We start from the raw sequence: 72,089 nt of genomic DNA on the forward strand, positions 1-72,089 counted from the left end.
CTGAAAAACACTCATATATCTAGATTGCCATGTTATTTTCTTAAGGGGAGTAGTAATCAGAACTGTACCATACAATCCATAGGACAAGTTATCCCCAGTGACCATCGCATCCACCTCTGCTTTCAAAGCAAATACACAGCAACTCCAATCCAACCCTGCTTCTCAGGTGTGGCATGAAGGTTTCTTACTTTACCGTATTCCTCAGGCACAGATGATGTAACCAGCAAGCACTGACTAATTTGTTAATGGGGGAATGCTTAAATGAGTTGCTTGAAGCAATGAAGGTGGGGCTTGTAAAGATATTCCCCATCATCAGTATTATTTGATGATAGAAAACAGCTGGTTCTAAGTATCTCAGAACAGAGCTTTGTAGTCTTTCCTTTTTTTTTTTTTTTTTTTTCCCTTTATTTTAGGAGAAAAAAATAAAAGGATAATACTGATGTAGCTGCTGTCCATTATTAGTCCTACCTGCTCTGCTCTTACAGCTGGGAAAGAGGCAGCGAGAGCTTCTAACTGTCCCTGGTTGCAAGGGGAGGGAGGTTACAGCACATGGTATTTAAAAAGAAAGGCCAAATGCCAGCCTGAGAGGGAATGAAAATCAAACAATGTAGTAGGTATTCCAGTTGAGTTATAAAGGTGACCGCAGCTAATGCGGAATGCTGTTAAGGTTCAAGCCAGGCAGCTGTGAATTCTCAACAATAGTCCTAGAGAGTGCTTTTGGGCAAGTTACTCTTATTTTAGTGTTTCAATAAAAGCACTGGCGAAACTGGGGATAATAAGACTTAGCTTTGGTCTGTGAAATGAGTGGCCAGCATTTCACTTTGTAGTACTGTAATGGAGAGATGCTATTTGCCTGCCAAGTGCTGTTTCTGGGGGGAAAAAAATGAAAAAGGAACGAAAGTCACTAAAGTCACTCTGCCATAAATAAGAATACAGCTGAAAATGCCAAGATGAATATTTATTTTAATGGGAACAATATGATCTATTTTCTCTGTCACATCTTTACTTCTTCCATCTCCTCTGATAACATCACCTACTAAAGCTGTCCACCAAGCTGAAACAACTGGTGACAGGAGGTGACACCGCAGGCTGTTAGATCTGGATGCTCCAGCATGGTGCTGGTAACTGGCAAACAGGTGTCTGCATGCAGACTGCTGGTGAAGGTACTGTTCAAAAACATCTGCTGTGCTGAGCTCTTCGTTGTGTGCTGGGCTGGTCTGGGGAGGCTTGGTGTACCTCCAGCAGCCTGGGCTGTCAGGGCTCTGTACAGCTGGAATTGCTCAAAATTAGAGCAGAGAATCTTTACGGTAGAAAGTGTCTCTTGTTATCTGTGCAGCACATATATTCTTACCTGTGGAGGAGGATGCAAAGGAGGAATATGATAGAGACTGTGAATTGCCCAGACACTTCTACAAGAAAGAGGTGTAAAGGCAAGGTACAAGCTGCTGTATTTGAGAGAAGAGGGAGAAAAGGGAAAAAAGGAAGAAGACGGGCTGGAACACATCCAGGCAATGAACCCCAGCCACCTGCTGAGTCTGCCTCCCTCTAACATCCAGCCTGCTCTGCTGTGCAGAGCAACCGACAGGATTTGAATGCTGGTTATATGCATTACAATGGCTAACGGGAAGCCTGAGATGCAAACAAGCCAGAAAGAGGGGCAGGTAATTTAGCATCAAGCATGGGGAGATAAATAGTTTTCATAGAATCACAAAATGTTTTGAGTTGGAAGGGACCCTTAAGGGCCATCTGGTCCAACTGCCTGCAATGAACAGGGACACCTACAGCTCCATCACATGCTCAGAGTCCCATTCCCCTGTCTCCAGGGACAAGAAGGATTTTGATCTACTTTAAAAAGTGGTGCTTGTGGGTTCCTCTGAGGCTAAAATTCTTATAAGAATTGCAAGAAATCGAGCTGCACTGAAGTATGGAGTGAGCTCTGGGCATCTTCCCAAGGATGTCTGTGTGTGGGAGCCTGGCAGGGGTAAGAGGAGGAGTGTGGAAGAGGTCTGGCTCAATTCTAGGAACAAAACAAAGCAAAGATGCAAGGTGTGGGTGTTTGTGGCTTAGCCCAGATGCCCTCTATTTTCTTCATTCAGGCCCATCTTTGTGTCAAATACTGGGCAAGAGTAGACCAACTGAACATTTACTATTCAGATGAGCTAGAATTCTGACTTCTACTTTTGGAGCAGATGAAACTAGCCAGTGTTCCTGTTTTTTGAATGCATGCAAATCTGAATAGTGTAGTGAGTGAGTTTGGAATGCTGTTCATCTCCATCAGGATGTTAAATGCAGGTAAATGAGCATATGTCAGCGAGCCTGATGCTGGATGGGAGCAAACAGCTGTTCTCTAGTGCATCACCACCAGCGGTGCAGATGCATTTGAGGCAGAGATGTGAAACAAAACGATAGATTTGACTTTCGTCTGCCTACAGAAAGGAGCATGCAATTAAAATGTAAGCATGAAAGGAGCAGGATTTTCTTTCATTGGCAACTGTGCACTGAAAGAGTGTGAGCAAAGCAGAAGGCACGGATTACAGTCTTCCGAGACAACTCCATTTGTGTTGGCAATACATGAGAGGAAAGAGGTAGTAAGACATTACCCACAGCCAAGTTCTTGGACCTGACACACAAACACAGTGAGATTTGAGGAGCTGATATGATCTGATATGCAAACATGTTGATTTATTCCAACTAGCTGTAAGAATACAGTCAGAGCCTTTTCAGTTGCTGGAGTGTTGGTTGAGGAGCTTATGGCATCATTGACTTAATTCTTTAATAAATCTTAAAATACTGGGAAACCTCAAACACTGGAAACCGAGAATGCTAGGCCAGTAGAAAAAGGCTGGTGTGATGACAAAAGCAGACCTGATAGCATATTTATACTGGGAGAAATTTTTCAGAGGAAAATGCTGTTTTCACTGAAGTTGAAGCGTTTGCAAATGGACTGGTTTCAACAAAGCGTGTTTAACAAAACACAAAAAATCCAGAGATGTAATACTGACATATTTTTTACACTCTTGGCATAGCACGTTTTATCTGTTTATGTTAAAGAAAATAGAAGTTAAATTGGGAATTAGATATTTTCCTTTTGCTATGCATGTAGATCGTTAAGAAAACATTTTAGTCATGGATAATTTTGATGTCATCCTGTGCTATTTCTGCTCTGTTTTGATAACAGAAGAGGAAAAATAACCAAAACAGCAAAAATTCCTATGAATAGGAAACTGATTTTTTGTGAATCTCTATGGACAACTGCAGTATCATTGCCAGAATGGATCAAAGTATTGGAAAGATAAGAATGGAATTGCCCACATATTGAATTTCATGGTGTCAGCATAAATGATTAGTAGCCAACAAACATGGTTTTATGGGAATACAGCCTCTCAAGTGGCCTTTTCACATCAATAGTATTTCCAGCATGGCTGCTAACTGTAGGTGCATAGACACGGGAGTCTTCTGTTAAGCATAACTGTGTGTGCCTTAATGGTGGATTTTGGTTCTTCATCCATTAACCTGTAGATCTCAAAAGATGAGAACCTGTCATTGAACACGTTTCCAATGGGAGTCAGTGTCTTCATGGCTCATCTGCAGATAAATAAAACATCGTTTGCTAATAACTGTGGCAGATGGCACAGAGATTGCCTGTCATCACTATTTCCCGCTTCACCAAGCATGCAACGTGATCCGGATTGCCTGATGCACTGGCCCCAAGCAAATACAGAGCAGCATAACAAAAAATTCATCTAAGATCATGCCGGCAGAGCGAGGGGGGACATCTCAGCCATAACACCTCCTTGGAAAAGGTGTTGGAGTGGATGAGCAATGAAGTCTGGTTTCCTACTGAGCTGTGGCGGCACAAAGGAAGGAGCAGCAGAAGGCAGTGAATAACTGTGGATCAGGGACTTCATCTCCTAGCAAAGGCAAAGAAAGAGGAGCCCCGCATTCTGAAAATGGTGCTGAAAAATTAAATAGCAAAGAAAAGGAAGCAAATGTGTTGTAAAACTTGAGAAGAAACCTCTCATGAGCAATAGGTTGCCAGATGATTTGTCAACAGTGTGCAAATACCTTCAAAGATAGAAAAATCCCTGAGAAGTCTCTTTGCCGCAGCAAAGGAAAGTGCAACAAGAACCTTGTCTGGAAGCAAAAGCAGGCAACACAAAGATCAAGCATCATTTTAAGGATAAGGTAGATTATTCACTTGAACAAACTGCTGATGAGTTGGAAAACTCTTTGATGGCAATCAAATGACCTTGTGGCAAATATATTTTAGCAAGGTACAAATCATCACAGTGATTACAGGCATGCTGGTGTAAATGTTGCATCCTGCACATCTCACAGTTGCTGTGTCCAACGTTATGAGGAATTAAAGTCATATTCTTCTAAAAACCATTCTGCAACATTTATGTGTCTTTACAGAGGGACCTGGGTGGTGTTTTTATTGTCTTTTTAGAGCTGCAGCCTCTCTGCAGCATGATCAGTAGCAGTAGGAATCACCAACACCCATGTGCTCAAGTGTCAAACCTTGCCTCCTATATATTTTTTCCTTATTTCTGGCTTGTGTGAGTTCCTTCACAGTCTTGTCATCATTTGGGAAAATTTCTGCTATAAATACTCTTAGATCAGATGCTTCAAGATCAGCATTTGGTCTAACAGTCAGGAACAGAATTGTTGTTGATGTTGGGACTGAAGATGTGAGGGGCAGCCTATTATAAACACAGAATTTACTAAGAGGAGACCTCCTGGGTACTCAGCCTTGCAGTTACTAAAGTGGAGATTGATGATCAGGGAGATCATGCTCCTGAGCTTCCTAGCCAGCTCTGTTCAGTGTCTTCATCACCAGCCTTCCACAGATTAAAAACATCTCAGTAGCAGCTGAAATATTGCACAGAAGGCTCTGCACATTATGACCTAGTATCCGTGTACCACTGCACACCACAGGTAGGATATACCAGGTTATATGAGTATTAACTGAATGTATTAGAGATAATGGAAATTATGATACAAATCCAGTTATCTCTTGAGATAACTGTGTAGGAGGGCAGGGATAATAGTATTGTGGGGACAGGTAACTGCGGAAGTAATTGCATTTTTGTATACAATTAACTAATGCATGTGTATCAAAGAGGACAGCAGCGGCTACAGTCCATCTGCACCAGTCACTGTCAGATGAGATACGAAGTATCTGATTTTCATGGAGCAGAAGTCAAACCATGAGAAAAGAAGTCTATTCTGGTCTTAAACAGGACTTTGTTCAGGTGCTTGGGGGTATTTCTAAGCAATATGCTTAGGAAGAGAGACAAACACAACTGAAGTGTGTTCCAGTGTTTCATGCCTTTGTCCCTGCAGAAACAAACCAGCCAGCACAGCTTCAGGCTCTGTGAGCTTGGCCTCAGAGGCAAAGGCTTACAGTTCTGCACTGCAATCCAGTGTTCTCTGAACATTTGTTTCTGAGCAACCAATACCTTGGGACAGTTGATGGGTAGTAGAAAGAGCAGTAAATTTGCACTAGCCCTGTTGAAGTAACAAGAGCAGCAGTGTCCTTACCTGTTGCCTCACTGTGCCAACATCCACCATTCAGCAATTGTCAATGAATGTCAGTAAGTGCAATTTTTTCTGCATGGAGGAATTCAGTAATACACCTTTGCTTCATACACACTTCCATGTCAGATTCCACTTTGTCAGACTGTTCCTCTGTTGTCATCTGTCACATTGCAACAAAATGTAATAGAGTATTGGTGGGAAGGATCAATCTCCACTTCCATGCCATCAGTATCTGCTTCTGACATCATCCAACAATATCATAAAATAGGTGGCATTAGTTTTGGAGCAGCCATGGTAAATAAAGGCTGTTTATATTTCAACAAATAGCAAAGATTGGCTCTGGAGGTTGATTGATTGCAAGCTATTTGAATTCTGTCGCTCCTGTTTTCAGCTCCACCAGACTCACTGACAGACTATTTCAGGGCAACTGGAACCATTTAACCAATTAATATTATTTTGATAACTTCTCACAAAGCATTTTGCAGTTTATCAACTCACTTTCCAAATATCTCATTCATCCCCATCCTATTTCATCATTCAGAATGGCCACATATGGACAAAACATCTGAGCCATTTAAAATGCATCAGCCTGAGATTTCCAAGGAACCTGTGCCTTGACAGCTCTTTAGAGTCTAATATTCTATCTCTCATGAGCTGGTTGGGTATTTTTGCCTTTATTTTACTTAGTCTACTCAGCACCCGTGCTTTGGTTTCCATTTTCTTGGTCTGCTGCAGCAGGGCTGGTAAGATTACAGTGCCTTGTAATGGGAAAGCTATCAGCTTTGCTTGATATCCAAAATAAAGGGTAAAAAAAAGATGGGGCACTGCTGGGAAAGAGGTGCTGGTGAGAGAAGGAAAATGGTGTATGAATCATAATGATTTCAGCAGTGTCAACATGGGTGAAATGTGGCTCCTCAATTGCTCAAGCAATTTTATCAGTGTTGCATCTGAGGACATCAAAATGGGGTCTGTTCTGGCAGCCACACACTCTGTGTACCCTGGGGGTTCTGGTCACATTTCCAAGGCAAGAAAAATATAGGAACATCCTTGGAAACCCAAGAGAGAAAAGTCAAACTGACCAGAACCAACCATACAGCTGCAGAACAAATTCATCACTGGAGAAGCCAGGAAGGGACCAAGTCCAGCAAGAGACTTGGTGTGCTGGGACCAGGGTGTCCTCCATCAGAGTGGGCAAATCACCTCACAGGTGCTGCCTGGTGAGCAAGGCTCCAGCACTTACCATTTCCTGAGACCACAGGTAACAACAGCAGGTTAAAGAACTCACTTTTATTCAGAGAGAAGGGATTTAAAACGTTTGACCAAGTCCTTTTAAACCACAGTGGATAAAGCACCGTGCTGCACGGTGCACTCCTGCATGGCTGGGCTCCCATTGAGCTCATTAGCAAAGTGTTGTTTGCCAAACCCTTCTCCTTCTCCTTCCCTGGGTGTTCCCCCCATATGCACCGGCTTCTGCCTCCCTTCCTGCATCCCTGCATCCATCCCACCGTGCCAGCAGGACCTGCCCTTCCACAAGAAATGCTGAGGAGATGCTCAGGCATGCTCAGCTCCACTTGGCGATGTAGTTAAGGAGAAGGGCTCGCCAACATAGGCAGCCCTGACTGCTGCTCTGCGTGCCATTGCAGGTCCCTGGCTCAGACCAGCAGCAGTGAGACAGCTGGGATGTTGCTGCAGTCCTTTGTGCCTGACAGCGAGTGAGGCAGTGTAGAAAGACACCGGGTCTGCCTCTGATACTGCATAAATGTCACATCAGAGGCTCCGGTGAATGTCTTCCATGGGCCCAGCACCTGTAGTGCCACCAAGCTCCGTCTCTCAGCTAGAGGACGTAGAAGTCATTGTTGTTTGATAGATCGCTGTAATGGCAGAGGGCGAGAGCTGGGCCCTGTGCAGGCGGGGGCTCGGGGCGGCTCCTGCCTGGCCCCCCTCGCCCTTCAGCCTTGCAGAGGTGGGTCTCCCACCTGGGCTCAGCCACTGCCCGCCGCTTGCGCTTCAGTCTGCTGCCGCCATGGCAGGAGGTCCCGCAGCACTGGCAGATCAAGAAGCGTGAGGCCCGGTGCTTGGCCTTTGGTGTGGAGGCTGGGGGCGTGAGGGCTCCCTGCGGCTCAGGCCGACCTTTCAATCGGCTCTTTCTCCTCTGGACGGGATCGGGGCTGATGTCAGACTGGGAGGAGCAGCTCTCGTTCCAGCCAGAGCCAGCACTCAGGCTGCGCAGTGGCAGCGCAAGACGCAAGGCCTTCCAGAAGTGCGAGCCCGAGCGCTTGGACTTCTCTCCCTTCCAGGTGACGAAGGAGACGGACTCCTTCAGCTGGAGGATGCTGGGGTGGGTGCACTGCAGCGGCCTGTACTCCACCACGATGAGCTTGGTGGCGATGGTGTTCTGGCACATGATGCCCAGCTTGAACTCCAGCAGGCTGATGCTCTTCTCCGTCAGGTAATCAGGGCTCAGCACCACGATCATCCTGCGGCTCCTCTGGATGAAGTCAAACACCGCTTCGGTGGTATCTAAGAGCGTAAGGGAGAGGAGTTGGGGTGCACAAGGGTTGGGGTGCAGGGAGAGAAAAGCCAGAACACCATCTGCTGTTTGATGGCAAACCTGCACAAATTTCCCCCTCCCCACTGAAGGCCTGGCACAAGCCCAGTGAATTTCTACTTGGTGACCTACGCTCCTGCCAGCTGGCCCTGCAGGAGTAACATCAGCGTTTTTGCTTTGCATTTGGCTTTTGAGAAAGCTGAAGTGGTAAATGAGTGGCCAGAACAACGGGACAAGCTGGGACCATACTCTGATTCAGCACTGCATGGCATCGCTGCTGCCAGGGCAGTTTTGTAAAACAAAGGTCTTGACTGGGGTCACCTGCCTGCAGCTCAGGCAGCCCCTTGCACCAAGGGGAACCAATTGCCCCACCATGCCACCAAGGCTAAGGCCCGCTTCCCTCCCTCTCACGCTGCTCATCCCAAAATGGAAACCTTCAAACTTAGAAAGCGGAAAATGTCAGCCTTAAACATCCCCGTCAAATCCCTTCTCTGCAATGTGGGGGGATGAAAATACTGTCCTTCAAAGCTTTTCTTGGGGTTGATTGGAGCTTGTACAGCTCAGCAAGATGCTCTGTTGGAACAGCGCCAGACAAGGGCAGCATCTCTTTCATCACGAGCACTGAAAAACAGCAAACCTAAAGGATGTCCTTGAAGTTCTATCTATGGTTTGGGATGCGGTAAGCATATTGAAGGTGTCATGGCTAACGGGTGAGCAGCAGAAAGGATAGGAATTAATAGGGCTGTGGCACTTAGCAATTAATTCCAGCTGACTAACAGAACCATGAAACTTTTTAAAAAAAAAGTATAAGGCCACTAACTTCCTGCATGCTGGTGCTGACAGTGGGGCGTACCTGAGGACATAGAGTGTTTGAGCAGGACAGGAGCACTGGTAAGCAGCAAGAAAAGCCTCCTGGTATGTGAAGGGTTGTGGCAGTGAGGAGAGCTCAGCTTCAAGCCTGCAGAGGGGCCAGGTCTTTGCCCCGCAGAGGAATGGCAGCAGTGTCAAGCTCCCTTCTGTCAGCTGAGGTTCATATAAATAACAATACCACTCTTTCCACATGATGGCCATGCTGTTATTCTTGTAGTCCTTGGCTTTCTCGAACATTTCCTTATCTCACAGCAATAGGTGCACTGTGTTGCCCCTGAATGCATCTTATTTTAAGACCATAAAAATAAATGCTTCTTCAAAGACATGACTAGCTGTAAACCACATTGTCCCTAGATTATTTAGGGACTGGGGACTCAGGATGGGAAAAATGATTGAACAATTAAGCCTTAATAACCTATTGGAGGAAGTAGGGCACTTTGTTTTGTTCTTTAACAATGGAATTTGAATTGAACTTGTACAAAAGTTTTATGGGGATCCCCCCCATATACAGGAAAACACTGATTCATTGAAACCAGAAGTAGATGATAAAGCTAGCTCTGTCAGAATTGTCACTTAAAGCTGCAGAGTGCTCTAACCACTCTATTTCAAAGGCATAAAAAATCTGCACCAATCTCCTAATTGACTGAGTCCAGGCCTCATTCAAACCTTTCTATAACTAACTGAGTTCTATTTTGAAATCAGCCAAGCTTCAACATCTTCTGAAAGAAAAAGCTCCTTTGCTGGCTTGAAAGGTCTTTCTTTTTGAAAGTGGAATCACAGAATCACAGAGAAACGTAGGCAGAAGCAGCCCCTGGGAGGTCACCTGTTCCACCCGCCTGCACACAAAGAACAGGTTCAACTAATGTGAATGATTCTAAAACTGCTGAAATAAAGTGTTTTCACTGAGCTGACAGCTATGGTTTTCTTTTATCCATTTTAAATATGAAACATTTTGAGACTCTTTTTTTTCACAGGCAAGATGTTCAAATTCCTGAAGATGTGTTTTATTCCTGAGAATGGGATGCCTTTGGACTTGGCAGATGAAGACATGTGAGATCATCACAAGCGTTTCCTTGTTCACTTCAGGGGAGTTGGACTAGATGATCTTTAAGGGTCCCTTCCAACTCAAAAGATTCTATGGTTCCATTTGTTTCACTAGTGGTCTTGAAGTCTTGGGCTCATTCTGAACTTACCTGCTACCATACAAAGGAAAAAGTTAAGAAAGTAGCTCAGATGAGAAAAAGAAGGAAAAAAAAAAAAAAACACTGACAAACTTTTTTAGTCCAGCTAACTGAAGGTGATGGGCAAAGCAGCCTAAGTCTGATTTCTCTGCATAAGGCAGACACATTTCCAGAACTCCAGCTCATTGCTCAGCCTCTCGACCTAAAGGATGGTGTTTCCTCCACATTTTTCTGTCCTGTGATAGCTCTATGGGTTAGAAGCTTTCTGTGTGTGCATATTCACTTCTGGGTGACATGTGATCTGCGCAGGCACATCATGAAACAGCCACCCCCCCCCTAAAACAGCATCCCCAAACAATCCTGATATTTAGACATACATCTTTCTTTAACACCCTTTTGTAGATGTAATGGGGAGGAAAATGATACTCATGACAAATGCACAAGGACTGAAATGCAAAGGTGAAAATGTTTTATTGAAAAGCAAAATAAAATAATACTGATGTTTCACAGGTCAAATAACACGAAGGCAAAAATATACAGAAAACAGAAGGGGAAACTCTGTAACGGCTACGTGACATCAAACAGTATAAGGAAAGAAATATTATTTCCAATTCGTGCAAGGCTGTTTCTCTAGGAAATAACAACGAGGAACTCTGTATGAGCTGCATGTTGATAAATGTTAGGTTAAGGCACGGAGACATAAAAGAATCAAGGGAACTGGACAGACGTTGTGACAGAAGCCATCACGGAAACCAGATGGAGCACCGGATGAAATGGTAGGTGTACCAGAGCAGTTCTCAGGTTGACAATGCAGCAGGGACTGGGGACCACCCCTGGCCTGGAAGATCCCCATAAGGCCCATGGTGATGTATATTTTTAAGTCAAATTTGTAACAATCACATTAGACTCTAACACAGTCTTGCTTTGGCCTCGTGGCCTTCCCTTTGCCTGAATATCTTGCAGCTGATCACACTGATGCCGAAATCTCTAACAAAAATGGAAAGCTGGGCAAAATGATGCAGTTACAATGGGTTCAAGAAGCTTAGCATGGCCTTGGTTGCTACCTCCTGCCAATGAAGCTTGCTGGAGTGTGGGAAGCAGCTTTGCCTCTACACCAACCGCCATGGAAACAAGGTTCAGCAACAGCAAAGCTTTTACATATCCTGAGCAGATGAGGAGCTCCATGACCTTCAGTGAAGCTGACTGCAATTTTTCACGTGCTTAAAGCAAAATTTACTTGCTTTGTGAGTGAGGGGGAGAGTGGGTAAGTGGGTAAGTGGGATGGAAAAGGAGGTGGGAAAAAAGGAATTGCTATATGTTCCACGTTGGTACAGTACTTGCCTCAATGATGCAGGTGGCTGGGGCTGCCTGCTACCCTGCCACAACACTATTAAGCACAAAAGGCTACAAGCAAGGCCTTTGCTGACTCTAGGATTCAGCTTCAAGGCTGGAATGGGCTGATCCCCAGAATACCCTCAAACCTCACTGCCAGCTGAGTGAATAGTGCGTAGACACCACCTCATAATGCTTTTTTAATGCCATTATCAATAGCTATGCTTCACCCATTGAACACCAATGGAGAGAAACCATGAGTCAGAAGTGACTCAGGAGCACCCATTATCTACAAAAAAATAAGCATGCACTTAGTATGTGTAGTACTGAATACCACAATTAAGTTAGAAGGCCCTTGTAAGGGAAGCTGCAGGAGAACAGACACCCCTGGAGTTTATAGTATTATGTAGAAACGTTATGAATAACAGCACCAATTAATGCCAGGGTCCTGCTGTGCTTTGGTCTGTCCTGCAGCCCCCATTACTGTGCTGACAGTCTCGTGTGCTGGGGGTTAATCCACAAGGTATTTTCCTACGCCTCTTGCCTTCTATTGAAGCAAGGGCTTGTACTCAGTGGGTTTCATACTTCCATTTTGTGCAAAAATTGCAGAACCTGAAATACACTCCCAGTTCAGCAATTGGAAACAAGAGGGGTGAAAGTTTGCTGTGTAAAACCAAGGCCAGTTTAAACCTCAGCCCCAAATGACAAACAGCTATGTTATTCAGACCCAGGCAGAGCACACCAAGTCTTACCCAGCTGGATGGAGCTTTCAATGAGCTCAAGTACTTTTGCTGGATTCCCTGGAGAGTTGGGCATATAACCACTGTTCTCTCAAAGCCTCCAGCAGCACCATGCACAATGCTTTCCCCAGCCAGCAGCACAGAGACAGCAGGTGGGATCAGTAGTCTACTAGGATTCTTTGTAGTGCTTGTGAAATCCCTGAGCTTACTCTTCAAAGAAGAACCTCTCAGAGATGACCTGTGCTAGTGAGAGCTATTCCCTAGATTACAAACATTATAGTCCTGAAGGATTTAAGATGCTCAGAAGACTGGAGAGTCCTAGAGACAGACCTCTTATTAGTAGAAATGCTACAATACAAATAGCACCTAGAAGAGCATGTTTAAAAAAACGTATATGTACACTGCTTCTGTAACAGCAATTCCACATTGCTCAATTATCTGCCACTGCTTCTATAGAAATGTACACAGAGAAGATGAGCAGCTTCAAGAGTTTATGCTTCCCCCATCAATGCAGAAATGTGCAGTCCCATAGCAATCAGGATTGCAGGGCTGGGACACTGATCACAGCATTGTAGGGGTTGGAAGGGATCCCCAGAGATCATCAAGTCCAACCCCCCTGCAAAGCAGGCCCCCTACAGCACGCTACACAGGTAGGCATTCAGGTAGGTCTTGAATACCTCCAGAAAAGAAGAATCCACAACCTCCTCGGCAGCCTGGTACAGTGCTCCATCACCCTCACTGTGAAGAAGTTCCCTTGCATACTGGTGCAAAATTTCCTGTACTCAAGTTTATGGCTGTTTCCCCTTTGTCCTATCCTTATAGACTGCTGAAAAGAGGTTGGCCATATCTCTTCGACTCCCACACTTAAGATACTTATAAACCTTAATAAGATCACTTCTGAGTCTTCTTTTGTCAAGGCTGAACAGACCCACTTCGCTCAGCCTTTCCTCATAGGAGAGATGCTCCAGGCACTTTATCATCTCTGTGGCCTTCTGCTGGCCGCTCTTGAGGAGATCCCCATCTTTTTTGTACCCAGAACTAGATACAGTACTCCAGGTGAGGCCTGTCCAGGACAGAGGGGGAGGATCAACCTCCCTTGACCTGCTGGCCATGCTCCTTTTAATGCACCCCAGGATCCCTGGACACACTGCTGGATCATCTCCAACCTGTCATCCACCAGGACCCCCAGGTCCTTCTCCCCAAAGCTCCTCTCCAGCAGGTTATCCTCCAATCTGTATTGATACTCACAGTTATTCCTTCCCAGGTGCAAAATTCTACACTTTCTTTTTTTAAACCTCATCTGGTTTATTGCTGCCCAGGTCAAAATGAAAGGCTCTATGTTCCATTCAAATTGAATCCCAGCCTGTGTTACAGGAACCAACAATCAGGAGGGAGTGAATGGAGAAGAGGAAAGAAGCCCTGTCTTGGAATCTAAGAAATGTCCCATAGGAACTGGATCAAGGAGAACTGGCATGTACAAAGGCCACATTATGACAAGGTGCTGGCTGCACCCCATCTGAAGACCCCAGACATAGACCCTGAGATCAGGACTTCTGTGGTTCATTACAAGGGCATGCAATCACAGAGAAAAGCATATGTATCTTTGGTCTTTCTAGTGCCAGGACAGTAGAAAAGCTGTAGGGAGGCACGACTGTCCTCTGAAACACATGGGACATAGACCCAGCCTGAGCTCCTCCCCAGTCCCTGGCCTAACTTCTACATTTTTTGTGGGTTTTTCTGTTCTGTGGGTGGGCTCTGGATTGTGATTTTTTTGTTTGTTTGCTTTGCTAATGGCATCAAACATTTCTTAGGGAGAAATATGATGGCTCTTGCCGATCAAGGCTTGAACTCCTGATGATTTTTTTTACTGGCAGTTCCAGCTGTAGCTCTTTCCAGAACCTGCCCTTTGGGAACTTTGATTTCTCTCCTTTCCACTTAATGATAGTCAAGGCCGCCTTGGCCTGCTTCAGCTCCTTCACTTTGCTCTTCTTGATGACTTTGTACTGCACTAGAATAACTTTGATGTTGCCCTTGGAGGCCATATTCTCTAGACCAGCCTTGAGCTCCAGCAGGGCCTGTGTCCCCTGCATGACGTAGTTGGGGCTCAGGACAACAAGCAGACGTTGGCTTTTCTGGATGAAGCTCAGGGTTTCGTCTGTGACAACTGGGAGAAAGAAACATCAGGGTGGTTAGAGATGGCTGAGAACAGGCTGCTGAGCTGCTCATGTGATTCCACATAGCTTTTAGAAGGGGACGATGAAATACTTCAGATGCCCTTTCCAAAGACCACGCTGGTGATCCTCAAGCTCTGCAAGAACTCCTAGCACATGGTCCAATAGAGGAACCTCTATGTTTCTTGTGGGTTCATTTACTTTGGAAATACTGTTACCTCAACAAACTTTGCTACCATTGATGAAAGTAGATCTCAGTGTTGCTAAAAGTGACATGTAAACTATTCAGAGGACTTTTAGTGATGCGTCCAAAAATGACAAATACCATGGTAACTGTGGATCATCTTTGATTTTCTAAACCTGCATGTAGATTGTCCTTAGCCACCTTTCTGTAATTAATGTGAAAATCCCCTGTAAGCACAAATCCCAGCGCTTGCTCTCTCTGCTGCAGGGTCTCCCACACAGCACTGACAACAGAATGTTCTTGAGTGGTCAGAAAACACAATGGAGAATAAAATAACACTGACAGGCAACTTCATTTAGCTGTCAAGCACATTTGATTAGTTCCTGTCAGCAAAGTCATAGGATAATCAATCTCCTACTGTTCCTTCACCAAGGACAACATAAGTCTCCCAGCAACACAGATGTACACTCCAGAGGCATGGCACCAGCTGCCACAAGCTATTTCCTGGTCTGCTGTGCTTCCTCAAGAAGATAAGTCAAATCCTAGCTCAGAAGCAGTGGGGAGGATCCAGCAGCATTGCTAATTGCAGCCATGAGCCAGCAAGATAGATCTCAGCTGGGCTGGTCCTCAGAGCTCGCTGGATTGAGGCTGGTAGTGGCAGTGAGCTGGGATAGGAGCACCTTTTAGTGATGGTGAAGGGCAAGGAGCTCAGGACTGCTGTGCTGGAAAGAAAATGAAACTCTCCAGAGGAAAGAGTGACATGAAGTTGGTGAGTATGCTTCTGGCCCACAGCAATCTTAGGCAGCTGAGAGGTGAAAGATGCTCTGTCAGTGCCAATTTCACAAACTTCCATTCTGGGTGACTTTCTGCATCCTATGTGCAACAAGATATTCTTAACCATAACAACTAATTTTTATGCTATGTTAGACACAGATTTTCTAATTCATGAAGGTGAGTAGCAGGCCTCCTGGGAGGGCATGTTTTCATCTCAGAGATGCTGGTAGGGCACACTCCACATCTCCCTGAAGCAGGCACTGCTGGTTCTTCCAGGCATTCACTAATGCCCTATGTGAGCTAGCAGCCCAGTCCAGCATCACACTTCTCTATTTACTTATTTTTTAAAGCCTTGACTTTATCCCCCTTTCCTAAAGCAGCTCAGAGGTTGTGTGAATGTCAGTGGATGTTTCCTCTGCTGATAAATCAACTACTCCCACACGTCACTCCTGGAGAAAGCAAGTGAAATGACCATAGCCACCGCTTGTTCCAGGCCATCAGAAAATCTTCTGTGGACATCTGTGACATTGTCACATGCAGCAAAAACATTAGAAGATACCAACAAAAGATTGTTCTTGGAGAGGGGGAGGATAATAGCTAGTCTGGAATGACCAGCTCTTATCAGTTACCCCTGCAGGGGGACTGGAACTTGATCTTTAAGGTCCCCTCCAACCCAAGCCACTCATTCTATGAGTTTATGATCAGTACCTCAAAGAACCAAGAAAGAAGAGGAGCTTCACAGGCCCCTGTGAAGTACTCACTTCCCCCAGGGAGGCTGTCTCTGTCGAAGATACACAGCTTGTACCCAAACTCATTTTCCAGGACTCCTCGCAGTGTCAGCAGCACAAATTCTTCCTCCTCCGCGTTGCGTGCATAGGAGACATACACATCGTACTCCTTCCCATCTGAGCATTGAGAGAGTGCAGAGAAACACAAACAGCAGAAGAAACACTTGTGATACTGCGCATGCTGAGTCTTTGATTTTCTTAAGGGGAAAGTAAATATATATATAATAATATATATAATATAATAATATAATATAATTAATATAATATATAATATAATATAATAATATAATATAATAATAATAATAATATATAAATAATAATAAAAATATATAAATAATAATAATAATAATAATATATAAATATATATAAATATAAATATATATATATATTTATTTATATATATTATATTATATATATATTATATATTATATTATATATATATATATTATATTATATTAATATTATATATTATATATTATAAATATATAATAATAATAATATAATATATAATATACATATATATATATAATACATAATATAATAATATATAATTGATATATATATCAATTTGAGCCCAGGTCAAGACATCAATTTCCGTAACTCTAAGGCAGCAATGCTGCCTCTGATTGCCCAGGCTGAATGTGAAGGTACCCAGACACCATTGGGCTGCTGAAGACAAAAGACTGCAGCAACATCACCACAAAGAGAAATTCCCAGTAACACAGGGAAGATGTGGTCATACTAAGGAAGAAGGATGCTTAATCATCTCATCCTTTTGGATGCCTTCCCACATTTTAAAGCAAATAGCTCCTGATTTGAGAATCCCTGCATAGAATCAGAGAAGCCAGGCATTTACTTATAAAACAAGCCTTTTAACTCTTTACCTAGAATGGTTTCATCTGTTCCAAAATGAGCTCGATAGAAGAGGACCATTTCAAGCCAATAAACATGATAGATGACAATCAGCACCACGACGAGCAGGATGGTTGCTCCCAGTCCACAGGCCAGCTCCACAGTGTACTTTGGTGCTGCAACTGGATGCAAAAAAGAACAAGAGGCCAGGTTTACCAAACGGGCTGCAACTTCAGCTAAGCAGGATCAAACATGTGCTATATTTAGTCAAATGATGCAGAGGAACACTGGGAAATAAAAGCCAAGAGCCAAGCTGGCCCTTCAGACAAAAGTGGCCAAACCAAAGCTTGTCTGGCGGGACACGTGACAGCAGACCCATAGATGGAAATCACTTGCATAGACCAAAGCCAGGATATGCAACCTCTTTGGGCAACATATACTTCTAGAAGAGTCAGCCAAAGCTCACCTGCAACAACATAAAGGCCACTGCTTTCCCTCCCCATCGCACACCCACAGTTCTCATATCGCAGCCCAGAATGACAAAAAGGATATAACTAGCCTTGACCTGACCGTTTCCTATCACAAAGGAAGAATCAGTTCATATCAGAAAAGCTGAAGCGTTTACAAAGACAACCCTGTGAGCAACAAAAAAAGATCACAGCCTCCCTTCCAATTCATATGGTAACAGTCATGATGCTTCTGCTTCTTTGTGTTATGGGCAGAAAAAGCTGCAATCCTGGACAACTTTTTTTTTTTTTAAATAGTGACTCATGTGGCAGCTCATATGCATGCTGGCAAACTGCATGATATGAGCAGTGAATGGAAGCATCACCAAATTTCAAGATCTATTGAATTTTATTGAAAACTTAATTACCAAAGAGAAAACGCAAGGAATTTAACAAGTTTCATTAGGTGATGAGCAGCAGAAGTACAAGGAAAAGAAGGGAAAGCATCCAGAAAAAAAAAAAAATCAGGAAATTTATATAACCTAACGTAATGAAATAGCTGCAGCCAACGTATACAACTACTTGCTAAAAACTGGAAGGTAAGTGGAAAGGGGTTAGGTTCTAGGATGCCTGGTATTCCTATGCCCAGTAGAATGGTCTGCAGTGAGCTTAGTTCAAGGTTGTTCTGCCAGCAGTGCTTGAGGCCGAATCTTGCAAGTTTCTGTGGAACAGAGCAGAAAGGAGGGGTTGTGAGTAACCAAATCTGCTCAGAGCAAACCCACTCAACTGCTGCAGGAGCAAACGTGGGAGGAAGAGGATAGAGCAGACCAGTTCACTAGATACAGCACTTAGGCACTGCTGTCTGGGGAAAGAATTTGAAGGCTGCTACATATACAATCATTATCATCACAGAAGAATTATGCAGGGTAAATGCACTAGCAGATGGCCTCAGTCTTTCAGTTCTGTTTGGTCTATTGTTCCTTCCTAGTGATCCAGAAAAGGTTCATTTCAAATGAATGGGACTAAAAATGAAAGAGGACAGAGACTAAGAAAGAAGAGAAAGAACTCTTCTAGAATAGATCTCTGTGAGCTTTCTCATCCTAACAAGGAAAAGTGGGAGGAAGAACGTGTCTAGCATGATCTCCACAAGGCAGACCAGAATCTCATAGAGAGAAGGGAGGTGAGGGTCTGTTCTACAGCAAGCTGTACTGAAGCTCTAGATGAGGTTGATAAAGCAGCAGAATATCCACTTACTCATGAAAACTTATATACCTATACTAAAGGCGCAGTACTTATTACTGAAAGGTGGGTCTGTGAAATAGGAAGAAATACCTTTGAAGAAAAAAGATGTAGGAAAAAAATGCACTCTGAATAAAGCTTGAACAATCCATGCCTACCACACTGAGGTGGTTGTATCTAGATTGGAGCATTATCACAACAAAGAGTAAAATCACAGAGCATCGTGGTCAGATCACCTCACTTCTCATGTAATGTCAGAATGCAGTGCCCCTTCTGCAGGATGCCAGCAGGCAGCAAGTCTCACACAAACAACTAATCTGAAAACATTTCAAACCACCCAGTTTGCATCAGCTTGAGTATACATCAGCTGTAGTACACGGATGGTGTGAGAAAGGTTCTACCCCTCTTTTTCTCACCAGCCAGTAGACCATGGCACAGGCATATGAGACATGCATATTTTGATCTCCACCACCAAATGTAATATCAGCAGCTATAATACATCTATGCATAAACAGTAGTGTGTGTTGGGGGGAAAAAAAAAAAAGCCTGAATGAAATAATCGTTCCCCTACTGTTTCGCAGGGCAAGGCTAAAGGCAGGATGGACAGCCCAGTGTGAATGTACCTCAATTCATCACCATGCTCGGCAAGTACTTTACCTTTCATGCGCACTATGGCCTGGCTATGGCCTTCCCCTCTGGCATTTCTGGCATAGCAAGTGTAATTGCGTTTCAAGTCCTCTGGTGTGGCTTTTGCAACTGTTAGAGTCCTTATGATAGTTTTGTCTTCAAAACTTCTAGGAATTTCGCTGCAAGAGGAAAACTAGAGCATTACATACTTGAACACTTAGACCTTCATCCAGGTCACTGATGAGTAAATTGCAGAAGACTGAACCCAGTACTGATCCCTGGGGGACACTGCTATCTGCAGGCCATCTAGACCACCAGCTGACCACAGCCCTCTGAGTTCTGCCATTCAGTCACTCACTCATTTTTCCCCACTGCAGATGTGTTGATTTATGTTAGAAAGAAAAAAAAAAAAGTTCTTGTCTACAAAGCAATAGATTCCATGAACTCAGGATTCCAACTCCACTCCACTTTCCCTGTGCAACCCTGGATAAGTCACTTTGAAGTCTCTCTCTGCCTGAACTTACTGTTATTCTCATTTTGCAGCTTTTTCCTTTTGCCTTTCTATCTTCTACAATGGTTTGCAAACCAATCAGGTAGCCTTCTATATCTAATTCAGCACCCAGTAAACAAGTCTCTGAGCCTCATTTGGATTCTTCACATAATTGAATCTCTCTGCATTCCTCCTAATCAATACTACGCATAACACTATCATTTGTTTTCAGCCTCTGTCTCTTGAAACATTTTGTCATTTAAGCTATTTCATAGCATTCCTCTAAACAAATCTGTGTCTGCCTGTTTCTGAAATCTCACAGTACCATCAGCTGTTTATACTGGTAGTAGAATCTGAATGGGTGATGATGAGAAATGGGAGACAAAGCTCTCACAATCCTTTCTATAAAGCAAGGTACATGTTTAAATGACTTCTCCCTGGAGCTCACTGCAGCACAGAGCAGACACACGGCTTCCTGACCGAGGGGGAAGGTGGAGATCCACACTCCTTTCCTTGCAAGAGAAAAATTAGGCTAATATTTGGCCCCAGTATCTGCAGGGGAAATGTAAGAGCAATGGGATCTTAGGAGATCTGACACTTCTTGCCTTGAACCATCTGCCTACAGACTTCCCTCGTGATTGAAAAAGCCACAGATATGCTACAGACATTTCTAGCAAGGCTGTGGTACTGCCACCTGCACCCGTACCCCTTTGCAGGACCCAGGTCAGAGTTAGACAAACCAAGTGTTACCTTTGTGTGACTTTGGCATCCATGATGTCATCTGTGTTCTTCCCATCTACAGTCCACCACACCTCAGTCCGAGAGTCCTTCAGAAAGGTGAAAAAGACCTCACAGGGCAAAACAAGATCATCTCCTGGGAAGAAATGGCCACAGTGAAGTATTACAAGGCACAGGTAGCACCACACTGAGCTTTCCAGTGGCCCTAGCAGACTAAACTCTGCCTCTCTTTAGGAAGCAAAAAGGTCAACACACACTTTCAGACATTTGATGTCTGTTTAATACCCTGGACATGTTGACTTGTGACATGAATAAACAGGAAAAAAAAATCCTGCTAAAAAATCCTGCTTTCCTAAATACTCCAGAAATTCCCTGACTGCACCAAGTGACTCAAATAGAGCTGCTCCACGCCAACCACTTCTTGGAAACCTTGGCAGTGTTAAGCATTCCAACTGCACAGGGGACAGTGACCTTAAAGAGAAGAATTTTGGTGCGGAAACAATCCTTCAGGCATTCCACTTCCCTTCCAGATCAGGCTTGGAAGCCTGAATATTGTTATGGTCTGCCCACAAGTCTCACAGAGTGTGGCAGAAGCCTGATCTTCTGAGCTCAGTAGTGCTTTAGACTGAAGACTGCTGGTAATCATCACCATTGGCATGACATTTATTACAGCAGTGTAATGGGACACAATCCATTCAGCATAGGGAACTGCTCCAAAGAGCTATCAGTCTAAACAGATGGAGTAGAGGAAGTGGTGTAATATCCCACTACACAATACTGTAAGGCCAGCAAATGGAGAGCTGTCATTAATTAGGAAGTAACCAGAGGGAGAGGAGATGAGCAAAGAAGTGGCCAGAAGGCAGAAGCCACAAAGGCACTGAATGAGGAAGGGTTGGAACAAACCACTGCCAGGGTCAGGACTGACACAAAGTCCTACAGGAATTGCTCTGAGTAACTAAGAGCTCTCATTTCATCTGTTTCTGCAGCTGCTCCAGTTCGCTGGAGTCCTCTATCTCCATGTCTGAATATTAAAAAAATAAAATAAAATCTGTGTGCACAAAATTAACTTTAAAGCTATGCCCTCCTATTCTGCCATGGAGAACTAGCACCCCTAACCATCTGCCAGACAGCTTGTGGCAGCTGCTCTGCTCAGTGAAGGGAAGCACTGGGAAAGCAGAGGGAGAGGAGAGTCTCTGCCTGGCTGGCCGTGCATCCCTGTCCCCTAGGGATGGTAGGCATTGCCATTTACCTGCTTCCAGTTCGTAGACAACTTTTTCATTTGGGGAGGTGAACTGCGGTGGCAAGGCCTTATTTGGAGATCCTGTGGGAGAGAACAGAGAAGCCCCTGCAGCTTTACTCACAGTGCCCCCCTGCCCTGGTACATATGGTGCTATCTAATTTGTGATGCGATCCTAATGCAGAATTTCAAGCAAAGGGAAATCTAGTCCTAGTCCCCAAACAGTGCTAGATGCAGATTTTGAGGCTCCTTCGAAGTTTAGATATGTCTAGATTCAAGGTTCAGGGCCCCCCACATCTGAAGAGCTCCATGTCCCCTGAGACTCAGCATCTTCCATGAAGTACAACCTATACCAGAAATTCTTTTTATTTCTGTTCCTAAAAAAAATAAGATGTCAACATCAATTCTCATCATAGGCATTTAATCATGCACTTAAAGCTGTCATTGTCTTTGCACTCAGAATTTGCTCTATGCTCACTTGGTTTTTAAGCTCCATCTACAACTCACTGGCAGGTTGGCCAAACACTTGCCTATAAGTGCAGACTTGCCCATGCACTGGCACGGATAGCTGAAATCCCATCCATGAAAAATCATTCTAGCTCAGCACAAAGGCTTTGAGATTGCAGGGGGATTGGAACAAGCAGGCTATGATTGGACAATCCCATAAATAATGATGAGCAAAGGGCACTGGAGACAAAAATGAGTGTCAGGGTTATGCACTCATGTGCCAGCAGAGGGTACCCCTGACCACCTCATGGGCTGTATCTCACCAGCCAAAGCCTGGTTACCCTTGGTGTTCCTTTGGGGGTATTTGACATGGTAGTGAGTGGCGCTTCCAGCACAGCATGCCCTGGACAGTCAGGGAAGGCTGACCCCAGCAAGCCAAAATACAGCAGTAACAAGTCAGCTGGGTAACACAGACTGAACACAACCACAAACAGATCCCATGACAGACTTGAGCGGTTTTCACCACTTCTGCTGTTATCCACCTGCAGCTTATACTTTTTGAAGTCATTCTTACCTACCACCTTCATCTTTACGGTTCTGGTGAGATTATATGTTCTTCCATGGTCCTTGAATGTCACAATGCAGGTGTAATTCCCTTCATATGCGCTGCGGACAACGCCAATGACAAGCTTGGACCCTTGAGGATGTCGTTCATTGAAGCCATCCACTAACCTGCAAGACTAGAGTCAGGCAGAAAAAGCACTTGTGTTTTGGGACCCAGAAAGTTCTTGGTTTAAATCCCACTACAAATATTTGTTTTGAAACTATAAACATGATGCGAGACTTGGGTATCTGATGCAGCTCAGGCCTAAATGCCACGAACCCTGAGAATACTGGAATGCAAACTGGTTTATTAACCTCGAAAAAGAGGTGATGAAGCAGATGATCCTAATAGCTTTATCCCACCTCAAATACAAACAATTTCAAAGACATATATAGTTCTGATCTAGAAGTGCATTTGCAATCAAGGTGAACACCTCTGCAAAGTGAAGTAAAAACAGACAAGGAGAAAAACGATGATGTATTCACAAACGGATACCAAGAGTAAAGGACATGTCCCCCAGTTGATCTCAGCATCTCTAACGCTTTCAGGACTGATCATGCTACCCTGACTGACATCAATTGTCGATGAGGCCCCAGAATTGGCAAATGGCAAACGAGAATCTATAATACAAAAACTTTAGTAACTCTTCTCTCTCTGCCAGGTGAGGCAGGAAACCTCAGCCAAGTACCAACCTAGAGAGCCCTTTTCAGGAAGCAGTTAAGCAGATGATATCTTCATTATCATAAAACCCAAAGATATGCACATTTTTAAAGAGATTATTTCTGAATGGTGCATTTCCCAATGAGATAGATTCTAATGGGGCAATTTAAGACAGGGGTCATATACCATTTTTAATGTTTTTTATTAGGCATGGGATGACTTGCTGCCTGAAAAATGATTTCCATGGGGCTTTGTGTTTCATCCTCCTAATTGATTGTTGAAATGTGAATTTCAATGAGCAGTACAAGTAAGACATTTCAACTATCAGAATGAAACTGTTCCTCTTGGCCACAAAAGCAAGCTTTTCCTGAAGGATTTCAGAGCTGGATATTCTTTAAATTTTTAATTTTTTCTTTTAAACAGCAGATATCCGTTGCCAACTTTCTTTACTATTAAATTCACTCATGAAGCGCCTTCTACCTTGAAATTTGGAAGTGCTTTACAAGCTGTTAAAGAATTCAGTAGCACAGCCCCCTGGCTAAGCATCCCCTGAGAATTCCTTACTCTCTCTTGACTAAAGACATCCATCTAAGGAAAAATACTGAAGTAAAAATTTAATACAATTTAGCAGTAGTTATGTAGGCATGAGCCTGAGGATGGCTGGAAACAGCCTGACTATCAGAGCGGAATGGAATAGGGATGTCTCCATCTTTAGAAAAGAGGTTTGCCAATTTGTGGCAAATAGCATCTGTGGTCCTTGAAGAGCCCCACTCTACAACTTCATTCCCTGACCTCATGAGATTTTGGAGGAGAGGTTTTTCTCCTTAGCTTACAAAATGTTTTTTTATCCTTATTTTAGTAAAAAGGGAACAAAGTCATGATTTTATTTACAGGAATAGCAATTTGCCTGCCATGTAGGTCAGGCATAGTACCAGCTGAAGTTCCCAAATCCCTTATTTGAGTCTTCTCCACTTATACACACAAATCAAAATATACATATACATACACACACATATACATATATAATATCAGTGTTTGTTCTCGTATCCAAAGACAGTTTTACCCTTGAACTCAACGGAAACAAAGCTCTAACTGTAGCTTTAGTAACTTTAACAGTTTAATCACTGGACAGACTGAAACACAGCTCCGTGGTTCTCACCTCACACACTGCTTTTTCAGATACAACACCAAGTCCCCCCTCTGCCCAAATAACGACAAAAGTGCTTCTCACCTGGTACCACTTGATAGTTGGTGTTACACTAGCAGGGTAAAACCCATCAATGTCTGGACATACGATCTTTTCATTAGCATACTCCAGGTAGAACATCTGCTCAACAGGTTTTATTGAATGACTCACACAAGAGCCTTGGTCTTTTGGAACAACCTCCAAAGGAAAGGCAACTTTGCTGCAGTAAGTTGTGTTTCTAAGGACAGAGGAGGAGAGGGCTGATTAGACAAGACTAGTTTCCTCCTATAGCAGGGCAATGAAATAAAGATCACATCTGCAATCATTATTGGATGCACCATTTTGATGAAGCATATACAGCCTTAGCTGACTTGTGTACATATGTGAATAGAAGCTCCAGAGATGGCCACACCACCTCAGAAAAGCCCATAAGCATGACTAATAAGCAACATACACTCTCCTGCTGGTAGAGCAGATAACAGCATCAAAGACAGAATGAACATGAGATAACACAAGGAAGATCAGAAAGAGCCCCTGTGCTCAGTGCAAAGCAGCTGCTATGTTCATTTTGTACCACACTTAGAGACACTTCTAATTTCCTAGAAGTCTGGATCTCATGAATCTTTGCCAAATTATCATGCAGTCAAAACATCACCCTTGCATCTGAAGCTATTTTTACTCTAGGCATACAGATCACTTCTTAATGGTGAGTGTCTATGGATTTTGCCACGGGCTCAACAATAATACTTTCAGGGACATTTGTAGTTAGTAAGAAGAGGCATGTTCATTAATGCTTGCAAGGCTCCAAGCATTATTACAATGTAAATTGGCTCAGTGCTGAGTGGCCTTATAATCGTAATGTTCTTTTGCCATTAATGCTTATATAAACACTCTTCTCTCTACAGAAAGATCCACCACTAACAGCACGGCCCCCGTCCTTCCACAAAAGTCCTGCAATTACAGAGGCTGTGCCACACAACCTACCTGAGCATGCACGTGTAATTCCCAGTGTCATTGAGGAGAGCGGGCCAGAACCAAAGGGTGTCTTTCTCCTTACTGATGCGGTTATCCGGGAGACGAAAGTTAATAGGCTCCTCCAGATCTCGGTCCTGCCCAATCCTGTACCAGATCAGGGTTAAGCCAGCAGAATGAGCTGTGCTGTAGTTGTACTTCAAGAAGGTCTCAAAAAGTGGGCATTTGATCTTGGCGGGTTCCCCATCGTAAATCTGGATCTGTTTCATGGTATCCACACCCCAGTCATCACAACGTTCTACAACCACAAAGAACAAAGTGCCTCAGCTTGCAAAGCTACAGAAGAAAAACAGTTCTGCACCCACTCCCTACATCCTTGGTCCTCCACCAAAATGAGAGGCAGAAAAATCCATTTTTTTCAGGTGAAAGCAAACTTGGCTTTCACAAAGCACATCAAGAATATAGTGTTCAGCTCTTGAGAAGCTGTAAACATCTACCTTCCTTCATACATTTCCTATACTTTCCTGATTCTCACAATGTATTGTCCTGATGTCAGATAGATATGGCAGGATACTGTTGTTACCAGGCTTCCCGGAGAGCTCCAGGAAAGCTCAACCTTAAACATTACTGCAATGGGAAGATACGCTGTGGGTGAAAACAATCCCAGAGGTGTCTGTTTGAACAGAGGTGCCTAAACTAAAGAAAACTGAACACTGCAGATGTTAACCCTGTCCGTAGAGATAGGGACCATTGCCCTGCAAGAGAAACCTGGACTAGGGCAGCTAGGAATGAGGACTGTCTTTTCTGTTGTGGATTTGTGTGACTCCTTTGCATGTTATGCTGAGTACAAACGCTACCAAGTGACACATAGTGACTCTTTATTGCAAAGTCTAGGAAGGGATGCTGAGGGGGCTGGGGAGCCAGCATTGAGGAGACAGCAGGAGGTTCACTTGGGGATCACAAAACAGCTCCCGGTGCATCTCCCAGGTACCATCCACAAGGATCAGCACAGCTCCAGGAAGACTCAGACTGACAGAAATTAAGAAGCAATAAAAAGCAGCTCTAAGGTGATTTTTTTCTTAGGGTTTTTTTTTTATTTATTGCTTCCAGTGAACAGGATCAGGACAAACAGCACACTCACCATCCGTTTATCCTCCATAAGCTCCTTTTCACCCTATTCCTCCCACCTAGAAGGATGCCCTGTCACAAAGAGACACAGAGCAAGCAAAACAAGGCGCCAGCTAACCTGAGAGCAGCCTTCACTGTCCATGCTGCCAGGGCAGAGGATGCACAACGTGCTGCCCTCGCACTCCCTGCAGCAGCCAGGAAGCATTAGATGTCAGGGCAGCCTGACATCTCAAGAGTCCTAAATGAGTCCAACAGATAGGGGTGCTGCCTGCAGCTGCCCCAGGAAAGGCATTGCAGCACACAGCATCCACCTCAGAGTCAGCACTGCAAAGCTTCTCTAGTTCACAGATATTAGAGGAACTTGGACAGAGAGGAAAAAACAGAATACAATATGCTCTTTGAGCCCAATTCTTCTGAACTGACTTCACAGGCCCAAAGCAGGATTTCTGGCATTTTATCTTCCTTAAATAGACAGTGGGATGTAGCTTGGCCCCAAATTCATAGTTAATTAAAAAAAAAAAAAAGCAAAGAGAGGAACCTTTGAGAAGACAGCCCCACAGCGCTTTAAGGCAGCTCCGCTAACTCGTGGCTCAGTGATGGTTAGTCATGGGGAGGCAAAATCTGGGCCAATAAGAATAGAAATGTTTTCTGGCTGTTTCATACATCATGCAAATGCAAACTGCACTGCTCCTCCTGGGGTATCTGGACAAAGAGCAAAACGGGCTGGCAGGAGGTGGTGCGACTAACGAGAGCCCAGGTATTAGGAAACCCAAACCCCAAGCACTGGAGAGTGCCATAACCCATCACCCCAAACACACAGGTACTTCTTCCAAAACTAAACACCAGGCAGGATCACAGCTATTGCAGCCAGAGGCAAGACTCATTTTGAGAGACCAAAATGAGCATTGGAAGCCTTAGACCATGCATGGCCACCCATCTCCACCACAGTAGAAAACAACCTGGAAACCAACTGGAACCAGTACGCTGGATCTCGCTGGTTAAGCTGCTGTTTTAGGTCAAGCTTCCACGGAGCAGTAAACAAGACAAATGAGCCTGCCACTGACTGTCTGCTAATTGCAGGACAAAGCTTTCATTACCATTCACATTTGTTTTCATACAAAAAGCCTCTCCCTTCAAAAGGAACGAGGTCTCCCTGCAGACCTGGGGCTGTACATCAGGTCACGGGGTTCTCTTTCCTGCACCTGACTTTGCAGTGTCCTCATGGGCTGCAAAATGGAAAATTGTCCTCATTACTTCAAATGGCAAGTCTGGAGAGGAAGGAAACTATATAAAAAATTACAGTACTGAAATTCGTGGAGTAAAGATCAATGAATTTTGCAATCGTGACCAGCTCTTATGTTTTGCAAGAGTTCATAAATCAGCATTGTAAAGCTACTTACCCGTTCTAACTGAATGAGTAAATGAAAATAAAATACATTGCTTTTGAGTAATGCAGGGGAAGAAAAAAATACATCATCATATGGGCCTTGTTTTTTCAGTTGAGGGAGGAAAAAGTCTGTTGTCCTTTACTGTAAGAGGGGCACAAAGGGATTTTTGGCCGACTCAAATGACCTCAGGGATGCCATCACACCACGCAGGTCATGTTTAGGTGTGCCCTGCAGCACTGCCCTCACAGAGCAGTGCCATCACGCATTGCTCACCGCAGCAATGTCAAACAGCACAGGCTGAGTGAGACCTCCTTCACATGCAGACCAAGGCTACAAGTTGTGGTGCTCCACACAACTTCCCTCCTCCCTGTGACATGCTGTCAGTAGTACTGGCATTTCCATTTTGGGGCACCCTAATGTTTCGCACCCTATCCATTGTTTAACCCACAATGGAGATTCAGAACCTGTTTGCTGCTTATACAGTATGCAGATGCTTGGAGGTCAGTCAACACTGGAGGCAGCTCAAAATGTCAGGACATCACACTGTACCTCAGCTCTTACTGATAAATATACATTCATACACTGATACATACACATACATATACTGATAGATCCTGACTCCAGTAATGGTATTCAAGAGGGCATCATGAAAAGAACATGCAGGAAATACACAAGAACTCAGCTCTAGTTATTGGAAGCAGCCTAAACTTGAACACTGCTGTGTCAGTTTGCACCCATTCACATTTATCCTTACTAGCTAGATCTAGGAAACGAGTTTCTTCTCTCTTAAAACATTTCCTACACTATACTAAACTGCTGGGGTTAAGAGCAGCTCCTGATTAAATCAAGTGGGAGCAGCACTCACGCTGACTTCAGAGCTTCACTTGACAAATGGAAACCCAGCAAAGTGATGGGTGCTCTTGTAGGTGAATGAGAAGTTAGCTCCAAATATCTTCCTTGCTTGGGCTGTGTTTCAGCTCATGCTCATGGGATTCATCTACTGCTGTACAGCAGCTTCTCCTGTTAGAGAAACTGAGCTGTCCCATTTCTGAATCTGCTGCTTAAACATCAGGCATCCCAAAACAGACTCCTCTCCAGAAGCCAAAGAAAGCAGCTTCTCCAGATGCAAAGTAGAAAATGAAAGGAGAGAAAACTAATGATGTTGCTTGGCTGCACAGAAGTGAGCACACTTTTGGAAACCTTTCCAACCCTTAATTTACTGCAGCCATTCACTCCTTGGGAACGGAACTGAATACACCCATCTGAATACATCCCTTCTGAGATGCATCTGCAGCACCTATTAGAACACAAAATCAGTGCAATTATTTGGATTTTCAAGGTGACACAGACTACTGAACATGTGAATAAAAACAAAAAAATAACAAAAGGAGAGTAAAACCACACCAAGAAGTGCTATTCCTTTTCCCTGTTCAGCAGTTCCACGCAGTCATTTCAAGTATACTCACAGCACCTCCATTTAAAGGAAAATTCTCTAGCAATGAACTTTACCAGCTTCACACCACCTCCACCCCATCTCTCCCTTCCCCTTCCCTGGGGCTATGAACAAAAGGCTTCCACTAGTTATTTCTTCACAGAAGTTGTAAAGAGCCACTCTGATGACAGGGCATCCATCATGCCCGCACTAATTACTCTGCCACTTGCCAAATCAGTCTCTAATCTGCAGGAGGGGGCCAGCCCAACGTGCAGAGCAGGGCTGCCACTTGGGAGATGCTCTTCCCCTCACAGGAATAAAGGATGGGGCTGCAGCACCCCACAGCTTTCTGCCTTCTTCTGCAGTACTATCTTTAGGCAAAGCTGATCCATTCTCACCTCTGTGCGTGGAGGGCAGCCAAACCAGCGGTTAGCTTGACACAAGCGTCAGCATCAATGAGGCAGAAAGCTGGTCCAGGAAAGCAATTAACTGAGAATTAATCATTGCCACCTTAAAAAAAAAAAAAAAAAAAAGCCTCCCCCACCCTCTTTCAGGCGCACAGCAGTTTGCAGTGAGTGGGAAGCAGAGGAAGTCAGGCTGAATGGAGGAGCTACTCTGAGAGCAGTGGCGGTGCCAGCTGTGGCCAGCTGCCACGCGTGGGAGCTCTTTCTATGCACACCCGTGCCAGGAGCACCCACATCTCCACTGGGTCTGCAGTTCTGCTTTCACACACACATCCTGCACAAGAGCATCGCACAGTGGCACTCTCTGCTATAGAGGGTGGTTCCGCAGCTGAGAAACACAGTGGCATAGCAGGAAAGTGATTCCCACTTGGCTCATACCCCACCTGATGGTGCAACGCAGCGGAGGGAGGGTGGCGCAGAGCACAGCAAATGACTGATCTCCTCAAGCAGATCCAAACGCACTGAAATCAGTGGGAATTGGAAGGGCTCACGTTAACGACATCTCCCAGTGCTCATCTGGCACTGCTGTGGTGCCCTCATGGAAGCAACTCCAGAGGGTGCTGCGGATGGAGCAGCATCTTTCTCCGAATGGTTATCATTTCAATAGGCAGAACAGACAAGAAAGGAAAAAGGAAAAAAAAAAAAAAAAAAAAAACACTCCTTGGAATATAAGATTCAACTTGTCCAAAAGCACTTACACAGCATGTTTCACTTTAGATTCTGAAAGCCTAGCTCAAAGAGAAGTGATCAACCCATAATGGAGCCCACTGCTCCTGACTTGGAGCATCCTGACCCAGCCACGCACAGTCTGTAACACAGAGGAGTGGCTGTTGTTTGTCTTAAATCTCCTGCACAGCAGCTCTATGCCTGCCCTACCTGTGATTAAAGCTGTGCTTACTGAACGTGGCAGAGTATTTTGGTTACCTCCAGCAACTGAGCACAAGAAAAAACAAAGCATTTGGCTTTCTCTAGCAAGCTTGACATGTTTTCCTGGAGGAAACCCACGAGATCAAAACAATGAAGGTAGGGTATGAACTGCTTCAAAGCCTGAAGGAGAGGCAAATAGCTACTTTCCATCTCACTTCATTCAGGGAATTGCTGCGTAAAGCAGAGGAAGAGAGAGAGGAAACAGGACAGCCTGTTGCAAAGGTATCCATAGGAAAAGCAGCACAAAGAGGCATCTGCCTGTTTAGTGCCATGACAAAGCTGGATCTGAGCTGGTAGGGGCTCTTCCACATGCCTGGGACTTCAGGTCCAGGCCCAGCTCCTAGCTCTGCCATGTACTTATGGAATTAAAGCTGTGCAGCCTCATTATAGCATTGAGCCAGGGTAAAAGATACTACACCATCAGTGCAAAAGTGACTATTGAACACCATCCCAGTGACACTCCCCAAATGAGTCCCCTCTTTTCTTCCACACATTTTGCACATCGTGCAGAATGTAAAGCGAGCCATTTGCACAAGATTTGCCCCTCACCACCCCCTGCAGCCAAGCAGCAGAAGCAAGCTTTTCTTCACTCTCCTGACATGGCTCAGGCTGTGCAGAAGGAGGATGAAGGCTGATGCTATGTGCCCTTACCCTGCACACCTCTGTTTCACAGCATTTGCCTTCACTTCAGGGCCATGCAACCTCAGCATCACACCATTTCATGCACACAGGTACCATAAAAATCCATAACTGCAGTAACTCAAACTGGTATGCATGGTTATAAAATCACCTCCTGAATTAGGACAGCTAGAAGCTGAGATGGAAGAGTAGGAGGAAGTCAGGAAATCCCAGGAGAAGATGGTGGGAGAGGGATTTAGTCTCTTTAGAAGACAATAATGCAGTTTAATCTATTTTTCTTTTGACTCTACACACTAAAATAAGCTCCTCAGCTTCTGGGGCTGTCACAAATCATAAGGAAAATAAGGCCACTGGAACCTCATCAGTAGAATAAGAGCGATATAGTAATAATCCTGAGGAGCTGCACAGCGCTTTCCATCTTCAAAGTGTTTTACAGACAGTAATTTATTAATCTGCAAATTTCCCCTGGCCACTAGTAACTGCTCAGTGCACAAATGGGAGCTCAAGAGCTGGTGCAGGAGGGGAGCAGGAGGCAGCATCAACCTCCCAAGCCAGAACAAGGATGCTGGCTGCTCAAAGCCATGGCTGCAGGTGTCACAGCCTATGCAGGATTTGACCCCATGCTGGGCTCACCCTGCCATGCAGCCTGCCTGACAACCCTAGATCAGCTTTTGGAGGAATTTCCTATGCAAGTGGTTGCTTCCTGGCACTGAAGGATTAAAGATGCACTCCAGTTATCTGTTAAGTCAGTATCTAACATGGGCCAGCTGTGTAGGAGAACAAAGGGGTAACATTATTTTATATTCATGCTGGCTGTTTTGCTTTTCAACTGGCTTAAAGAGAGATGTAAAACCAATGTGTATCTGCATCACAATGATGATGTCAAAGAAGTCATTACAAAACTGAAATTTGGTTTACTGGGTTTTCCCATCCTTTCTTCGGCTGTCAAAACACCTGGGTCATTAAGCATCCTGCAACACAAGCACAGAGATCTAATACAAGAAAAGCAGAAGACCCTGAATAACATTGCAAAGCGTCCCAAAGATCACATTTAAGGAACTCAAACCCAGGCATTGCAGACCATACATACTTTAAAGACCAGAAGAGATGCACCCATCATGAACAAGCAGCAGGCTTGGGCATCCAGCTGAAGCAATAAAACCTTTCCTTCTCTTCTCAGGATGTTTCTAACCCAGACTGTGTCATTACCTTCCCTACCTTCCATTTTTCCCACGCAGATCATGCCCTGGAACAAACCTAATCCACATCATTAGCTGTGGCTCAGCTCCATGCTAATTGAGCCTGCAGAGGTGCCAAGGCATGGTTCATACCCATACACACAGAGACAGCTCCTATTCACTACAGCATCCTGAAGATAGGCACCACAGTACCTGAAAAGCTTCAGCAGAATGTACCTTAAATATTCCAGGAAGGCAGTGCCATGGTATGAGTGCCCCACCTGTAGCTATGCAGTGCTTGGATACCAGCTCATGTTCCCTCTTGAAATTCTACTACTCTGGCCCCAAGAATAAAACAGCTCAAATGCTGTACTGTTATCAGAGTACATCCAGCCTCCCACAGACTATTTGTGGCTTTGCAAGGGTGAAATGGGCTTCAGCCTCAAGCCACATAGCATAACAGAGGGCTGCCCTCCATCCAAACAGAGAGTCCTGCAAGCCCAATAGCAGAAGCAATGCACATTTTGACAGCCCAAAGTGGTTTAAGACACATGCAAAGAAGAAGGGGACTCTGCACCATTCACAGACCTCCAAAAAATTAAACATGAACACTATGGTGGATTTGCTGAAGGAATGTGCTTTAACTGGACACATCCCATGCATCACCCTTTGACGCTTACGTCCTTGTAACACTCTACAAGGGCTCTAACCCTACTGATGATTGCAGCTGACCCAGGCCTGTACTCCTAAGGCAAGCCAGAGAGAAAAGCCTTCAGCCTCTGCACCGCAGTACCTACTATGAAATCATCCCTAATCATTCAGGAATGTACAAGATTATAATCATCCAATAACTGTTTATCAGCTCAGGGTGTTTTATCTGCTCCTTTGCCAGTGCTGCAGTGGGACAAGCACTCCCAGAAGACCCGTTAAAACCCCAGGGTTCTTTCTGAACCTCGTTCCCTCAAAGCCACGGCTTGTTCCTTCTCCCCTCCCTCCCCCTTGCCTTCTGCAGATCGTGCTGTCTCCTTCCTCCCCCGAGGAGGAAGCCCAGAGCTGAGGCACACACAATCTGCCTCTTCACCAGCGCCCGGCTGACTGCGTGCCAGGGGAGCCGCGAGCATGACAGCATATTTCCTGTCAGGAAAGTGACTCAGTGAGACGGCTGCAAGAGCTCCTCTTACCCAAGAAGTTCCCCTTTCCCCTCACGTTGCTGAGGCATGAGTCAGAAGCTGAGAGCCAGAACTTCAGCCCCCTCCAGAGCCACGCAGGAACAGCGAATTTTAGGTTTGAACCCAGGTCCTGCCTGTATCTCGGTGACAAGGTGCTGTCACATGCCTGGTTTTGTCCCTTCCAGACTAGGAATGACAATGCTGACCAAGCAGAGGGCTCAGATTTGCAAAGCACCGTTACTCGGAGGCTGGGCTGGCTGCTGTTTGCTTACGTACCCATTTACGCTGTGCTCACAGCCACTGCGTGTGAGCCTTACACAACCCCTGCAGCCAACCCATGTGTACGTGCACTTTGCCAAAGCACTCTACACACAGCCATTTCACCTAGGAACCACACAAACACTCCAAAGGGCTGCAGCCAGCTTTCCTACACCACCCTCAGCCCTGCAAACAAGCCATGTGAGCACTCACCAGAGCCACTGCCCAGGGGTACCGCACACAGCCACAGCGTCACCAGCAGCACAGCACCGACCATCTTCATCCTGCAAAGCACACCAAGGGCTCTGGTTATTTCACAACATTTCAACTCTGCAGGCATTTAAAAAAAAAAAAAAAAAAAAAAAAAAAAATCTGAGCATGTGTGTTTATTCTTCCACCCACTCATAGATCTTTTAGTTCTTGTACTTTTTGTTGTTCATGTTTGTTTTTCTATATTTCGTTAAGAAATTCATACCAGCGTTGTCCTGCCTGCAGGCAGCCCAGGAGGTGACAGTTCAGAAGAGGACTCCAAGCTCACTAATTCAAGTCACTGGAACAAACAGCATGAGCCGTAAGTTTGCTGTTGCCTGATACACACAGCAGGGTATAAATCTTAAGCTTTGACTCCAAAAACAGAGGTCCTATGCTGAGACCTCATTCTGCCAGTGCACATGCTCACTGTTCAGAGAAAGCACAGGAAGTGCTGAAGTACATTTGCACCAAACACAGCTCTATGCAACCAACGCCTACACCATACCAGCTGCATGGCCCCAGCCCTGCAGGGAGCCCCCAGGATGAGGCTGCACATCATTCCCCATCCAATGCTTCCTGGGTACGAGCAATGAGTGCCAGACTCAACATGCGCTTCGGCAGTGACCTGAACCAACATATGTGCTTGTAGTGCAGCACCCAAAGGCAAGCAGAAAATCCCCAGCTTTCCAGCTCCTGCTGCAGAGTACAGTTCCCTGTAATTTGAGATAAACGTACGCTGCCAATTCCACTTGCCACGTGCTCTGGAATTTGGCATTCAGCTCTCGGAGCTGCTCACTCATTAGAATTAAAGCTTCCCTGCGTTTCTAGAGATGCAACTTAAGCTGCTACTCATGAAAGTTGATATACTAGATGCTCTCATTAGTGGAGCAAAGTACCATTGGATTACAAAGGGACAGTATATGGTTAAAAGGATGAACCTGAAACAGCTAAGCTCAGTCAGGCAGTGCAATAATGAGCACAGTGCCACTGACAGAATCATGCTCCTGACAGGGAACCAGCTGCAAGGTGTAAAGCCACCCTTAAAATGTTCCTCACAAGCCTCTGTATACCACACACGTTATGGAGAAGGACCTCAAGCAGAGGCAGAGAGCAGCTAAGATCGCACAGATTGCTCGTACTAACAAGAATGGAGTGTGTAGACCACTCAAAGCTCAGCAGCAGTTATTTCATCCTTCCTTTCCAACGAATTAAAAAATCATTTGTACAATTTTCCCCTGGGTTGGGCTCATCTCTAAGAGACAAAGGGAATCTGAAGCAAGCCTACTTTTCCCCACTCAGCAGGCTGCACTTGAACTCTATAGGTAGCAGGGATGAAAGCAGCTGGGAGCTGGTCATCCTCTTCTTTCTTCATCCAAACTCAAGTGGTCTTCACTGCTGCCACCTATAACCACCAACACATAGGAAGCATCCATAGGGAGGAATGAAGATGAAGGGCATCCATCCTTTGGAAGACTCTAGAAAAGGTAAAACATCTTTCTGTCGTCAGACTGGGGAGAAAGAACCAGTGTGCTGCACCTTTGGTGGTATTTCAGTAACTTTTGGGAATTGAGATGCTGAAACAGAGGCAGTAAAGACTGGGAGGGGAGGGGAAATCATTTCCTTAACAGATATCTCATGGTTCATTCTCCATTTGCCACTAGATTAATGAACAGTGTGTCCTAACTTAACCTTCTTTTCCACTTTTTCCGTCCTTCTTTTTGTACAAATGTGTCTGAACTCAGCCCTGACTTTGGAGTTCCTCTCATTTACATCAAGGCCATTCACGTGGCCTGAGGCCAAAATAAACTCCATTTCACTCAGTGATACCCAAGCTCTGTGGTGAGCTAATATTTACCTCCATTAACTGCTCCAAAGAGTACACTCCTTTCAGCAGTCTCAGAACCATTGGGGCTTCATTCCCCCAGGCAAGATACCTAAAATCCCCACGTTGTGGGGGCAGTTCTTGGTTCTTGCTCTATCCAGCTATAAACATCAGGATTTACTTCTGGTTCAGTCCAGCCTCTCCAGAGCAGATCGTCTCAGTGAGGAGAAATATAGAGCTTGTCAGATCACAGTGGTTCCCCTATTAGTGATTCCCCTATTAGTGGAAGGGGCTCCTTGGCTTCTCTGACAGCTCTCGAGGGTGGGAAGGGCAGCAGAAGGGGCTGAGATCCCTCAATGCCACCAGCATTGTGATGCTGAAATACAGATAGGAAAAAATCTGTGATTTGCCCCAAAAACGTGTTCCCAGGACAGTCCTGTGGTCACATTTCCCCAGAAGGATGCGACTCCGTCAGCGTCACCAGGAAAAAGAACATTGCAGCCATTCCGTTGCAGATGGAGGTGGGTTTTGTAACACTGGAAGAACATGATGCCACAGCACGATAACTCACCCGCTCTTACCGAGAACAGAAGAGAGTTTTCTCTGCCTTTTCCAGCAACCTGCTTTTTTGTTTCATGACACCAGAGAACATGTTGTAGTTCTGCCAGTACATGACACAATCGCTGCCCAGTTAACTGGCTGCAACATCGTCATCTCTGGCTGCAATCGGAGGAGTCAGAGGCTGGAGAGAGCAAAGCCCAACCTGCATAGGAAGGGCTCCCCCAGCCACATCTACCTATCGAGGCCACAGACCCTCCCCCAGTCAGCAGAGAAACCACACACAAAGCAAACGCCAAACACAGCCAGGAAAAATTCAGTGAGCAGAGGAGCACATGGCTCAGAGATCACACACAAGCAGACAGCAGGTAATCAGAGCTGCCAGGAGAAGGCTGGAGAGCTCAGATACATCGCCAGCGATCCAGGAGCTTCTCAGGAGACCAAAACACTCTGAAGTGTTCTTAATGCCTCCATAAATTAACATTTTAATAATAATTCATAGAGCAATTGGGGAAAACAAGTCATCACTGCCATTAATAGAGCTCATAAGGAACTTACTTGATGTTTTCATTTTGTTTTGGATTTGTTTTCTTTTTGTCTCTGATCACTTTCTTCATCCAACTTTTACCTCACACTTACCAGAGAGCAAAAAAAGGAGTGGGGGGAACGCAGACATAGCAAGGTCTTCTGTTCCCAATGGTTGAGGTGGTGGAAAGATTTAAGTTGCTTTTGATACTGGCTAAGAACAGGCCTGATGACACAGAAAACATGGCTATTTCCATACAAGGAATCTTTGGTTCAAATAACCTTCCTATTACCCTTAGCAGCATGGACTCGGTAAAACCTCAGTGCTTTCCAAGAAATTACAAAAGAAACAAGATCGGTATCAAACAATTAATTAAGAGAGCTGCTCTCAAAGCAGCCACTGTACACCCATTCTCAAAGACAACCGTACTAATCCTACAGAACAATGTCACAATTCACAAGAAACTGCCTTTGTCCCTTCAAACCACGGGCACCTGGAGAGCTCTGACAGGTTTTCCGCTGCTCACCAGAGTCACATTTCTGCATGCAGAACAAAGGCGCCCTTCAAAACGTCGTCACTAAGTGCTCTGGCTGAAAGGGCATTTAAAATAAAGCAGTCGCAGGAAGAGGAAAGCATAAAGCCTGCTCTGGCTATTTGAATGGGGTTATATATTATTTTCTGCAGGAAATTTTTTGTTAAGCCCCTCTAAGTCAGAGGGATTCGAGAGCACGGGGCTGGCTCTAAGAAAACGGATGCTGACACAGGAAGACATTGGCTGACACTGACTTTGGAGATGCTTTGCTTCTGAACTACATACGCATGGGACAGGAAAGATTCTGGTCAGATGCTACCAGGGCTTCAAAGCATGCACAGCAAGAGCTCTGCTTACTCTGCTAGCAGGCAAGTTGAGTGTGCAGTGATTTGCTGCAAAACCAGGCAGTACACAGGAGAGAGGCACAGCTCCTCTGTTCCTTGGTACCATGCGCTCTCGGTCGCTGCATCCCCACACTGTGCTGGAAAAGGCAGCTTGACACACTTGCTGAGGAAGATAATGCATCGCCAAAGCATATTTAAAGAATCCCAAAGGCAGACAAAGGGCAGTCAGAGAAAAGCAATGAGGAAAAAAAAAGAAACAACCACTAAGTGGGAAAAGGCCTTCCAGGAAACACTCTTGCTTTTCAGACCATGCAGGACCAAGTCAAATAATAGGAGGAATTACTGTAGCATAAATCTTGGTGCCACTTAGCTGAGACTCACACAGTTCCCGCTGCCCCCAGCGCTCCTCCTGGGGCTACTGGGGCACTGAGCATCACTTTTGCTGCACCCCTGTCCCTGCCCAGAGCAAAGCTTCCCCTGCTGTGGATCTGCCAATCCTTGTGGAAATTCCTCCCAAGAATGCAACATGGCACTGAACTTCAGCCAGCTTCCAGTCCCAGCTGGGGACACTACATCAAGGTGATGACCAGCAGGTCTGTCAGACACCTGCTGCTCATATCCCACCTGGGATTCCAGATAGCCACATCCTCATAAGTCATGCTGTACTGTTACTCACAGGAGCCTCATGTGACTTCTTCCAGTGACATCATGGGGCTGCAATGCAGGGCAGCCAGCACAATGGTGAATTATTAGAGATACTAGAAAAAATTTCTTTCCAGAAAGAATGGTCAGGCACAGGCTGCCCAGGGAGGTGGTGGAGTCACCGTGCCTGGAGGTGTTCAAGAAGTGGGGAGATGTGGCACTGAGGGATGTGGTCAGTGGGTATGGTGGGGATGGGTTGGCAATTGGACTAGATGGTCTTAGAGATCTTAGAGAATGGTCTTAGAGAATCTTAGAATTCCGCAGTTCTAAGCTGGAGCTTCCTGCCAAAAGCCAAGTGGGAGGCATCCAAGGGGAAGGTCAGGTTTTGTTTTCTCCTGCACATCATCCTCAAGCCCTTCTGTTTGAGGAGACACAGACCTTTCAGAGTTTCAGCTTGCTTTTAAGTATAACCCTTGAAGAAAGATGTAGCCTCAGGAAGTGTCTAAAGAGAAGAAAGCTTCTGCTTTTACTGACGATAAACACACTTGCCTAGGGATTAAATGGAAAACAGGGCTGCATGACTCTAAGGGTCACAGACAGATGGAGAATGACCAGAGAACCTGTGAACTCTTATTGACATATAGCTACCTGGAGTCCTTTTGGCTCAAGAGAGTTAAAGTCAACAGGCACAATTCTGAGGAAGTGGCTATTTTTCCTCCCTTAAGAGAAAAAAGGGAAAAGAAAGTGACCTACAGAAGTGGAGTGGAAGGGGCTTGAAGGTCCACCTGAGGAAAGGCAGTGAGCCCGCTTTTCAGTCCTCACAGAGTCCTCTCAGGGCTCAGTAAAGCAGAAATGTTGCAGATTCTGCACGCTGCTCTGCTGGAGCTCAGGCTGCTACCAATCAGACTCTGGCAGCTGCTTAGCAGGCAGAGCACACCATACCTCATACATTTAAAATAAACCAGCTCAACAACCCGTCACCTCTCTGAAATACATGCACACCTGGACAAGGCAAACAGCTGTGACTGTCACCCAGAGATACGTGCAGGAAGCCGAAGATGGACAAGCAGAGCCGTGGCTATGAAATCAAACAGCACACATTACTAATGCACGCATGCAGGCCATGGAACAGTTCAAACACCAACATACAAGAGCACTTCTGTGCTCGAGCAAAAGGTATCCAGCCAAGATATTCTATTTTTTCAAGTCTAAAAAGCCAGGGAATGAAAAAGCTTCCAACAGAGCTTCAAAGAGAGCTGAGACCTTCCGTGAAGCCAGACACAATGCTTCTATTTTAGATGGCAGTATTACTGTGAAAGAAGAGTGCTGAGAAATACCCTTGGACTGCCCCAGCAGAAAATAAACCAGCAAAAAAAGTCTTTGTATAGAATAAAAACAGAAAACTTCAACCAACATGGCTTACAGACCTGAAGAAGCTTATGGAATCCAGAGTGAATTTCATCCCTCACTGGAAAGGCCCTCACAGGCTCTCAAATAGGATCTGGAGAAATCTGAGAATTAACATTAAGTTTACATATTCTTCCCTTTCACTTTTTTAATGGCTTTTAGATGTAGGCAGCTCCACTGCCTTTCCTAAGAGGATATCCCTCTGTCCACATAGATACAGCAGCACAACCACATCACGTAACAGAGTGCACTATAAGAATCCCAAGCTCATCCAGTCCAAAACTCAGAGCACAGCCCAGACTTGGGCAGGGTCAGCATCTGGACTGACTGCCTCCCACAGGAACAGGCTAGGTCTCCTGGACTCAAAGCAGCTTTCCCAGGCAGACCATGTCCTAAGCACAGTAAGTGCTTCCACACAGCCCCTCCACAACAGGCACTGCACAGACTCTGCTGAGCGCTTACTGCATCAAACTCTCAATATTAAAAAAAAAAATGCTCTCTCCCTAAGTTCAAGCACTTACTGCTAAACACATATTGGCTTTCACTTTGTCTTATTCTCCTATATCGCTCATTAATCTGGGATGGCTGTTCTGCTCCAGCCTCCTTTGCATCTCATTGCCACACACAGCAAACAAAGGCCCCAGCACCTTACAGCACAGCATCACACTGCCTCGCTTCCCTTCCCAAGTGCCCTTTTATTGGGCAATCACTGCATAACTCCCTTGCAGTTTGCAATGCCTCAACGCTGCAGACAGGCTTACCCATGCTGCTGCCAGAAAAAAGATCTGATCTCTACCTGCAGCACTAGGAAAGGCTTTCCTCAGTTTACCCCAGTTATCTAGGGATGAGCAAGACATTCAAGGGTAAAAGCAAGCCAGCTGAACTTTTCTTTTACAAATTGAGGCCACACATTATTTCCACACCTGGCATTTCTATTAATCAGGTTAATTTAATCACATTTAGCCTTATAAGGGAAAAAACAAAACAAAACAAAACAAAGCCATAAACAAGAAGAAGAATGAAGATCCTTAATTCCCTCCCCAGCTCATACAGGCTGGTCAGGAGTGTGCTTGATACATCAGTCTGCAGCAGACCTTAAAGCAACAGAAAAATGAACAGCAAAGGAACTGAAAACTTGGTAGCACCCCACTTACAGCCCTTACAGCCCCCCCAGGCCTCCGCCTTCCCACCACCCACTTGTCCTCCTGGCAATGAGCAGAGCAGCTTGCTTCTCCATTCCTGCATTGCTGTGTTCTGCAAAGCAATGAAACAAACCTCATACAGGCAGAAACAAAGGAGCAGAAGAAAAACAGAATGGGACAACCCTCCTCATTTCCCATGTATCACATTTGCAGCTTAGGCCTCTAACTGCAGTTTCTACAAACAAGAACATGCTCCTCTGCAGGGGTCTTGCTTGGGTTCTGCCTGCACAGATTCCCTTGGACACAGTTCTCTGTTCAACCTTCAAACAACAGCATGGTGCATTTCCACATCCAGAAGTCTCCTCCGAGGTGTGCTCTGTGACCCACAGCACCCAGACAGCAGGAAGGCTGCAAGGGATCTGAAGGCAGCAGGAAGCTGCAGGTGTCATCAGTATTAATTATTTGTGGAGAGTGTGATGGATCTCATGAGGGGCAGCGAATTCCAGCTGTATGACAAACAAAAGGCAATATATGCACTGCTGACATTTCTAAAGGCTACAAAAGAGCAGCAACAAGAGGAAATACCTCTATATGTTAGAACTCTGCTGCAAAGGGACAAGAATCTGAGAAGTTTCCAACAAATTCTTGGTGCCCTGAAAGTCTCAGAGCTGTACTGACCCCAGTCCTGGGCTGGTTCATCTCTGCAAGGAAGTGATTGCTGAGTGCCCTTGGAAAGCTGGGTTGGGTTATCCTCTCACTCTTTGACACTTGTTGACATTACAGTCATAAAATCATTAGAGTCACTGAGGTTGGAAAAGACCACTAAGATCACGTAGCCGAACCATCACACCATGCCCACTAACCGTGTCCCTCAGTGCCACACCTCCACATTTCTTGAATGCCTCCAGAGATGGTGACTCCACCACCTCCCTGGGTGATCCTGGTAGGTAAGGAAAAAAAGGCTTACAAAGGGGAAAACAACCCCAAAAGTATCCACAACCTGGTCCACTCAATGGAACCAACTTGCCAGGGAGGCTCTTCCTCCCGTTATCTAAACCCTCCTGGTTAATAAGGGCTGGGAGGTGGCTGTGCTCAGAGAAGGGGGAGGAAAAGTTATTTCTCAACACAACCAATACATCTATTTGTATTAGTGCATTTGTACAGCTCTCTCTTTCAGAGTAAATATTGTGTACAGATTACCAGAGTTTGAATCAACAAGTTTGTGCAGTGGGGCCCTGGATGTTACTGTGCTGGGATGGAGGTGAGGTTATTTTCCCTTCTGTTTTTTGGTTAGGTTTGCTTTTTGTAACAGCTTGCTGCGGAGAAAAAATATAACCAGAATTTGGGGTTCCTGCCCCAGGAACTGTGCTCCTCTTTGTCCCCATGGCTGAAGTGTTTTAAGCAGTCTATTAGTTTAGTGCACCAATATGAGTTTCTGGTTAATCTACACGGAACCTACAGAGGCATCCATCACCAGCTGAAGTATGTGAAAAACTGCAGAGCCTCCCTGATAACCAGGCACAGACAGCATACAAATGACTGTCCCCTGAACCAAACACATTAGCAGAGGCTCCCGAAATCCGTGCCTCCGTTTCCCCAGCCACATTTATAACAGCCTCTCCCCTGCCTGCGCCACAGTTGTGCATCTTAATGTCCCTAAAAAGCTTAGAGATGCTGAGATGAAAGATGACTTGAGTGCAAAGTAATGATTAACTCCCCAAGCTCAGAAGCCACCGGAGCAGATAGGGATAAATGTACCAAGTACCCACCACAGAAATCTTGAGTTTGAGTCTGTCTTAAATAATAAGTAGTTAAGCAGCAGTTCCCATCGAAGAACTCATCTTTGGCTGGGAGCCCCACAGGCAGAATACACAGAAACGCAATATACCACCATGGAAAATAGATCCCTTTACAGAATAAAGCCCCACCTGCTTCTATAGAATTTGGTAGTGAGATTTCAACTCATTTCGTAGGAACACAACAGAGCTGTTCAGGTTTATCAAACGCTGTGATAAGAACAGGGCAAAGCGGCATTTGAAAAGCCATTTCCATTTCTGTTTGTTTTTAAATGATTAAAAAATCCAGTTTAAATATTGCAAGGAAAAGATGAAATTGAGCGAGATAAGTTCTGGCTTCTCTCCGAGTGGAAGGCAAACCCCAAAATGCTACTGCAGATCAAACAGATGGGAGCTTCTTCACCCTCCAGAAGTCTCATCCCCCTGCACTCAGATTAACTGTAAATAGCTCATTATTTACACATAGGACAAAAGGTAAAATGAGAAAGGAAGGCAATGGCAACCACAAACAATAGGCAGAAAAAGTCAAAAAAAAAAAAAAAAGTAAAAACTCCTTCCAAGAAGAAAACATCATGTCTTTCTCAGCAAGCGACATAATTGTTACCAATATATAGCTAAATGGCTCTGCAGCATCCTGTCAGCTCTAAGGATAAACATTTGGGTCACAGCTTTGCAAGCTCTTACACAAACGTTAGCTGAGCAGATGAGAATCATTCTCTGAACAGCTGAAAATATCACAGGAGGAGACAGGATCAGGCCTAAGAGAGGTGAGGTATTCCATTACACTTGTACGCCAGTAATGCAAGGGATTAAGCAAAACCGGGAGGAAGGAAAAACAAAGAGAAGCAAGCAACCCACACAGCAGCTTTCCTGGTTAGAGATGAGTATTAAAACTTCCTAAGTCCTCTTCTAATTCTTCTAACACCTCTGCTTACTCAAGCTGAAGAGACTTCTGGAGTGCTGGTGCAAGTGTATGGCTGTGCTGTTTTTCATATAAATGAGGAGTCTGAAAAGTACAAATTTTGCCCCGAAAGTAATGCCTCCCACTTATTTCAGTGGAAACTTCAACAGCTACAAAGAACCCTGTTAGATAGAGCACATGCTCAGCTACAAAACTGTTTTGCAACACAGTTACCACCGAGAGCCGGGCATTTTTGCCAGCCCTGAACAAGAGCCTGCATGTGCACTAGTGAAAATCTGCTTCAGTGGAGGTGACCCACTGTGCCCCGGCTGCTATGTCAGCATAGTTGCTAGGAAAATGTTGCCCACTGGGTCAAATTTTCACTGGTTGGTCTCCATACATGTTCAGCAAATGCTGACGAATGTCAATGAGTGCCATTTTTTCCACATGGGGGAATTCAATTGCACACCTTACCTTCATACATATTTCCACATCAGACGTTAAGGACAGATATAATTTTTCCCACTTCAGTGGTATGAGAAGAAAGTGAAGCTCAGGCTCTCTCACACATCCCTTCTCTTTCTCTCACTCTCTCTCAGACTTCTATCTTTAGCCAGCTATCCATGCTGCAATTTTCTTAAAACTGTAATTGGATAATCTTGCAGGCTCCAGGGAAACCCTTTGTCAAGAGGAATTCCTGGGGAGATAGCCCCTATTTGATGAAGTTGAGAGCTGCTGAATTAACAAGGGGCTGACTACAGATGTGATTCTTTGCTCATAGTAGAAATCTTATTTTGCCAGTAACTATTTTTAAGGAACCCTACAATGAGTTGGACTCCTCAGTGATCTTTATGGGTCCCTTCCAACTTGGGATATTCTGTTTCTGTGATTCTATAAAATGCTTGTACGTTTCACATACCAAAATGATGGCTGAGAAACGTGAGATGAACCTTCTGCTTTGCAAATGCATCAGAGAGGGAGGGAGGAGAAATCCTGAAATACCTCCCAAACAAGAAGTAGTTCTGTTCAAGCTTTGCAGTGACCCAATCTCAGTCTTGCAGTGACCCAATCTCAGCCATCCGTTCTACTGACAGCAGAGCAGAACACAGCATCACAAACTGCAGAAAAAAGGAAACCCCCCACCCACAGGGCTTGAGTCAGATCAGCTCGAGTGTAGAAAACAGCTCTAAGCTCTGCTTCCCTCCTGCCCTGCAGCTGGAGGAGCACCAGACCTCACCAACTGGGTACAGAGTGCTGCTCCTGGGTATGCCAACCATCCAGGGGCTGTGGTGTGAGGAAGGAGAGCAATGTCTGAACTGTGAGCTCCGCTGCAGAAAGTGTTTCAGTTCCAAGATAACGCAGTGCTGCTCACAGATTTCAGCTTATATCGGCTTTTCTGTACCTCTATTTTTATTCCCTGTTGCTGTATGATGAAAAGAAAGATGGGACAGACAGCAAGGATGCTGTGAACGGTCTGAGTGCGCTCACACGCTGGTTACAATCTTCTGCCTACCTTGCTGATGCAGGAGAGCCAAGCTGGGAACCCCTCAGCCACGGTGCCAGCTGCAGCAGCCATCTCTGTCTCAAGTTTTAGCAAGTCAGAGTCCTGCTGTACAGGGAGGACATTCAACAACAGTGGGGAACCCGAGACAGATGGGAGAAGACATATGAGACGAGTGCCTGCCAAAATAGCCAATATAAAATCCAAACAAAATAAGCGAGAGGAAGGCATAAAAGAACATGGTCTTGTCTCTTGTTCTGAAGGAGCAAAACGCTTCATCCCTGTTGCTGGCATCTGGCACATGCTGGCTCTGAAGGTACAGGGCTGGGAAAAGCTCCCTCTGCCTCCTCCTTCCTACACAAAGATTTCAGAGCTCACTACTGCACCACGGAGGCATTCTCCATCCCTCCACATTTCTAGGCTCCATTCCACCTCCTAAGCCTCTCTTAACTACACATTCCTTCAGGCACTTCAGAGCAGGTTGACCTGACCCAAGGCACTGCTCCAACCCAGCCCTGCTCAGGGCTCATCCCCACTGCACACTGGGCAGTGCTCACCTGCACTGAGATCTGCAAGGAGAGAGCCCAGAGGTGTTCAGACACAAGCTTTCTTGCACAGGCTCTTGGAGGGACTAGGCATGACAGACCTGAGTAAGCACTGCTCTTCCCACTTGAGATGCAGACACTTGGAGAACAAGCTACATCCAGTAACACTGACAGAAATTCACAGGGCTGCATGCAGACACCTGCTCTCTGCTTGCACAGTGGCACTGTGTCAGCAACATAATCTGCTCTACCTTCACACAGCAGCTCCCACCTTCACACTTAATGCTTCCATCACCCCAAGTCCTCACAGCCCCATTCTCCAAGCCCACCATTATCCTGCACCCTACCACCTTTCAGAAACAGAGTGAAGGCTCTTATGGAGAACGAGCTGCAAGCAACAGGAACAACTCCACATCTGTTTCCAGGTGTGCAGAACATCTGGGTCTCAATCATACCCTCAGCTCCCCCTCCCTGCTCACCAGACAACGGGAGCAGAAATCAGGGCACATCCCAGCACCAAAGTCTTTGGGCTGCAATGATGCTCTCCCCATGCAAGCAGGAGAAGCGTCTCCTGCACAGAACACAATTTAGCACGTAAATCTTCTGGAGCTGCCAAAAGCAACCTGTAATAAATGGCTTTCTACATTGTGAGATATGGACTCTCCACAGCACGGTTAATAAATAATACTCTGATCTCTGTGTATGGAATTGTAAGTTCAGTGACAGTTCTGCTTATTCAAGAGAGGGCACAGTCGAAAGATGGACTGCCAGGAAAAAAAAAAAAAAAAAGAAAAAGAAAAAGAAAAAAAGAAGTACTTTTAAATGATATAGCAAATATTAAATAATAATAATAATAATAAAGATAAGGAGGTTGCTGCAATCTCCCAAATCAAGAAATAAAAAGCCTTTCCTATGACAACAAAACTAAATGCACTTAATAAGAAGATCCACAAAAGAAAGCATTTTTTTTTATCTGTGCATTATAACCAGCTATTCACAAAGCAGAGGATGAGACAGAACGATGCACGCATTTATTATCTGGTTTTCAGCACAAGGCCCTGTGCTCAGGATCCTGTGGTGCTGAGCACTGCACACAGCCCAAGCAATGAGCCCAGCAACGTACCGAGGGACGTGGCACCGACACAGCACACGCTGGAGCCCTCGTGGATCCTTTCTGAGCCGTTTCCACAGCCTCGCAGAACGCCTCGCTCAGGGCACAGCTGACCGCAAGCACGCCTGCTGCCGGCACTCTCACACCGCTCTCCTGGACGCGTCTCTTGCACTTTATTTCCCCCGCTACGGCTTCAATCCGTGCCCTTTCCTCTCCCTACTCGTATTCCAGCATCAGGTTCACGCATTTGAAATGCAGACGAAAATTAAAGTTGCACCCATCATCGCGTGTAGCGGTCGGAATGCCCAAATCTCCCCAGTCCAAAGGCGGCCACTTCAGCACCGCTCCGGGCAGCGGCCGCAGCAGCAGCAGCCGCCGGGGCACCGCGGCGCTCCCGCAGCCTCAGCTCCGGCCGCGCTCAGCCGGGTGCAGCGCGGGGTCCCGGGGTGGGCAGCGCGCACCGAGACCCCCTTCCCTTCCCTCTCCTCTCCTCCCCTTCCGCAGCTCTCACCGCGCGGGGACGGCTCTCAGCGAAGCAGCACCTCGGCTTCCCCACCGCAGCCGAATATTTCCGCTTTTTTTTTTTTTTTTCTTATCCTTTCTTATTTTCATATTTTGTTATTACCCTGCTAAGCTGGCAGCAGATGGATAGCAACGACCGCGATCTCATGCCCAACGCCGTGCAGCGACAGCCGCCTCCTCAGCCCCAAAACTTTCCCTTCGAGTGGGGCAAGTTCACTGTTGGGTCGAGCCGGACCGGGCCACTCTTCCCCACCCGCTGTTCCCCCCCAACGCGAGCACCGCGTCTCACCTGGGCACGCGGAGGGCTCGCACCGCCACGTTCCGCGCGTCGCGCTCTCTCCTTCGTCCTCCCCCGCGGCCCCCGGCCGCACGGCCCGGCCCCGCCCCGTCCCTCTCGCCGCTCGCGGGGTCCCGCTGCCGGGAGGAGGAGGCGGGGGACGCGGTCGCGCTTTGGGCATGGCTCCCTCTCCTGGCCCGAGCTGCTCGCAGTTCCGCGCAGCGGGAGGCAGAGCGGGGCGTGCTGGCCGGGCACGGTGAGGATAAGGGGCTGCCGTGGGGTGATGTGCAGCCCCCCGCCGACACGCGGCGCGTTTTGCTGGACGGTGCGGTAATCGCAGAATGGCGGGACATCCCGAGCTGTAAGGGATTCACGCAGACCATCGAGTCCAACCGCAGTCTCCACGCAGCTCCATCCAAAACCCAAGCCATGAATCTGAGAGCACTGTGCAAATGAACTCTGGCAATTCGGGGCTGTGTCACTGCCCTGTGCAGCCCGTTCAGTACCCACCGCCCTCTGGTACAGAACCTTTCCTTAGCATCCCCCAACCTTCCCCTCACTCAGCTCCATGCCATTCCCTCCGGCCCCGTTGTTGTCACCGTCACCAGACAGCAGGGCTCCCTGTGAGGAGCTGCAGGCTGCCATGATGTCACCCCTCAGTCTGCACTTCTCTGGGCTAGACAAACCAAGGGACCTCAACCGCTCCTCTTCTACCTTTCCTTCCAGACCATTCCCCAGTGTCACAGCCTTCCTTTGGTGTTCTCTACTAGTTTTATGTCCTCCTTACACTGCAGTGCCCAACACTGCACCCAGTGCTCAAGGCAAGGCTGCATAACACAGAGCAGAGCAGCTGGTGATGCTGGGCCAGGTGCTTGGCCTGGAAAATGTGGAACAAAGTATTTGTCACAAGGTGTCTTCAGGGTAGATAATTTTTATCATTAATTATCACTAAAGCAGCATCAGCCTTCTGTTCCAGAAGGTATTTGGGTGTGCGTTCATTGTCACATCTTTCAGTGGTAGTGCAGGGAGGAGAGATCTCCTTCCTCTCTGGCTCGCCAGGACACTCTCCCATCCTGCCAGGGGGTGACCTGGCTGTGTTCATGCTTCTGTCACCTCTTGGCAGCCTGACAGTAGAGCAGTATGTCTGGACACGAAGCCTTTGGTGCTGAGGAAACTTCAATCCCTTCAAAAAGCTGCAGCACTTTTAGCACTCTTTGCTGTAGCATTGCTTCCGGGTAAGACTGAATTCAGGACTTCGGTCATTATCCCCAGGACATGGCTCCAGAATATCCAGAAGACCACATTTCATTCTACCCGTAGAAGCTTCCCTGCAGAATCCTGTGCTGGGGAGCAGGGTTTGGCCACCTCTTGCAGCCTGGCATGGACATCCCTGTGTTCCCTGTGTTGAGGCCAAAGAGGGATCACTGCATGCACGCTGCCTCTGTGAAAGAGGGGACTAATCCTCAGCCCACCCCACTTACCACCCTTATTTTCCACACCCTGAGGATCAGTGGCTGTGTGTGAAGGAGCGGTTCTTCCTCCTGCACCTTTCTACCCTTTGTTTTCCAGGCCTCTGGCACAGCAAGATTAGGCAGAATGTTTCTTGTCTCAGCAGCTTGCTTGTCCCAGTGGTGAACGCCCTTGAAAAACTGCCTACTTGGCTTTTGCTTAGAGTCAGCTCTACTCAAGCCATCTCTCACCCAAAGCCATCCCAAGATCACAGGGCAGAGCTCTGTGCAGACTGATGTACCCCACTTTCAGCAGATCAGCCCATGTTTTTCTCCATGCTACCTGCACAGCTCCAGAATCCATGCTATCCTCCCCACAGCTACTTTAAGTATCCATACACTCAGCTGCATTACTGAATTTAGACAAAACTGGAATAGCCAGGCACATTTTTGAGCCGCATTTTCCAGCGTTCTTCCAGAGAAATACATGCCTAAAATCTTTTGTTGAAACAAGACAGTCCACTTTTCTCACAGAAGATGAAATAACAAAAGGATTGCATATTTTAGTCGTGATTTTTAATGCAGATGTGGGAGTAACTCAGCTGCTCTGGTGGTTTCTGGAAGAATTAAATAATAATAATAATAATAATAATAATAATAATAATAATGCTGCTACCTTCTTCAGTGCAATATATTCCATCCATAGATACAGATCTGGGATAGGACATGTTATTACTCTCATTTGGGAAGATCCAAGCACTGTTGCAATACTAGTAATGCAGGTTAGCAGCCACTTGTACATACACCCTAAGAAATTCACACCACTCCAAAATCCTAGCCTCGCTCCATCAATGCAAACAGGGTTTTTACCTCAATGTCATCAATTTCCCTGCATGCTGATAGAAAGCTAGAATTCAACATTAGATACCCTTGAACAGATCATGAGTACAAAGCCAAATTTCCAGATATTATTTTAAGCCTACATCTGATAGCAAAGCCCCAAATCACACCTGCTTATTGTGTTTTCGTAAGAAATGGTTCAGACTCTTATTCCATATAGATTTAAAATATATATATATATATAGCAATTCCCTCCTGTAGAATGAGGGTAATATTGCTCACTTGGGCTCAGTGCTGTCATAAGGATTATTTTTGTATTGCTGTTTTTCTCCCAGCATTTCTCTATGTTTGTGCATGCTATTTCTGTGCAGGTTAAAATGCAACACAGTTACACCCCAGAGTGAACTATACTACAGTTTGAAGAGCAATTCAGTAAATAGAAAACATTTTTGAGCACAAAAATAAAGCAGCATTGTGCTACAATTTTGGGGCAGGGAGCAAAGAGTAGCATTATTAGGTGAAACCACAGCAGGGGGCTTAAATAGCAGAGGATGTGCTGGATGTGTTGTGTTGAGCCAAGACATTGAAACTGCTGGCATTGCAACTGCAGGGAAAATATTCCACAGAACTTCAGTGGCAATTGGCCAAAATTGGCTATGGTTTGCTGCTGTTTTGTTTGCTGCTATTCCTGTTAGCCAATTTAGAGCTAGAAACACACAAGAAGCCTGGATCACGCAGCCTATTTCTCTGTCACATCAGGCACAGTGGCATGCAGTCCCTTTGAGGAAAAGACCATGCTCTAACTTAAAAACAGGTTGTGTTTTCTGCCTGTTGCTTGTCCTGCCCGTGTCCCTGGTGGTCAGAAGCCTTCTCGTCGTTTCCATCACTGGTTTGTTCCCTTGTGTTCTGGCACAAGCACTGGCTCCCATTTCAGAAGCTGTTCCGCTCACGGCTCCTTGCTCCAGGATTTTTATAGATACCATTCTTGGCTCCTTTTTCTCCAAGCTCCTCAGGACTGGTTTTTCAATCTTCTTTCCTAAATGACTCTCCATTCACCTTGGACCTCTTTTCTGAATCCGCTCTGGTTTAAATTAATCTTGAAGTGCATATGGATGACCTGAAGCAGTTACAGCATTAAGCAGGGGGAGGTCTCACTGATGCCTTTATACAATGACATTGAATTCCCTATTTCTCACTGAAATTTCCCACCTGTTAATCCTAAGATTGCATTTATCTTTCCCTAACTAAACTGTGGAAGTGGCCTCTTATTTCTCCTCCATTCGTGCTTCCAGCAATAAGTTCCCCGGCTAGACCAGAAACTTGTTACTATTCTCCTGTCAGCTCCCAGTTCTCTCATGTTTGCCCCAACTCCCAGCCTGCATAAAGCTTTCTTTCTGATTCGTTTGTTCTTAGCCAGCATTTCTGATACTGGGAGACCAAGGCAGTTTCATAACCTCTAAAAGACATGTTCGCGCTTGCTACTTTACTCACACCCACCTAACCCATTTTTCCTCCTTCCCAGTTCAGGAAACAAGCCCTAGACTACATATAATTATAGTCTGTGTAGTTATAAATGAACGTGCCTTCTGTGTTTTACACCTACATTTTAAATGGCGTTGAGAAGAGCACGCCTGATAACCTGAGATACAGGACAGAGAAGAACCAGAGAATGACAGACACTGCTAGCATAGCAGCACATGGGCTGCCCATCTGCTTCTGTCGAGGAAGCGGAGTTCACCCGCACACACGTGTAAGGGATGCATGCATTCTGCTGGGAGCATTTTCCAATGAGGAGCCTGTGCTGGTCATGCAGGCACACGTGGCTTTCAGACAGGTGAGTGCTTCTCCTTTGCTGAAATGCACAACAAGCTGCAACTGTTTCAGAGTCAGATCGCCTTCACTAACACATCCCATGCGTTATTTGCCATGTTGGCCGTGTCCAAACCAGATCTCAAACTGCCTTGCTCCCCAGCGAAGCACATTGCGTGAGCCTCTGCAACAGCCTTGAAGAGTGAGGAGGGGTTGGAAGCACGGCTTCGTTGTGAGTTCATCTCCATTTATTCCTGGGGATGTAGCAAATAGCTGTTGTCCATGCTCATGTGCTAAATGTCGTTAGCATCTCTTCCCCCGTGTTGCCACGGTGGGAGCACTGCTAACGCAAACAGTTCACAAAAGGAAACTTGACCTTACATGACTTGCACCTAAGTCCATTCAAATTTCTGTCACAAATGTTTTGATACTGCCTAAGGCCAGAGAGATTTTCCACTCCTGTGAGTCTGTGTTTCATACAAACTAAAACACTTCAAATCAGCAATGGAGATTATCTCCTCATCCTGCCAAAGGTTTCAACGCGTTTGGCAGGTATCTGACCCACGCCTACACACCAGGACACAGTTTGGGTTTAGGATGCATGAACATCCATCCACGCAGCACATTCAAACGCCCCCCATTGGCATAAATTGTCAAACCATGGCATTTGTAGGGACCCTTCAGCAGGGTTGGTGGGTGTTTCACAGAGCAGCGTCTGTCTCAATCAGCCTTTGAAAAGTCCCTAGCCCTGCCATTAATTAGCTGCAGCTCACCTTGCTTGCTCACAGGTACCAGCAGGAAGCAGCGGGCTGTCAGCAGATTAATAAAGCCAGATAGTCTGAGTACAGTCTTGGCTGTCTGGCCAGTTTCCTATCACTGGATATTTCTACACAGAGTGGTCTCTGGAGTTGTTTCCAGACACCACGCTCCTCTGTCTGATGGCTCACTGACAGAGCTGCTCTTGACCAACACAAACGGAAAAGACACTGAAGTAATGCAATATTTTCCCTGAGTCAATTTCAAAGAACATACGAAAGAAGGAAAAGCCTTCAGACATCACGTTTTAGTTGTGAAACCTCTTCCTGTTTTCACATATGCTTATATAGGTGTTTTGATGTTCTATTAGTTCTTTCAATAACCTTTTTTTTTCTCTCCGAACAAAACCCAGCTTTTCTGAGTAGCTTTCCCATAATGAACTGCAATGCTTATGGAAAAAAAAAAAAGAGAACATCATGTGGGGAATGAAAAAATCCATTAGCACATTCCAAAAGCATATTATTATAATCAATAACAGTTTATTTTTTCCCCCTAGAAACGCAACATCATTCTGCAGAATGGCCTTTTAAATCTTTGATTTCACTTTAACAGCGATGAAGCAACATTAACCTTTAGACTTTCAGTTTATCTGTGCATAAATAAAGGATTTCTTAAGGAAAACAACACTTGTGTGTAACACCAAGAAAGGTTACACAAGCAACAGCAAGCTCAAAATCTGCAGAAAACCCTACGCTGTGTATGGATGGGGTACCTGCAGGTTAGCAAGGCTATGAATGTACAGAGATGGCTCTGCTTCCCTAGACTGGGAATTCCTCCATAACAGGCTGGCATATCGTAACCAAGGGGCAGGACTCTGCTCCTGTACTAACGGAGTTGCAGCAGTTCGTACTGGTGGAAGTTCTGGCATTGTCCAGCTCTGTGGTCAGGTAGAACACCCATCTGCACAAAGAATGATTCCTGGCATCCTTGTAGTTCATTTCCCCCGTTAGTGTAATTCCAGGCATTGAAATTTCCTTTCTCTCAATAGCTACAATCCATCATTATAAAAATAAGCAGAACAGAAAAAGCAGAATGGCCAGTTTTGCTTTAACTCCATTGACCTCTCTGGATTTACATTAGAGAAGACTCTGGAGTAATAAATTTGCATTTGCACAATTACCAGGATCGTGCTTTAATTCCTCCCACCCCAACTGCTATTGATTTCCCATGTGTTAGAGCAGCTCAGTGCAGCTGCTCCAGGCCAACATCAGTGCAGGAGCACATAGGGAGATGTGCTGGTGCATCTCAGTAGAGGGTGGGGGCGGCTTCTGCTGAACCCACCCCATCATTCCTTCCTCCCGAAGCACCAGGGAGGAATGATTCTGGAGCAGAGCCCTGGAATCTGCCATAAAATAGCCTAACAGAGCAATCAGTTTTTAAATGGAAATCGGTGGGATTACAAATGTCATCTTGAGCTCTGTGAAAGCAGAAGAGAAGACGTAGGGATGTGCAGGGTAACTTCCAGTTCTGAGGTTCCACTTCTGTCTTCAAGGGAAAATCAACAGTGTTCAAGACTATTTTCTTTCCTGTAGCAGGAAGAAGGACTGAGCCAAAATTCATCAAGGTGCAATAAATATTATTAACCTCCTAGCATATAAAAAGGTTGGACAACGTTTTTTGTAGGATGGGGTGAAGCCACAGGAATATTTCATTAATTGTGGATGGCATTCAGAGAACAGCTGTAAAGATCAGCAGAGGAAGTGCTCAGTTTGTGTGCAGAATGATGAAAGGATGCTGCCTGCGTGTGTGGGTACGGCAACCTACAGCTCTCACAGGAATGTGGGCACCTTTGAGGAAGCTGCTTTGGTTAGGGCAGTTAATTACCGCTGTGTAATTTGACAGAAAAAGACTGAATTAAGTTAAGGGAAATTGGATAGAAATATAGGCAGCCTGAAGACACAAGCCACGCTTATGGGAACTCTTCTTTTTTGGAAGCAGATCACCCACCTGCCTTTTCTGTATGAAATGAGAGATCTTAAAGATCACTGAAGAGGAGGGAATCAAGAGCAATGCATTTGTTAGCAAGTCATAAATTTGCAAGGAGGAAGCGAGGGGAGCAGAAAAAGAATGAACTTGAATTTCACAGGGGCACAAGGCATCCTGGAACCTCGAGATGCTTGCCTGGTGGCACAAAGCCATCAGCTGGGAGATGCAGAGTCACAAGGCAGCCTTGGCCCTGGAGCTCCCAAGTAATTAACTAGCGATGTGGAGACTTGCTTGGAAGGCTGAGAGTTAAAACATCTCGTGGGTATAATACTTTGTCCTCACAACATGACAGATAAACTTTGGAGGAGGGTAATTGGCTGAAATGGAGAGCAAATAAAGCCTGAGATCATACTCAGTGCTCTATTATTTTCTCATTTAAACTGCCCTGTGTTATTATTTCTTTGAGCAGGGCACGGATGACAGGTCCTGGGTGAGCTGAAGGCCTCTGCCCGTCACAGAATCACTGAACCACAGAATCATTAAGGTTGGAGTAGACCACCAAGCTCACCTAATCCAACCATCAACCTATCACACCATGTGCACTGACCACGTCCCTCAGTGCCGCATCTCCACGGTTCCTGAACATCTCCATGCACAGTGACCCCACCACCTCCCTAGGCAGCCTGTGGCAATGCACCACCATCCTTTCTGAGAAGAAATTTCCAACCTGGTGCAACTTGAGGCCATTCCCTCTCATCCTACCACTGTTACCCGGGAGAAGAGGCTGAGATCTTTCAGAGTTGTAAAGAGCGATAACTGAGCCTCCCCTTCTCTGGACTGAAAAACCACAATTCCCTCAGCTTCTCCCCATAAGACTTGTGCTCCAGACCCTTCACATCTCCTTTGCCCCCCTCTGGACACACTACAACCCATCAAAGTCTTTCTTGTATTGAGGAGCCCAAAACTGAACACGATATTTGAGGTGCAGCCTCACCAGCACTGAGTACAGAGGGAGCCTTCCTCAGAAGGCTGAAGTTAGAGGACTTTTCAGAGCAACATTGTCCATCCCATCAAACATGAAATCTTCATTTCATCTGCATCAAAGGTATTCTTTCATATGAGCTACTAAACTCTTAAAAACCATTAAAAATACTTCAAATTTCTGGGTTTTTTTTTTTCTTTAAGATTTTTCTTCTATTTCCAGAACATTAAAATTCTCCCCTCCACTCCTTTTTAGTCAAAACTCTTCACTGAATTCTTCTTCAGTTTATAAATAGTTTTGGTCTCTCTAAACCATCTTTTTTTTTTTTTTTACTTTCATATTTCTAGGGGAAAAAAATAGCCTGCTATTATTAGTCACCTACAGCCTTCAATATATTATCCAAAGTATTGTCAAACAACTTCTGTTGCACTATTACTGGGAAGATACCCTATTAAAATGGGTATTTTTGCTTTGACCAGTCCCTTGAGGTAAGTTTCTCAACCCCATGGTTGTGCAATCAGTTAACAAATTATTTTAAGGTCAAAAATACACTTAGAAAAAAAACGTTCAGTTTGTTCTCACACAGCTGTGTGCTTCCTGATGCCTTTCTCCTGGATGAGCACAAGCCACCACGTTTGGGCTCACCCAGCAAGACTCCTGGACATAGCACAGTGAAGATATGTGAGAATCCATCCTAATGAATGAGAGCTTGGGTCAGATTGAATTAGAAGAAATGCTACCTACCTGGTGCTACACTGTAACTCAGGGAATTCTGTGTATGGCTGTGTGAGGAGGGAGGTGTTTGGACAAGAGCTGTGACTCCATGTTCCTACCCAGATGTATCTGTACCTGTCTGGCTGGGCCTCCTTTGAGCTCGTCTCTTGGTCTTGCTCCATCTGAGTTATAATTACAACATCTTTCCTCCGTACTTAATGTAACTTTAGAGTCTATTCAGCAAGTTCAAGCTCTAAGTAAATTTTCTACCTTGCAGTATGCGGCAGTTTTCTATGGAAAAGTCTCCCAGCAAGCCAATTTAACAAACTGTAATCTGAATTTCCTCATGAGGATAAATCTGGGGCTGCAACTTTTGCCTTCCCCTTGAGCACTCTTCTCTGCTGGTAAAAAGAAGAGACCTCCTTAAGCTTTTTATCCTGTGAAATCACATCACCTATCATTTGCAGGCATGGAGTTTTTCTGCTCACACATGCTGTCAGTCGTTCTGTGGGGTTATATCTCATGCAAACCAAAATAGGTTCTGATTTGAAATGTTCTTCAACCTGACTGTTCGCATGATAAATGACATAATGGAGTCACATTCGTTAGCAGCAGAAGCAAATTCCAAAATAGAATCAGACAATTACTAAACAAACATTCTGTAATTATCTTTTCTTTCCTGACCAGCTGAACGATGGAGAGAGCAGCAATGTGTGGAGCTCATGATTAGGGCTGGTCATTTAGGCAAGAAAAAATATCAGAGCCAAGCATATTTCATCAATCAAAGAGTGGAAGGAGCAGGTTTCATCTGATGGGACCAATATTGTAGCAGATGTTGATCGTTTCTCCTGGTGTTGACTCCCACTGACTTCCCCTTTTATACACTTAATCTGTCTCCTACATCATTTCATGCAGCCTCCTCTGGCTTATTTTCTTCTGTCTTGTATTAATAATTGATTCCTGTGCTTTTTGGCAAGTGCTTTGGCTGCAGCCATTACCAATACCTAGATATAAATCTTTGGACATGTCATGCTATATATTATGTTACATGTCTGAATACTACAACGAGGTGTTTGCAAGCTGACACGTCCTCAAAAGAACTGCAAGTCTTTAACAGGGCTTCATTAGTCCTCCTTTGGAGCTCATTAGTTCATTATCTGGCAATGTAATAGTCTTGTTCTGAGGCACACCATTATTTCAATTACAGAATGACCATAATTAGGCTATCCGTTCATTAGGACTTCATAGCTTAGACTACAGATGGGAGCCTGAATGAATCTTAATTAAAAGAAAAATGCTTGTTGTTTAAACATGATCTTAACCTTAAACATTATTTTTCAAGATAAGGGCAAGCACAAATACCGTTTTTTATACAGCAAGAGTAACACATATTTAATTACACACCCAAGCAAAAGAAACATGCAGGGGAAGAGCATGCAGCGGGATGCTCTTGTGACAAAGCAGTGGTATGGCCCCTGCAGGCTGCTGAAATGGCTCCTGCCTGGTGGCAGATGGGGAGAGAGCTTGGTTTTATTAGGCCATTCTGGAAGGCATTTCATTTTTTGGATGAGGAAGCAGTTTCTTTCAATGTAAAGAACAAACTGTCACTAGGGAATGACCCGAAGGGAAGAATCTATAGTTTAAGGAAGATTGGTTCAAAATATTCAGCACGTATTTATGAGGAGGAAGACACAGCCAACAACTTGACCACAGCATCAAGTTCAGTCCCTCCTGAAAGCATTTACAACAAATGCTGTGGTTAACTGAGCTCCTGGTGAACCCCTGTTTGGCCCTGCAGAGCTCTGCAGATCACTGTCATGGGGTTCACAGAACAAGCATTGCACCAAGCCATACGCATTGCTATGAGCCCAAAGCATCACTACATGCCCCCGCTGTGACACAGCTGGGAAGTCCCACCAGGCTCCTCACCCACAGGGATCCCTAGGGAGCAGATCTGAATGATTCTCTCCCTGCAGCCAGGTGTGCTGGTACTTCTGGAAGCAGCTCATCAAGTTGTTTGCATCTCGGTTGTATTTCCAAAGGGCATGTGCTTTTGTTATTGCTAGCAGCATCTGTCATCTCTTCCTGAAACAACTCTCCAGACGTGAGGTAGATAAATTTTGGTGGCACTGTGGATAAAATCAGCTGCTGCAAGTTTCTGTAACCAAACAAGCAACACTCTAGCCCTGCATTCAACACGGAGTTTAATATGCAAGGCACTAACTTAAGAAATCCACTGTCCCCTTTCTATTAACCTTTAAGACTAGCCTAGAGAAATGTGGAAGGTTCGTGCTTTCCTCCTCCCATCGCTGTGCTGTGCTACAGTGTCCATGGCTGAACTTTGTGAAGTGCTATGAGGCAGAGACAGCTCTGTCTTGTGTTCCCTGCAAGAAGCTGGGGACTGAGGATACGAGCACTGAGGATACGAGCACTTCATCATCGTGACCTAATGTTATTTAGTAAATGCAAGTACTTTGAAGTGCTTTATTCCAAGAACACCGGATGATTGATTAAATTTCCAAGAGCTTTTAATGACTGATTTCATCTTTATTGTTTAAGACCAGAAATGAAGTTGGGGGATGTTGCAAAAGGCCAGGAAAACTGCAGGAAACATGGACTTAAAGTCACTTAAAATGCTAAGGAGCATCTGATTTTCCCCTCCCAAGGAGAAACATCTGATTTTTTTAAGTTATATCTTTTATCAGGCAGTAACATTGAACTTGTTCTGCTGGTAGAAGGGAAAAATTAGCCTGGTCTTCCTGATTTCTATATGCTTAACAGATTATGCAATATCAGACCAAAGCTTATTGCTTAAAGGATCGTGGGAAGTGGTCTGAGGATGCAATAGAGAAGTGGAAGTGCTGGGGCAGACATGGGACTGCCTGTGATCATCATGGGGTGAGCAGAGTGATGGCTTGTGCCCACCTGCCCAGCTGGCAGACAGAGCTGTGCCTGGAAGAACTGGGAAATGTCTGGCTTTGGGCATGAATCAAACCAGTGAAGTATTGGTCTGAGCCCACTCCAAATCCAATTTGGGGCATTTTGCCTATTTTCTGACAAGCATCCTCTCCTGGTTTCATGCTGAAGCACTCCCAATGCAATGTTGATGGGTTTATTGGAAGATCTACGCAAGAGTTGAACTGAAAAACATAGTTAGGTTTTGAAAAATACTGTTACAAAATCAAAATTTATAAAAATAGGTTACAAATATAGAAATCAATCAGCTCTTTTCTTTCCTTCCTTTTTCAAAATGTCTTTTTCACTCTTTTGAAACAAAATGGCTATGGCCTGCATTTCTCCATTTTTTCCCCCAAAAAGTGGAAAAATTAAAAAAAAAAAAAATCAGAAAACTCTTTATTTCCATAAAGAAGTGATTGTTTTCAGCTGTGATTTTCTAACTGAGAACAGAATTAATGAGTAAAAAGGAGCCCTTCATAACGCGTGTGTGTATGTGTGCGTGTCTGTGTACAGATATTATATTGCTTATTTATTATCTATGTTGCAGTATCTTATTAGAAACATCTCTTTATCCTTTTCTTTGAAAAATACTCACCTGGAAAAACTACTGTCTCTCTGCTTTGCTCCATCCAGTGGCTTGAGTCTCTTCAGGTGACCCCACATGAAGCTTCAGCGCGGTGCCACAGCCCCCATTGTGCACCTTCTTGGAAAGATGATCAAAATTTCTCCATTTCTGGAGTTCACGATGACCCAGTAACCTAATAAAGATCTCCACTCAATGTCCCTTCCCAAAATACTCCCCAAAGTTTTAGTCATCATTTCACATAGCACCGAGTAAACGTTTCTCTTCCCATCTATGGCATGATGGAAATTTACTGCATTGTGGTATGTAGCAGAAGCATCATGCTACAAAATGCAGTACAGAGACACAGGTAATTATGGTATCCTTGAGTTATCTCTGCCAGGAGAGAGGAAAGCAGTTCAATTTCAAGCCTAATGAGATTAATTTGCATGTCACTTTTATTGAACCTTTTGTGATTCTGCTATTCTCTCCAACCCTCCACTAATAAACAGTGTTATCATATATAACAGGGAGCATTTCCATGTCTCTGAGCACAGTGTGGCTGGAGAAAATAGATTTCAGCTTGATTATTTGAATATTTTCCCATGTGCTGACCAGGCATTAGTGTTCAAACCTGTTTGGTTCAGGTTTCCAATCATGGCTCCTTAGCAACTGAAGTAATGTTAAATTAAATTGATAAATGATGATCTGGAAAAAAGAAAAAAAAAGAAAAGAAAAAAAAAGAACTCCAGCAGAGAGATTAATCTGTGATGCCCTTTTAGGAAAGATTTACAGGATGTGATGTGCATTTGCTATCTGCCAAGAGCAATTCTTCAGTATCTGAATACACAAGCTTTGCAGAACTGCTTTCTGATGGAATTAGATCTGCTCTCCCTTCCCACACAGTGCCTACCTTTCCTGGGAGCCTCCTTTCTCTGCACACTCAGAGCAAGGGATCGGTGCTCCAGCCAGTGCAGGACTGCAGATGCTTTCCTTGGGCTGAGCTTTCCAATCATTTATTTCCTTCAGACTGTCCTGACATGTGCCACTGCCCTGCCATAACTCCCAGCTTCATCACCGTGAAGTCGCTAGTAAAAAACTACTTGTTTTATACCCTCCAGTTGCCTTTTCCTTTTCACTGACTGCTTTACATCTCAGGCAGTCCTTCTGACATGTGTGCTTCATCAGTTTGTGACAGGAATATGGGTCAATGGACGAGCTCTGAATAAACAGCAGGAGCCTAACGTTGGAAATAGGGATTGCTCTGCTGAGCACAGTTCTGGCATCCCAGTTCTCACAATGACCAAAGGAAAGCGAAGGGAGAGAATTCAAGTTATGTTTCTTCTTCATCTCTGTTAATGTGAATCAAGTTTATTCATCAGCATAGAAAGGCTTTCCAAAAAACACACATTTGTTCTGTAAATCCTCCTTTTCCACAAACATGTCCAACTCCTTTCAGAATTGTGCTCTTGTCCTCAATAATATCCAGCAGCCTTGTATTTCACAGGGCATTTACACACTGGCTGTAAAATCTTTTGATGAGCTTTAGAAGGTTGGATTAAAGTATTTGACACCAGTGAACTACCTGCCAGTTGGCTGCCGCTGCCTTCTAGCTTCATTTCTTTCTGTTGTTTCTATCAAGCAAATTCTTGGCCACAAAATGTTTAACATTTTGCCTTGAGAATGGCAATGATTTTCAAAAGATTATCTTCAGAATGAAACAACAATCCCATCTGACATCCACCAAATCTGTTCCCATGGGACGGCAGAGTCTTGGGTTATGCCATAAGCCTTTCTCCTGGAGCCATAAAAACTGGCAATGGAAGCAGCCATGTCCAGTTTAGCCCATCTGTATCTGGTTGAATTTCTCCATCTCTATGTTAACTTTTCTATCTGTCTGCCCTGACAACACAGACATGAACGTATTTTCCTCTCCCCTTCTTAACAGGTTTTACAGCAGGACTTATTCCTTCTTATCCTGCAAGCAAAACTTGTAGGTTAATGAAAAGGTTATTTGCTCCTGAGAGTCACTCCTTGTCTTTCTCAACAAATCTTTGATCCTAGCTCTCCAGGGGCAGTGACTTACATTTTCCAACACCTCTGTGATCTGACAGATGTCCTTGGTCCATATGCAGCCAAAACCTCTCTTCTGGTTTGAAAGCATGGTCTTTCTAGCATTATTTGCCTGAGAGATTGCAAAAGGCATGGGGTGCCAAACAAGGATACGAAGCTCAGCTGACCCACTGATTTTAGTGGAGTGGAATTACTTCAGTGCAACACTTCTACTGTTGGCGTTTCTATTTATTTTTGGTAAATGACACAAAAATACTCCTAGACTTCCTATCATCCCCAAGAGAGCAGTTGTTATGCCACTGAGCAGAGGTTGTCACTCTCTCTCACTTTAATTTCACCACTAGTGAGCTCTGTATGTAGCGTTTTAAATGGAGCATCATGTTGCCCCTGCTCCATGCTGTCCTTAAGCTCTTCATGCAGACTGCTGCCCTATCACATGCTGACATGATGCTGGAACTTACTGTCCTTCAGGGAAGATGGTCTCCATGCAAAAAACACACCTGGGGCAATTCTAGGTTTATTGAATCGTCTTCAACCTCAAGAGATAACATGTGTTGTATTTTATGTAGAAAACAATTTTCTCTGTCAGATGAAGTCTTAGGGCAGAGTGTCCCTTATTTTATATAGCTGTTTGTGCATTACTCTATCTTGGGATTAATGGTGATGGTGTAATTTAGATTCTGTAAGAAATGGAGGCAGATGGATTTACAGAGTTATCAGTCTAGCCACATACAGGCAGCTTTGCTTTAATTGAATTTAGTGCTGGGGAAAGGAAGAACTTGATGAAAAGAAATCTTTCTCCAGCCTCAAGAAAGAAAAGGTCCAGCTAAGGCAGGAGCAGCACATTTTGCCTTATTACCAGTGCAGGATGGCAGAGGAGCAGTGCATGGACACACAGTGGGAGCAGGGGAGCACAGGCAGGAGAGGTTTGCTGCCTATGGTGCCCATTCACACTGCATCTCTATCCATCAGTCCCATTCTCATGGCTCCAAAAACAGATGGCTCTTTGTAGTGTGTTTTGAGCCTTCTCAAGCGCTCTGAAACATAACAGTGACTTTCTACAAGTTCAGGAAAAACAGCTGACCAAGCAGAGAAGACAGAATCCTTAATGCTTCCATGAGTTATGCAAGGTGAGCTTGGTCCTTCTTGGATGGGGAGGGAGAGAGAAAAAGAATTATGTGTGGCCCAACAGCAGGGAAATATCTGTCTTACCAGACATGGTGGAGTTCAACCACAAAATAAACTCAGCTCTCCTATTAGTGGGTCTGTGTGCTTGACAGGTATCCACCCAGAAAGAATTAGCTTAAGGCTATTCACCCACTCATGTAGGCCACCTAGGACAGTCACATACAGTGATGCTGAGACAAAATGAGCGCTCATGGAGCTGTTGGGTTCAAATCTCAAGTGGGAGAGGGTCATCACCCAGAGCAAGGCTGGCTCCTCAGCTGTACCCAGCCTGGCAGAAACACACATCTTGGGCTGCCTTGCTCCAAATCTGTTTTGGCAGGAGATTTGTGAATACATCGCCATGTGCCATTTCAAGCTTCATTTGAATAAGCATCCCATATAATAGACTTTTATAGCTCTCTTTCTGTGAATTCTAAATTAACGCAACTCATTAAAATGTTCCAAAGTTTTATGTAAATAACTAATTAGCATTTGAGAAGGAATAGTAAATTCACAGATGGTTGTGCTCCATTTGGGACCCACTTTGCTCTCCTTGGCTGTGGCCGGTGCAGAGGTGGGCCTTTGGTGCAGCATCCTCCATTGCAGGAGCTGACATTCAGATTTTTGCCAGGTGGTCCAAGAAGAAAATGTTCCCCTAGAAAGCCTTTTGGGTATGCAAGAGGTGATGATTCATGTGTGAAGCTGAGCCTCAAGACTCCTGCAGTCCAGGCCCAGCACTGCCACCAGATCCCTGGATGCTGTAACCAAGCATCCCAAAAGGTACATAAGCCTAAATATTTTCTTTGTCTCTCATAGGACTGGGTCCAACCAATATTTGTGAAGTGCTGGATGGACTGAGGGTGAGGTGGTGCAGCAGCAGTTCCACATTTGTCTTTCCTGGGCATTTCCCCCTTCTTGCTAGGAAGATGCTGCTTGGCCAGCGGGAAATTCAGAGAGCAGCTCCAAGAGTCAGTGAAGAAATCAAAGGGTGAGGTGCAAGGAACAGGTTATGAAGGAAGCATGTCCATGGCTGGACAGAAAATAAAGCATCCCCACCCTAGTCCTGCCCATGCTGCTTAATTCTGCCTAGGGAGCATGAGGTAGGAGGCTCCCAGCATCCCACCCCACGCATCAGCTCATCATGTTCCAAGCAGAACATCTGAATTTTTACCTGTAACAAGGGGAAAGTCAGAGAGCAGCTTGCTGTAGTTGCATTTCTTGAATCCATAAATAATGATAGAAATCCTCCCTGTTTCTGGGTTTGCAGCTATTTGGCTGCAGCTTGTCCTGAGCTGCTTTCTGCTTGCAAGAAAGGAGGATCTGAAAGCTCTGCTCAGGAGGATTGGGGACAGGCTAAGACCTCCCAGCAACTCTAAATAAGCCCGTAAATGACACCTGGCAAAAACTGAAGATGGAGGACATGGCCATGGCCATGGCAATAACCAGTAGGTATCTGGAAGAGCTGGGGAAGCATGAGGCTAAAAGGGCAGCAGTTATTCTCATTGGAGGGCACACACACAGCCCCTGCAACAGGGCAAAGCCCCACACAGAGGGCTTTCACAGTCACATAGAGCACATGCCAGCTGCTAATGACCTGCAGCCATAATGTATTTCAGCCTTCATTGCTAAGTGGTTCTGCCTGGAAAATTGACTCGAAAATGTGTTTCAGGATGTGCCAGATATTCTCATGCTAATTTCCCAGCCAAAACCTCCCATGTGGTGTTCAGTGTGATATCAGTAACTCAAAAGAAGGGAAAAATGAAGCCTCTATCTGCTTTCAAGCAATTTATTCTCCTTTTGTCTTTTTACTTCCTGCAGCTAAGTAAATTACACGGATTAAAATACAAAAGGCATTTAATTTTTTAACTGTAATTTCTTCTCTCCTGGCAGCACAGTAACAAAAATAAAGAAAAAAAAATGAGAGAGTGAGAAATTAAGAAAAAAAGAATTTAAGCGCAAATACCACTTCTAATATTTAAAGTACAAATGCAGTTTCAACTGATTAAAAGTAAAAGGACCTGTTTGAGCACAAAGGCACAGCTGCAGACTTTGGAATTCAAGTAGCCTCAAGCAGCCCCAGTTTCATATCAGAAACCTTGAAGGGAAAATTTCTGCTGGTGATTACTGTGTTTTCATTTCTGGTATACTCAGTTTTTCTCTTTATTCAAGCTCCTTTTGGTTTTATCAACTTTATGCCCACTTCTGCTTTTATATTACCAAGTCTCAAGTGTTATACAGTCTTTTGAACTGATCTCTGACGTACCCCGGGGAAGGAGAGCCATCAGGAGAACTTGTAGGATGGAAGAAGGGTCTCTCATGTTTTTCTGGTTGAGCTGTAATACACAGAAGTGGCTATGTGCAAAACTGGCGACAGTGTTGGGAGTTATCTCAAGTCCTAATGTCCAAGCTAGGAATAAGAGAAGCCAAACTGCCATTCATTCCTCAACTGCACTAAATCTTAGAATGTAATTCTGAGTATTGAAGTCTCCCACTTTCTATGAAAAGGAGTTTCAGGTTGGATATAAGGAAAAAATTCTTCTCAAAAAGAATGGCAGTGCACTGGCACAGGCTGCCCAGGGAGGTGGGGAGTCACTGTCCCTGGAGGTGTCCAAGAGCTGTGGAGATGGGGCACTGAGGGACGTGGTCAGTAGGGATGGTGGAATGGGTTGGGGATGGACTGGATGATCTTAGTGCACTTCTCTAACCTTAATGATTCTATGATTCTACGTGAAATAAAACCAAACAACTTCCAGGCTGAGCCCAAGTCCTGTTATCTTGACAATTTTTTGTTCTCAGGGTACAATTGAAGTTTTCAAAACAATTCTCACTTAAAGGGGAGAAAAAAGCACTTTCCTCAATTCTTACCTTTCTTTTTTCACCGTGGGAGCAGAGTCAGTACCAGAGTTGTAGGCATACACAAGACACATGTTGCAAAGGTGCACTTATAAAAGCTGCTTGTCCTGGTAAATCAGAGCAAGACTTCCTGCCTAAACTCTTTTATATGTGCCAAAAATTTCAGTTGTTGCAGTACCTATTTCTCAGGTGTTCATTACAGGGCTGGAACAGGAGTATCTGGAAAAATTTGCAGCTGTTCCTCACAACAGTTCAGTGAACTTTATACTTTGGGCAGTTTTCTAGTTTGGGCTTCCATAAAAGTGCAAATTAAGGATCTGGGGACTCCATGGACACTTAAATGTTGAAGACAGCTTTCTGTTGTCTTCAAGGAGGTTTGTCCTTGTCTGCAACATGCACTCACCTGCAGGAGAAATCCCTTTTGTGAATAACGAACTTAAAAGCAAATTCCTTTTCCTTTAGCTTTCTGCCAGGCAAAATCCTTCACCACTCCCCCTTCTCTGCTGGTGCACTCAGCCACACTGCCAGGCTGCTTTGGACTGCCAGGAACAGCAGCAAGCGACTCAGATGTGAGGGTGACCTGCAGAGCCTTGCTGCTGGGGAAGATGCGGCAGAACAACGTTGTCCTTGTTTGCACTCATTTAAATGAGTGCCCGAAGATCTTCCTTCCCCCTGTGCAGCACATCCCCCGCACAGGCTCACAAAGGGCCACATTCATCAGTGAGCAGCAATGAGCTATAATCCTTCTGAAAGACATCAAGTTATGCCAGCTCTACCAGGGCTTGTCGTAAGGAGTTCATCCTGCTCAGCTCGCACAAGACTGGAGCAGTCTCTGCTGACTTCCGTACATGTTGGTCTGGGGTTCTAAGAACCAAGTGGGGTAACTTCCATGGGATGGGAAAGGACTCCTCAGGTCAGTCCTGCTGAAATGGTTACATCTCAGTGACTTCCATCTCACGTTCCTCCCACAGACAAGATGCTGCACAACCCCACTGCTCTGCATGTTCCCTGCCCTTCCAGCCTCCATTTACCCATGGCTGGCTTGCTCCCCTTTGTCCCCATGCCAGTTCTCCCTAGTACTGGTTTATCCATCTCAGTGAGTTTGTAGGGAGCAAGCAGGTCTTCACAGCTTTCATTCTGTGAGAATCAGAACCAAGCTCCTTTAGTTCTCTTGTTCAATGGAGGCAATGTTCACCACCTGATCCTCCCTGTTACCCTTGCATTAATCTGAATTTAACAGCCCTGAATCTTCCAAGAACAGAATGGGAAGGATGATTGCAGCCTGGCTGAACCAGACACCAGGAACACAGCTGGAAAAGCAAAGATCAAGCCAAGCACAGCAGCAAAACCGAGCACGGAGGTGAAAGCTCCCAGGGGACTTGGGCTGCAGGAAAAACTGATTGTGGCAGTGATAAGAAAACACTGAGACATAAAAAAAAAAGCCAACACATGCTTAATTAACTATTGTTGGTTGACTCCAGGCTGTCCTGCCTTTCCTCATCTTCCTTGCACATCATATTTCATTTCTGTTTTCTCCATCCTGGTCATCCTTCCTAAATTCTGTATTTATATCTGATCCACTCCTCCCTTTTCTGCTTCTCTTTTCTTAATTTCCTTACTGGAAAAGTCATGACCCCATTCTGGACCCTTCTGGGAGGTCAGACTGCAGCAAGGTGCCTGCTTTCTTGGAAGGCATCACTAGCAAACACCAAATGCTCTGAAGGCTGATGAGGAGATTTAAATGGGCTTAAACTGCTAGCTGGGCTTATCAGGTCTTAAGGGTTCTGAGTGGACTCCTGTTCATTGATAAATCACCTCCACCTCTCACCAGAATCCAGAGGTCCCCAGTTTGTTTCTAGCAACTTTGTCTCAAACCAGAAGTATGAGTGAAAATAATCATGACGCTCAAGCAAATAAGGTAGGACCACTCTTACAGGGCACATACATGCAAGAGTGAGCTAAGTTCCTGACATTCAGTCTGCTAATCTGAGCTTGGCCCTGCCAGGTGTGATCCTCCCCAGATTCCTCCTGTCTCCCACTCTTGCATCCCCTCTCATGGAGCCCAGCAAGAGCCAACCAGTAGAGGCAGTTTCTGCAGAAACTCTAATCATCCTTTAGGTGATCCTGGAGTCGTTCATCTTCTTCCATCAAAAGGCACAGGCACTTTAAGCAAAAGAGATAATGGACAGTCATAAATTGCCGTATGCTCCAATAGCACCCGCTGCTGTCGGGGAGATGCATTTGTCACCTAGCAACCATGTAAGGTGATGAAGAAATAACAGATTTTTAAGCTAATGGCCACAAGTTAACACCTATCAGAGAGCAGCCTCCAAAGTCTATTGATGAGGTGAGGTAACTGGCTGGGAAGGAAGGAGATGCCCAACTTTTTGTCAGAAAGTGGATGAGGAGAAATTTTTTCTACGTATCCACTCATACTTATGCATGGGTAGATAAATGCATATGTATATATATTCTTACAGAGGTAAATAATAAAAAGTCTGGATGAATCCCTCAGACTGGAAATAGCCCCGGACACAAGGCTACCCAGAAGAAGTCTCTTGGTACTGCAAAGCCCCAAAGGCAGCATCATGGCAGAAAGCAGAGGACAGAGAGTTGGTAGGAGGGATCACAGCTTCCCACAGGACTCAGTGCAGAGCTCCTCTCAGCATTGTGTCAGGTCCTAGCCTGCTCATTAGAAACCTCTGTATGGGACCAACAAATGCTTGCCTCTAAGCCAGGAACCTGGATAGTGGTGAAATTCAATTTTTTCCCTTTTCTTCTAGAAACCAAGACCAAGAACTGAAGCTATGCATTATTTTTCAGTACTGAGAGCTAATCGTAGTACCTGCCCCTCTAAGTACTGTGGATGATGCATTGGGTAGCTGTAAATTGGAAGCACTCTGGGCTCTGGCATTGGCACGCAGGCAGAGGCATCTCACTGGAGCGCAGGAGGGAGCTTTGAGAGAAGTAATTGCGAGAGGAAGAAATCTGAAATTAGCACGCTGATGGATGATCTCTTTGAAGCCTGAAATTGTAAGAGTCACAAGGTTCCCAGCATGGCTTTGCACATTTTTATACTGCGGGATCTTTTTCTTTTTAGAAAACAGATAAGAAATTGGTTTGGCATTTCACTGTTGAACAAAATCAAAAAGGATTGGACCGAATGAGGGCAACAACACGCTCAGGCCATTTATATTTTGTAGTGCATCTACTTAGCAGCATTAAGAGAGGTGCTTTCTCAGAAGGCATCATTTCAGCAGCTTGCCTTTAATTAGCAGTGAGCTGAAGTGCGTGTTTGAGAAGACCAGGCTTTATGCAAAGCACTAAAAATAAATATCAAACCTGGCTTGAGCACATGTATCAGAGTCGGTTAGACATCTTGACCTCTTCGCTGAGGAAAAACCATGGAGACATACCTCAAGATCAGCTTAGCTCTGTCAATCATTACTGAAGTAATGGCACCACAACATAATGCTTAACTTCTGGAGCGACTGGTAAACATATTCACAGCAACACTCTTTGTGTTAAACCTGGAAGAGCCGTAGCTAATGGTGCGTCTCAGCCACGGGCTGTAAGCTTCCATGACAACTTATTATTGGCTACCAAACAACCTAGCATCATCCCCGCTTTGTGGTGATCAGAGATTCAATGCAATTCAATGATTGTGTTCCATCCCAGTTTTAACTACATGATCCAGGTGTAGCTATCAGTCAGTACGAAATCAGTGCTTGCGACAAAATTTGGTATTCATGAAAACCACTTTAGGTATGCCTTTTCCTGATGCGTTGTCTTCTGCCACCAACCCCAGCAGCTGCATGCAGCAGTGGTGGTGCTGGTGGAGGTGGGTTGGATAGAGGCTGACTGCATGCTGAGATCAGAGGCGCAGTGCACAGAGGCTTGAAGGCAGCATTGCTCTTCCTGCAGTGACAGAATTGCAGCTAAAGGCACCATGTAATGAAAGCATATCCACAAAATCTGGTGCTTCTTTCTTTGTAGAAGGTCCCGCTAAAAACAGCCACAGGTTAATATGGAACTAAGATTCAACAACAGGAATTTGTAAACACCTATGAAAATGCCAAAACACCTGCAAGGTGTTGACCTCAAACTAGTGTTCATTTAACTTGTAGCAGCAATTAAAGTGTGTCCATGCAAACCCTAAGTTTGTTTCCTGGCTAGCAGTAATTTCCAAAGGGTGTGAAGCCTTTGGGCAGCGTGCTCTGTGGTCAAAGGCACAATGTGCAGAGAAGTTTTAAAAGCTCCAAACCGCTGCCACAAACAAAGCTCTTCCTGCATCTCTCCAGTTAGTGATGCAGAGACCCAGAGTTTTGTGTTTCACTTCATGGATCATGGAAGCTGGAGTTCTGTATTTTATCTTCTTCCAGGTAACCAAACCCTTCAAGTGCAACCAGCAAGATGTTAGGAGTTTTGCTGGGGGGACGATTCAATTTTTATTGAATTTAATCAGTATCCTTTTCTTTCAACTGACTTCTCTCTTGGTGGGGCGACCTGGTAAATTTGAGGTAGGTTTAATATTCACATCATTTCCAAGTAAAGAAGAGAAAGCTTGAATACCTTAATTTTTTATTCTCTCTATGGTTACTGAAATGGAAGAGCACAAGTCTTCAGCAGCAAGGGTGGGCGTTTGGCTGCATTGATGGATTACTGACCCAGTGAGATGCACTTTGCTGCAGCTCAACCATGCGATGGTAGTGGGGCTGAAGTAGTTTGGAGAATGATATAAAGGAGAGCCCAGAGGTTGTCATTCAGCCATGAAGAATACTCAGGGCACACGCAATTGCAGCAATCGGCTGTCTGGTTTTGACCTGTTATTCTAATAATCAGCTGAAGTGCAAAAAAATTAAAATATTCTGCACCAGGGTGCATGTGTGACACAGCAAATTAGCTCAATTTTCAAAGGACAAGTCTGGAAGAGTTCATTTTGAAGCTTCTGTTTTTTTCCCTCTTCCTCATTCAAGTTTCAGCCGCTCGTGAAATTCCACAGATAATGAGAGACTCATTATACCTACAGAGCTCTGGCAAAACGAGGGGCTGATTGTGCCCCCATCACAGCAAAGGCAGTGTGCACAGGATTAAATGGGCTATAGAGATCTGTGATTTCTTGCTCTTTACAAGAAGTCCTGTTAATTAGAGACATAACATGAAACCTCTCAAATATACATATTTGGTACAAATTTCTAATCCTCAACAGAGCTTTCTAGCTTCACTCAAAGACAGAAATCTCTGCATCCTTCAGGCTTATAAAGATGGAAATCCAAGTAATACAATGGTTTATAAATTATGTTGATACATTTTTCCAAGAAATACATCTTAGCTCTTCCATCTTGTTTATTTTTTCCTGGTGTTCTTGCAATTCTATATCTGATCTGAAGGGGTTTTTTTTTCGTAGCAAAGCTTGAAATGTTGTAACACACCTAATGCGAATTGTCTGAAGATTGTCTGAAGATTGAATTGGGTTTAATCTTGCTGATGAACCAGTCCGGTTACTTTTTGCCTAGATAATCTGAAACTGAAGCTAAGGTCAACAAGGCTTACAAAAGTAAACTTGCTTGAGCAGAAAGTAGAAAACATACCTGAAGAACAAGTTTCGGGTACACATATTTGCAATTGTGAATACACATACCTGAAACGTGACTCTGGGAATGATGCACCACTACTATCCAGAAATAGAAAAATGCAAGGGAGAGCACATGTCCAGTCGCAACAGCCCCAATTTACAGATACATTCACAATTACCTACTGGAAAAAAGCTGCAAACCAGTAATTAGGCACAGGAAATTCTTCAGCTGACATTTCTGAAGAATGGAGCCCAGCTCTGTAAGCAGATCTCTGACA

General features: G+C 44.9%; 2 protein-coding genes across 2 annotated transcripts in view; one reads left to right on the plus strand and one right to left on the minus strand.

Annotated features, from left to right (window-relative positions):
• Positions 1–7,375: 7,375 nt before the first annotated feature.
• On the minus strand, positions 7,376–48,406 carry IL1RAP (interleukin 1 receptor accessory protein; the record flags this gene model as incomplete). The annotated part of the gene is made up of 11 exons (XM_079539783.1): positions 48,101–48,406; positions 34,424–34,494; positions 25,640–25,925; positions 24,701–24,893; positions 22,780–22,945; positions 21,771–21,842; positions 20,534–20,657; positions 19,324–19,472; positions 17,014–17,163; positions 16,103–16,246; positions 7,376–8,061 (listed from the first exon to the last, which is right to left on the minus strand). Exons 2-11 carry the CDS (start codon positions 34,491–34,493, stop codon positions 7,376–7,378), a joined length of 2,040 nt encoding a protein of 679 aa, XP_079395909.1. The 5' UTR covers position 34,494; positions 48,101–48,406.
• Positions 48,407–70,543: 22,137 nt separating this feature from the next.
• The window catches only part of TMEM207 (transmembrane protein 207), a gene marked incomplete at both ends in the record, with an annotated part of 3,944 nt that continues 2,398 nt past the window's right edge, over positions 70,544–72,089 (plus strand). The window contains one exon of the mRNA XM_079540000.1: positions 70,544–70,618. Coding sequence (XP_079396126.1) covers positions 70,544–70,618 — 75 coding nt within the window. The remainder of the gene's footprint in view (positions 70,619–72,089) is intronic.

Source organism: Tetrao urogallus (genome assembly GCF_951394365.1).
Source record: "Tetrao urogallus genome assembly, chromosome: 9".
Lineage (NCBI taxonomy): Eukaryota > Metazoa > Chordata > Aves > Galliformes > Phasianidae > Tetrao > Tetrao urogallus.